Raw genomic sequence first — 72,089 nt, forward strand, 5'->3', positions numbered from 1 at the left:
ACCTGCAAGTTAAACTTCCGGGTGTTCTGCACAAGGACTCCCAAGTCCACCCGCATTTAAGATTCCTGGATTTTCTCCCCGTTATACAAAAATAGTACGCACTTTTATTTCTACTACTAAAGTGCATGAACATGCATTTTCGAATATTTGCCACTTTCTTGCCCATTCTCCTAATCTGTCTAAGTCCTTCTGCATCTGACCTGTTTCCTGAAATCTACCTTCCTCTCCACCAATCTTCGTATCATCTGCAAACCTGGCGACAAACCATCTATTCTACCATCTAAATCATTAATGCACAGCAGAGAAAGAAGTGCTCTCAACACCAACGCCTGCGGAACACCACTGGTTACTGGCAGCCAACCAGAAAAGTACCCTTTTATTCCCACTCTCTGCCTCCTATTAATCAGTCAATGCTCTAACTATGTCAGTAACTTTCCTGTCATATTTTTTCACTTCTACAGATTTTATTCGTTGCTCTCTGTAAGTTTTTAAAAACCTCCCAATCCCCTATCTTGCTGCGAATTTTTGCTTTGTTGTATGCCCTTTCTTTTGTTTTTACAATAGCTTTGACTTCCCTTCTCAGCCCTGGTTGTACTATTTTGCCATAGGTGCATTTCTTCATTTTTGGAATACACGTGTCCTGCAGCTTCCTCGTTTCTTCCAGAAACTCACACCATTGCTACTCTGCTGACATCCCTGCCAGCCGCTCCTTCAAATTTACATTGGCCAGCTCGTTTCTCATAACACTGAAATATCCCTTACTCCGCTGAAATACGCTACATCAGACTACATCAGATTATCATTCTGATCTTCCAGTGATCCAGCTTTATCCCTTGCAATCCTTTTGCTCGGATCATGTTGGTGGAATTCTCAATAACTCTCTTCACCTTGTCTATCAGAGGAACTTCATGCCTTCTTTTAGCCGCCCGGATTTCTTTCTCTTGCACTTACTATACTCCATAAGAATCTCATTTGATCCAACTTGCCATTCTCTGCCATGCACCTCCTTTCTTCTTTTAACCGGCGCCTCAATAATTCTTGCATATCAAGGTTCCTACGCTTGTTATCCTTACCTTTCATTCTGCCAGGCACTTGCAAGCTGGTAGTCTCAAAATTCCGTTTTTGAAGGCATCACACCCTCCAAGTACACTTTCGCCACAAGCAGCAGCCTGTCTCAATCCACACTTGCCAGATCCATTCTGACACCATCAAAATTGTGCATTCTCCAATTCAGAATCCCAACCCACGGGTCAGACCGAACCTTTTGTATATTTAGATGCATATTATTGGCATCGTGGTCACCGGATGCAAAGTGTTGCTTTGCACAAATTTCTGTCCCCTGTCCTGCCTCATTCCTTCATAGCAGATTCAGTATTGCACGCTTACTTTTGGGCTTCTGCGTACTGATGAAGGAAAAGTTCTTCGACACACTTGACAAACTCTATCCCACCTGGTCCATTTACAGTATGGGATTCCCAGTCATTATGTGGAAAGTTAAAATCACCAAGTGTAACAGCCTTAAGTTTCTTGCAGCAATATACGATCTTACAAATGTGTTCCTCTAAATCCCTAGGACTGTCGGGTTGTCTTTAATATCGCCCCATGACCGTGGCCATAACTTACTTATTTCTCATTTCCACACAGAATGCCTCATTAGTCGGGTTCTACAATTTGTCCTGACGGAGCACTGCCGTGACATTTTCTCTGACTGGTAACGCCACCCCTCCTTCATTAATCCTCCCCGCTCTGAAACGCCTTAAATAATTTGATCTCGAAATAGCTGTGCTGGGCGTGGAGTGTTTGAGCTGAAATTCGCCCTGCAGCGGACAGCCGCGTTGACAAAGAGGGTGGAGCCTGAACCTGGCTGGATCAATTCACAGCCTGGGATTGGCTGAATAAACCAGAGAAGCTCCGCACAGCCAGTTGGAAAAGGGAGATTTGCACGGAAATCCAGACAGAAACTTCTTGCGACCGTGAGGGAACGTTCACACAGCCTCTGTAATTCTGTCTGTTTTTGCTGTATTTGTCCTAGTCCCCTCTCCTCCCGCTGACCGACCTGTACTAGGCTGGTGAGGAGGTGTGGGATCAGAACTGCGGACGGCTTCATTTACCCCGGATCATCCGGACCTGCCTATCTGTAACGAGCGACTAACGCATTCTAACCGAATCGCCCCGGGAGCAGCAGCACCGACTGAATTCTCGGTGCATGATCGGGTATCCAGGACCGCGCTGAACTCCGTCCGGTATCAACATCAGAGGTAAATGTTGTCTCCGATTTTGCAGATCAGTGAGCGTTTACAGCGGGGCTCGGCTACTGTCGGGACTGTGATGGAAAACAAGGGGAGAAGGGAGTTCTGACAAGTTCAATGAACTAGTTATTGACCAAATGCATTAAAAGAAACGACGTCGTCACCTTCAGTCATACACATTTTCTAGGGCGGTTTGTACTGAGTCGGTGCGGATGAACCTTGCTCACGAATAATGACATCCAAAATGTCCCACAGGGCAGGGCCGGGTCCCTTCTTCGATTTCTCTCTCTCTCTCTCCTCACCACCCCCCCCCCCCCCGCCTCTCTCTCTCTCTCTCTCTCTCTCTCTCTCGCTCTCTCTCTCTCTCACACACAAACACACACACACACACACACACACACACACACACACACACACACACACACACACACACACACACACACACACACACACACACACACACTTTATTTTCTGTAACAGAATTAAATACAATATTAAGCCAGCTTGGTGCAGTTTAAGTGGAGTGTCGAACTGGTCTGTGTGGTTTCAGCAGAGAATCCGCCCTGCGGACAGGCAGCAGCTTGACACAGAAAACCGCGCTGTGAGTCTCACTGAACAGCAACACCAGCCCCTCCCCCGCAGCTACTAACTGAAGTCCGCCTGATTGTCTGATATGAAATTGGAAGAAAACGACTTGAAAATATATCCTCATGGAGACTGAACATTCTTGGTGAATTAGGTGGGAATAATTCAGCTTCCGATATTTATTTCGATCTTTATTTCAAATCATTCTGTGTTTTGGATTAGTGATCAATAGCTCATTCGCTCCATTTTAACCCCCTTCTTTCAGCGATTGTATTGTGATCCTGCAGTTTCCTGTCAGCGCCATTGAGATTTTCCACAGTTTATGTCAAGATTAAAAACAGATCTCTAACCAGGGTTTACGTTTTCAAAGTAAGCATGTGAAAAACCTATTCGGACAACACGATTTCCATTTCCAATACTTGTCATTTCAGATGTTTGAGACTGTTTGTTGTGGGTGTTTCGAAATGATCACGCTGACATCCTGTAGCAGCAAAGATTTTGATTCCTTTCAAGGCCACGGCAGACAGTAAACAGCGGGTGCGGGCCGGTGGTGGGAAAAGGTCGTGTGAACGGTTACAGAAAGAGGGAGGCGGCAGGCATGATTGCGGAGCGAAAACCATGATTTTATTGCACGGGGTAGAAGGCTGGATGGGATGAGTGGCCGATTTCTGCGTGGTATATTTACAGTAAATTTCTGACTCCAGAGTTATTGTAAAACAATTTAAAAAATACGGACTATCTCTCATGCAAATTACCTGTCTCTGAACCAAAAACAAACATTGCAGTAATTAAATCAACCAGAGTGCTAACAGAGCTTATAAGCAACAATGGACCCAGCACCGATCCCCGAGGAACCCCACTAATCACTGGTCTCCGGTCAGAGGACCAATCATTTTCTACCGCTTACTGGCTTCTCCCAGGAAGCCGAAGCCGAAGCTATGTTACCAACGCTTCCTTAACGTTAAGCCACTGAAGCTTCTTGACCAACCTCCGATGTGGGAATCTGCCGAATGCCCTGGTAAATTTTTCTAAGTTATTCAAATTATTTTTCATTCGGTGAATTACCTCTTCCTTTTCCCCCCGGAGTAGGAAGTGTCACGTTGTTCCAGTCTGATAATTCATGAATAACATTTTTGATTATTCGCTCACAGTTGCACTCAGACCCCACCCTCTGCCTTACAGTGTGTTTACAGAATTCATGTTTATATACCCTACTACTGCACCCCTTTCGCCACGAAAATGATCATGATCTGGCTCTGTTTTCCCCGCCCTCCCTCCATTCACACAGTTTTCTGAACTTCCCAGTCAGCGTCCTCTCCGTGTTTCTCAAAATCAAAACGCTACTTTTTATTTTGTTCTTCTTAGTGTCAGCTGTATGTTTTGCAAAACGGTATCCGAGATCTTCTGAGTATCGATATGGAGGTCTCGATGGAATTTTTTTTTACTATTTCTAAATCATCATATTTGAGTTGGGCCTGTTTGCGATTAGGGAGATACGGCTGTAAGATGCCCGGGTCTGGGTGCTCATTATTACAGATCACACGAATGCTGTGAAGGAACAGCAGCTAAAAAGCAAAGATGCGACGTCGACATTAAGAGAGGGTTCCGAGTGTTTTCAATTTTGATATAAATTTGATGCAAAATGAGTGTGATTGTAAACCAGTGTCAGCAGGGAATTGATGCTACGAAAGGAGTGAACACCAGAGAGTCTGCAAGAGATGTTTGAGGTTTGGAACAGTTCTCTAACCGGGTGTTACAACTGCAAAGCAAAGCTGTTCAGGCAACATGAGTTCCCTTTTATCAGAACTTGCCGTTTGCGATAAATGTTCGTTGTTCTCTCTTTGAGAGTGTGTTTATTGTGGGTGTTTCGAGCTGATCTCCTGAAAGTCCTGTAGAAGCAAAGACTCTGATTCTGTTCAAAGGCTCTATACACAGCAAACAGTTGGTGGGAGAAGGGGGGTAGTGTGACCAGTTACAGAAAGTAGCCGGCGGCATTGCGGAACAAAAGCCATGAGTTCACTGCTTGGGTCAAGAAGGCTCGGTGGGGTAGTGGCCAATTTACTCCTGCTATGTTTACAAGAAATGTTCTGACTACAGACTGGTTGTAAACCAATTTAATGAGGTCGACCAAGCCTCAATAGTTTTCTTCACTATTCAAAAAGGGAAAAATAACTGTTTCGAGGATGATTCTACTGGCGTGGATGTTATGTAGCCTCTTCCCTGATGGACTGATGTGAGTGGGACAAACAGTCCCTGACCAGGGTGTGTGGGACCTTTTCCACCATCTTTCTGTGAATATGTGCTTGATGGCAGGTCGGTCTTGTTCGGGAGTCTGGAATTGCAATCGTGTGAGCAGAGTGGACAGCAATGGTCTGAGCACAAGGCTGAGGGTCACAGAGTTGACGATGATGGGAAGGGAGGACCAGTTGTGCACTCTGACTGTCTGTCGTCTGTCGGTTAGGGAGTACACAACCCAGTTGCACAGTGGCGTCTTTAGACAGAGGCGTGGGAATTTGTTCACCAAGGTTTGTGGGACAAAAGCGTTGAATGCCGAAATGAAATCCAGAACCAACACTTTGACCTAATTGTCTTTTTTTAAGGCCTATCAGGCCAAGGAGAATGAGAGATGCAATGCCATCTGCCACTTCGCGATTCAGTCGGTAAGCATACTGGTGAGTGACCAGTGAACAAGGATTGGAGTTTTTGATTTGTGCCACTATCAGCCGATCAAAGCACTTAATGCTGATTGGAGACATCTTCACTGGGCAGTAGGTCACTTTGTTCCGAATATGTAGGGTTCCTTGTTACAGGGATAATGGTGGTTGATTTAAAGCACGTGGGAACAGCAGCCTGGATGAGTGAAGTGTTGATGATAGCTGTGAAGACATCAGTGTGCATATGTACACTCTTTCTGTGAGCTCAGCCTGGATGCTTTCTGGCCAGAGTCCTCATTACCTTTGCTGTTACCGTTATTGGATGCTCAGCTCTGAGGAAAGTAGCTTTCCTGGCTGGCTTGTGTTGCATGCTTCGAGGCATTGTTTGGAGTGCCAGGGAGGGGGGCATCATTGGTACAGTCAAGCCTTACGTAGTCTATAAACCCTTGATGCCCAGCCACATACACCACTGTTCGTTTCACAGGGTTAGCGAGTCCGAACCGAAGGGCACAGATACAATAGAGCAGACAGATTGAATAGACCTGCGAGTTAATCTCAATACACAGAGGCAGTGAGTACCTGGAGTGAGCTGTTCAGTGTTTGCATCGTTGGTTATCTACCTCGGGTTCAGTATCCTCACCGTGTTTGGAAATTAACACTCACTGTCGCCTGTCTGTGAGCAGCTGTTTATTAAAAATAACACTCAAGATGCTGGAGACCTGAAATCAAATCAAAAAATGTTCAAAGCCATTTCGATACAGGGTGTTGGACCTGAAAAATCATCTTTCCACATCTTTATCTGTTGAATGTTCATTTTGTTTTCAGCTTTTTAGTACATTGCTTTGGAATGGGTTAAGTCTCTTGGGAAGCGCAGTTGTATGGAACTGGGAAATTTGGTTGAAAACTATCAGGTTGAATCTGTGTTGATGCCACCCAATGTGGAAAATGGGAAAGATGTGCTAAACTCTCGGTGTGGGCAGTGACCCAGTGAGGTTGGGTCCCAGAATAGATGCCACTAATTTTTTAACCAAATAAAATTAATTCGGGGATCAAGTTTCCAGGGTTTATGAAATGATCAGTTAGTATTTCTGTTCTGTGCTCAGAAATTTGATTCTATTGTTCCTTTGGAAGAAAAGCAGGGAATTGAATTTCCAATTCTGTCCCTCATAGTGTGAGCCTGTGATTAAACATGTTGTTTTGTGATTGCACCAGTAGAAATAGACCGGGGTTTCAGAATTCAATTCACATTTGGAAATTCCCCCTCACTCTCACCTGTCTATCTGCCAGTGGGATTCAAAGAGAAACTCAGGATGCTGGAGATAGAACAGAACATGGAACAGTGCATCACAGAAACAGGCCCTTTGGCCACAATGGTGTGCCAAACCAGCTAAACAAGAAATCAAGCCTCCCCCCAAAAAATAACTAATCCGTCCGACTTACACAATATCCATATCCTCTTCACACCCATGTGCCTATCTAAACGTGTCTTCAAAGACTCCGATGTATTGTCTTCCACCACCACAACAGGCAGCTCATTCCATGTATTCACTACTCCCTGAGTAAAACACCCTCACATTTCCTTTGCATCTACGCCCTCACACCTTCATTACATGTCCTCTGCTATTAGGCATTTCTAACCAGCGAAGAGATACTCCCTGACTACTCTGTCAATGTATTTCATAATCTTATAAACCTCTAAGAGATTTCTCCTCAGTCTCCGCCACTCCAAGGAGAACAACACAAGATTTCCAGTAAAAACTGGGTAATATTTGAATCCATTCTGATGAAAGGTTAGGAAACCGAATTATTAACTTGGTCCTCTCCCCACGGCAGTTCCTTACTTGCTGAGCATTTCCAGTGATTCCAGTTTCTCTTTATTACATTCACTCTGGAACATGTTAAATTTCCTGCGAATGGAGCAGTGCAGCTGCACTCATTTTATGATTGTAGAACAGTAAAGAAATCAGAGCTTTTCCCTGTGAATTATCCTGGTACCAGTTGTCCTTTTAATCCTCGACATGTGTTCAGCACAATTGTTGATAACAAGGTTCACAAAATAAGCTGAGGAATGATGAGCTTTATGTATGTGGAGCATGTGATAGCCCTGGGCCTGAGTTCAGTGGAGTTCAGAGGGATGGTGGTTGTGGGGGGGGGGGGGGGGAGTGATTATTTACACCAACTAAATAACAACAAGCCTGGATACAGTGGGAATGGAGAGGGTGTATTGATTAGACAGAGTGTCTGGGATCTGAGAGTGCTGCCTCAGAATAAAGAAGCTTCAATTTAGATCTGAGATGAGAGCAATTACTTTAGCCAAACGTTGGTTGATATGTGGAATTCGATGCCACAGAGGGTGGTGGAGGCGATCGTTGGGTACATTCATGTTCTGAATTGCTAAATAGGTTGAGTATTATAGCAGGGAAGCAAGAATACGGGGTTGGAAAAATAATCCTCCATGACTGATTATGGAACAGACTAGAATGACCGAATCACCTAATTTAACTCCTATGTATTTTGACTTGTATCTTATACCTTGACTGGGCCCCGGTATGTGTATCCCATCACAAACAAGAGAAAAACTTCAGATGCTGCGAAGCAACACACACAGAATGCTGGAGGAACTCAGCAGGCCAGGCATGCTATGGAAGAGAGTCGAGTCGACGTACAGATGCTGCTTGGCCTGATGAATTCCTCCAGCATTTTGTGTGTGTTCCTTTGTATTCCATGTCAGGTTTTGTAAAGTGTGAGGGACAGTTACAGATTTCTTCACTTGGATCATTATTTATGCGTTCAAGATTTAAATTTCAGTTTAATGCTTGGTTCTCCTTTGTCTTGTTAACGTGCTTCATCGTCTCTCTGGTTAAAGTTAGATCTGCAGTGAGAGATTTACTGGAAGAAAAACCCACAACTGGAAGCAAACCACGACTGAAGATGAGGGAACAGCAACAAGTGAACCAGCCCGAGGATTGAGAGCATCAACTGGAGAGAACCCATCTGACTCGGAGATTCCATTGATTCAGTCAGGAGAAAGTTTGGTGAGTCTCATTTACTCAAACACCGGTCCTTCAGACATTACATTTCTGTACCAAGGAAGGTAGGAAATAGCTGGAGTGGGACTGAATAAATGTAGAAGTGCCAGTTATGTCAGTTGCAATCACTCCAGATTTGCTCATTGCTGTCAGCATCAGCTGTGTGAAGCCACACACATTCCCTCACATTGCTTGCTCATTTCAAACTCTTATCGGTTCTGCTGTTTCCTTGCTTGGCTGTGTTAGGTGGCAATCATCTCAAAATGCGTTGAGAATTTTCTCCCTTTATGAGACCCGCAGCGCTTCCTGCTGTAGTGATTGCAGAAATGTGGAATCACTATGAACTATAGCAACATATCATTAACCCCTCTGTCTATTGCAAGCTGCAATGATATTGTTGCCCTCGAGTATATCGTCGTGCAAGCCTCTGCTAAGAGCAAACCCTCTTGAAGCCAAATGTCCCGGCATCACATTTCATTCAGTCTTAACTAGCAAATGCCAACCAATAATTTACATTTACATACCTGGCGTCATCAAGTAGACTTCTTCCAATAAATTGTCCGAACCTGTGAACCTGTGATTAAACAGAACTAGGTTTTGAAATGTTCCCATTTGACCCGGTACCAAATCACGGGTCATACCTGTACTCGACATGAACGAATGCCCTTGCAGCCAGGACTGCTGGAGCTGCCGGAATTGGTTTAAATTCAGTCATTTTTGGATGGGAAGCAGCGTGTTGGGTCAGATGATGAAGGAGATGATATTAAGGTAGTTGCAATGTTCAGAAAGACTGTGGAAGGATTAGCTGTGGAAAGGGCACCGTGCAGTGAAAAGTAGCAACAGTTTCCCCTCTCCACTCCGTCTCTCACCCTCCCTTTTTTTTGGCTGGAGTTAATCGGGGGAGTTAGGAACTCGTTCTACTCATTGACCAGTGAAAGTAAAGCCTTTGTTTCCATTCGAAGCCCAGTTTCTTCATAAAGACTGGGTTTGAAGTGTTATCGAGATGAACATGGGGCAATGCGTAATGAAAGTTTAAATCAGGTCAGCAGCAGTTTCAGACAGCCGAGTGGTCCACTTATGCATTTTGTGTATTGATTAGAAAAGATCTGACAGTTTAATTAGTGTAACACAATATATCATCAGCAAATTAATTTTATTGTGGAACTGACAAGAAACATTACATTGATTAAGTATATACAATGTTCCTATTTGACCCTGTATCAAAGGCACGGCTAATACCTGTACCACAATCTTACTATATGAACAAATGTCCTTGCTGCCGGAATCGGTTTAAACTCAATCATTCGGGATGGGAAGCAACGTGTTGGGTGAAGATGATGAAGCAGCTGATATTAAAGTAGAGACTGTGGAAGGATTGGCTGTGCAGAGGGCATCCTGTAGGGAAAAGCAACAGCATCCTCCCCATCACTCCCCCTCCCTCACTTCCCCTCTCACCCTCCGATATTTTTGCCGGTGTTAATCGCAGCAGTTAGGAATTCTTTGTAGTCATTGACCAGTGTTTCGATTCAAAGCCCAATTTCTTTACAAAGAGTGGTGTTGAAGTGGTATCAAGATGAACATGGGAGAATGCGTAACAAAAGTTTAAATCAGATCAGCAGCAGTTTCTGAGGGCCGACTGTTCCACTTCTGCATTTGTTGTGTTGATTAGAAAAGTTCTGACAGTTCAATTAGTGAAAGACGATATAACTTCTGCATATTAATTATACTGTGGAACTGAAAAGAAAAACTACATCGATTGACAATATACATCGAGATTTGTGTGTTAATGTTGTACCCCAGCGGGTTGCGAATCGACCATGAACCATTCGGTGAGCTGGCCAGCGCGGTACGGGACTGAGGGACGTCCTCCCCGTTCCCTGTTACCGACTCTACAGTCTCCCCATCTACCGCACGCCCTCTCACGGAGCTTCGTCACCCTCACGCTCCCGGGCGGACGTTGAGACGATTTGGGCATACTGCATGTGCCCGGTATGTCTTGTGCAGTGACGTGAGATTTACTTGTTTCTCATTGGTGATAGCAAATGCCAATTTAGCATGCCAACCAGTGGGGATATGAGTTCCGTCATTAAGGAGTTCCCTCCGTAGACCACACCACGTGTTTCTTAACCTGACTCCCGGGAAAGATCCAACAAGCTCGTTTTTTTAATGCCACTCTTCCTCGCCGAGGAGCTGGCGAAGCTGGAAAGGTGACATATTTAAGTGGGAGAACAGGGGGTGTATCTTCTCTGAACTAGCGAGGATGAAGAATGCTTCAGTATACAGTATTTGTAGCCAACACCGGTAAAGTGTTGCCCTGCAAGTGCGGTGTGGGGAGGGGAGTGATTTTGAGAGCAAGTCACGATCTCACTCTCTGACACAATGGGCTGGAGGGACCCGGTGGCTGCCTTTTGTTTGAGGTGTCTGGGTTTAAACAACGGAGTAAACAGACCCACCTTGGGCCTGCAGTCTGTCCCAGTGGGTGTTGTGGGGACAGATGCTTGGAGCATGGTTGTTCCGTGCCTGATTAGCAATTTATCTGAGGGACAAAATGCAATATTTACAAGTATGATATTGACTGAAAACATCTAAATTCATGTATTTTGTTTATGATACAATGATTGTCCAATTTATGTTCAAGTTTAATAACCTCGCCACATGCCTGATGTCACGTGTGGGTTCCCCCACACCGGGATCTGAAGTCACGTGTGCAGTTCCTTAAGTCACACTGACGCTGAGACGGTCGAACTTGACCTGCTAAGGTGACAATTACCTCACCCACCCACCTCACGTCACAATCAACAGAGGAGTTACACTTTTCACATAGGTGTGAAGCCATGTTAATCACTGATTACACCCAATAGTGGAGGCAGAGCAGCTGAGAGGACGTTACCTCCGCTGCCTCCATCTCTCGCTGCCGCGTCAAACTCTCCGTCAAAGCGGAACCAATCCCAAAGTAAATGTCCTGCTTTTGATTTATTTCCACTTCCCTCCGAGGGAAGTCGGGGGCGTTTGTGAGGAGTCCCCTGCGGCTGGAGTCTGATGTACTGCTAACAGGTAGGAGGAGACCGCTGGGTTCATCGGCTTGATGCCGGCCCCATGGGGAGGGAACTCGGCAGAAGTGCAAGGGTGAGGGATTTTACTGAAAGGTTAAAGATGGTGTGAGAGGGGTTGGACAGGATGGAGTCTGAGAGGATGTTTGTTCCATTGCGGAATCAAGGAGCAGGATGGGGAAGGAGCCCTTTAATAGTGGAGGAAGGGACATAAGGGGTTCGTCTATCGAAACGTCCTAGACCATGATGGTGGCGAGCAGAGTTATTCACCACTTTGGGAGGCAAACACTGGCAGACTGTTGAGCTGCAAGTGGGGCCAATGGTCTGGGCAAAGTGGATTGGAGTGACGTTGTGGGGCAAGGATGGACTGATGTTGGGTCTCATAGAATGACTGGATGGGCTGAGTGGCCTGCTCCTGTTCCTGATGTCTGTGTGTTTAAGGAGAAGAATAACCAGACCCTAACTGGTCCTGCAGGATTTCCCATTGGGTGTTGGAGAGACCGGTGCTTGGAGCCCAATTGTTCCCTTGCTGAGGAAACAACTTCAACATTTCCAAGTCAGCTCTTGAAAAAAAATGTATTGTTAATGACACAAAATGTATATTTCTGATTACTGACACAACATATATTTGTATATTGGTAATGACATTAAACTTGTATTTCTATACTAATAATGATACAGAATTGTATAATTTATGTTCCGTGTGTTATCTTAATGTACTTGCCTGTGATGTTTCTACAAGTCAGTGTTTCTCTGTACCTGTATCTTCCCGTACATGCGCACCTGGCAATAAATTCACCAGTGCGTGAGAAAACTTAGTGAGATTTGATTCGTGATGATTATCTTGGCATCTCGGTAGGTCAATTATAAAGATTTAATATACGTAATTACAAGACCCTTAACAGTGTCGATGAGCAAAGGGATCTTGGAGTCCCAAGCTCATCGCTCCTTCAAAGTGGTTACACATATTGACAGGGTGGTTAAGAAGGCAAATGACTTGCTTGCCTTTATTAGTCAAGACATAGCATTCAAAATTCAGAAAGTTACATTGCAGCTTCATGAAACATGAGTTAGATCACATCTGAAATATTTCATAGAGTTCTGTTTGCCTCATTCCAGGACGATGTCAGTGGCCCTGGAGGAGATGCAGAGGAGGTTTACCAGGATACTGCCTGGATTAGAGGGCATGAGCTGTAACGAGAGGTTGGACTAACTTGTGTTGTTTTCTCCAGAGCAGCGCATGCTGGGGTGAGAGATGGAGGTTCATAAGGTTACGAGATGAATAGATAGAGTAGACAGAGAATAACTGTTTACCCGGGGTAGAAATGTCTTAAATCAAGGTGCATGCATTTAAAGTGAGAGGGGTAGTTTGAAAGGAGAGGTGAGGGTCAAGTGTTTTTTTGTTTTTTTTTACACAGTGGTGGGTTGCTAGAATGTGCTGGCTGGTGTGGTGGTAGCGGCAGATACATTGGGGACTTCTAAGAGATGTTTAGATACACATGAATGTGAGGGAAAGTTTTGTAGGCAGAAGGGATTAGTTTAGTTGGCAATTTGATTAACTGAATAGTTTCAGCTCAACATTATGGGCCACAGGACCTGTTCCTGTGCTTTACTGTTCTATGTTCTGTGTCTCTTGTCGAAAGGTTTCGGGGATACGGAGGCAAAATAACTGAGTGGGAACAACAGGTCAACTGGAGCCCAATGTGGGAAATGTGAGATCACCCACTGATGTAGGACAAACCGAAATCCTGAGTGTGATTAAGTGGAGATAGACTGATGTGCAGTTGGAAGGGAGGGAGGTCAACACTACTTTGTATTTATTGCAAAAGTTATTGGGTATAAGAATGAAAATGACTTTAACAATTATTTGGGTTTTGTTGAGATTGTACCTGGAATATGGTGTAAAATCCCGCTCCCCATACTAACACGGGTTATACAGACCAAAGAACAAACTGCCGGAGGAACTCAGTGGATCGGGCAGCATCTGTGGATCCAAACTTCACCTGGATCGATACCTGGGTTCGATAATGTTTTTCCTTGTATCTGGTTTCCTACAAGAATTTCAACACTTCACTTAACTCTCCCTGCAGAAGATCCAACTCAGCAACCCAGGCTGTCTAATAATTTCCACACCATTAAAGTGGGAAATCTGTTTATTATTGTCATGTATAGAGGTTCAGTGAAAATCTTGTCTTGCGTACCAACTACACACATCAATTCATTAAACAGCACAATGAGGTGATACAAGGTAAAACAATAACAGTGTTACAAAGCATTATGGGTAGCGAGAAAGTGCAGTGCCGAAAGTGTAAGGTCACTTCAAGTAACAGTGTGGTCAGCCGACCATCTTATCACACTGGGGACATTCAGTTTGCTCAGGACAGCAGAATGGAAACCGCACCTGAGCCTGGTGGTACATGGTTTCAGGTTTTTGTAGCATCTCCCCGATGGGGAATGGGAGAGAAGTGAGAATGTCCCAGGTTGTGGGGATCATTGAGTACACGGCCTGCTTTACTGAGGCAGTGGGAACTGTAGATAGGGGAGGGGAGGTTGGTTTCTATGATGTGCTCAGCTCTGTCCATAGCTCTCCACAGTAATATGTATTTTTAATTCGGTATCTGTGTATTGCTGGAAGACCATCAGTGACTGTCCTTGGTCCTTTTCCCATCTAGTTCAATCTCCTCATCCCCACTCACCTCATTCAACCTCTGTCCTGCCTGTATCCCACCACCTCAATGATATATATGAAACATCTTGTTCAACCTTTGTCCAGTCTGTATCCCACCACCTCAATGATGTATATCAACCATCTTGTTCAACCTCTGTCCAGTCTGTATCCCATCACCTCAATGATATATATCAACCATCTTGTTCAACCTTTGTCCAGACTGTATCCCACCACCTCAGTGATATATATCAACCACCTTGTTCAACCTCTGTCCAGTCTGTATCCCATCACCTCAATGATATATATCAACCATCTTGTTCAACCTCTGTCCAGACTGTATCCTACCACCTCAATGATATATATCAACCATCTTGTTCAACCTCTGTCCAGTCTGTATCCCATCACCTCAATGATATATATCAACCATCTTGTTCAATCTCTGTCCAGCCTGTATCCCACCACCTCAATGATATATATCAACCATCTTGTTCCACCTCTGTCCAGCCTGTATCCCACCACCTCAATGATGAATATCAAACATCTTGTTCAATCTCTATTCAGCCTGTTTCACACTTTTGATTATACCAACAATCTCTCTTCTGTCGTTGTCTTCATTGTGAAGTATTTTATCTCACTGAGTTATTTTGGAAATCGGTGTTTGTTACCTGGAACTACCAGAAGATTTATTGAATACAGCACGTGGTATGGTAATAACAGCCATTACAATTTTAGCTTCAATGTTACAAAATGTCCACTGTTAGTCTTTGTCAGGAGACTTGGAAGTAGATGTAACAGACTGATAGTGGGGTGGGGAGGATGCTGAGAGCATTGACTGTATCGACTGTATTAACCCTGTTTTGGAATGAAGGCAAAACTAATGAATATGGGCATTATATTTGTGCAACTTTGTTCAGGCCGTCACAAATATCTTGTAATCAGTCAATAGTTGTGCATTTAAAGTAAAAAGAGAAAACGCTGGGAACGTTCAGCAGAACGAGCAGCATCTTGGACAGTCCCAGTTCTGATACTGGGTATTCCATAGTTTCTCTTTCCACACTACCCAAACTACCCCATAACCCTCCATTTTTCTTTCATTCATGTGTCTGTCCAAGAGGCTCGTAAATATCCCTTTTGTTTTAGCCTCCAACACCATTCCAGCCACTCATAACCCTCTGTGTGAAAAAAAATTACCTCTGATGTCTCCTCTAAACTTCCCTCCCTTAATATTGTCCCTATATCCTCTGGTGTTTGCTATTGGTGCCCTGGGAAACAGGTACTCACTATCCACACTATCTATGCCTCTCATCTTGTAGACCTCTAACAAGACCTCTCTCATTCTTCGCTCCAAAGAGAAAAGTCCCAGCTCTGCTAACCTTGCTTTATATGACTTGTCTCCAACCCAAGCAACTTCCTGGCAAATCTCCTCTGCACCCTCTCCATAGCTTCCACATCCTTCCTATAATGAGGTGACCAGAATTGAACACAATATTCTAAGTGCGGTCTCACCAGAGATTTGTAGAGTTGCAACATGACCTCTCTACTTTTGAACTCAATCACAGACATACTTTATTGATCCCGAGGGAAATTGGGTTTCGTTACAGTCGCACCAACCAAGAATAGTGTAGAAATATAGCAATATAAAAACATAAATAATTAAATAATAAGAACTGAAATAAGTCCAGGAGCAGCCTATTGGCTCAGGGTGTCTGACACTCCGAGGGATGAGTTGTAAAGTTTGATGGTCACAGGCAGGAATGACCTGTTAATGAAGCCTAGCATCCTATTGGCCTTCTTAACTACCCTATCAACCTGTGCAGCGACCTTGAGGGATGTATGGATTTGAACCTCAAGGTCCCTTTGTTCATCCACACTCAAGTAACTGACCATTAATCCTGTACTCAGTCTTCTGGTTTGTCCTTCCAAAATGCATCACCTCACACTTGTCCGGATTGAACTCCATCTGCCATTTTTCTGCCCAACTCTGCAGCCTGTTTACATCCTCTTGTAACCTTCTACCACCTACAGCTCCATCCACAACTCCTCCAATTTTCATGTCATCCACAAATTTACTCACCCATCCTTCCGCCTCTACATCTAGGTAATTTATAAAAATCATAAACAGCAGTGGTCCCAGGACAGATCCCTGCGGCACTCCACTACTCACTGACCTCCAGGCAGAATACTTTCCTTCCACAACTACCCTCTGCTTTCTTCCTTTAAGCCAGTTTTTTTAAATCTAAACAGCCAAGGATCCACTTATCCCATGCCTCGTGACTTTCTGGATGAGACTTTGTAGGTTCTGGGACTCTGTAACAAACACAATGTTAACAGCAAGATTAGACAGTAATTAATTAATATGAAGAGAAAATTGTTGCTTCCTGACAGATCCTGTCATATCCACTGGACCAGATCCTCCCTAGTTTACCACTTAATTTGCCCCATGTCCGTCCTGCACGTTGAATAACTGCATCCAATAACGCTCAATATCCCACCCTCCCTCTAGTGTGCCAATCGCCCCAAATCCTTCCCAGCATTCTGCCCACATCCGCACACACAGACAGAACCTCTTCACGCAGGTCCACGCTCCGAGCAAGGGGACCCGCATCTAACTGATCCCACAATCCCGGCTCAGGCACAAAACGGGGACTGAAAGACTGGAGAGCCCTGAGCCTCTGGCTGTTGGGAAGAGCTCGAAACCGAACATTTCCCACTGCAACCCGCCCTCTCTTTACACAAACCCGAGATCAGCCCCTTCCTCACCGCCGCCTGTACAAGAATACCGCCGGCGACGGCTGGGGTCGGCACCGCGTCTGCGCTTTGCAGGACGTTCGCCGCGGCACCATCCGTGGCTGGAGGTCACAAGGTCAGAGCATTTGGCTGTCCGGTTCCTTCACTGTGACACCCCGAACTCCACATTAACTCCGTCCAAACCACCCAGGGCGAATTTTAATGACCAACAAACCATTATTGCACTCAGTGATCAGCGATCTGAATGATTCACTCTCACTTTTAGAGGAAGGGATACCTAAGGTCGACATTGTGAAAGCGTTTAGTTTCCCAGGAGACAAGACTGTGGACGAGAGGTGTTCTGTTACCTGATGCAATCTGTGTTTACCCTGCTGCCAATTCCAGTTAACATCAATAAAACTGTTGTTTATGAAAATCCTAAACAACAAGACACTGCACCGACTGCAGCCACTCCATCCCAAAGCAGATCACCCTGGACAGTCATCCCCTCTGATGACGCATTGATCACATTGCACATGCTTACATTCCCGGATGGACGGTGTTTTCCTTTCCATTCTTTGTTGAATAGGTTTCGGGCTGGGGAGCAGAGGGCTGGATCACTGAATGCGGGGTGAAGACATAAATTTCCCATCGGTGAGTATTGAGACCAGTCCCGAGTGAGGAGGTCTGATGCAGGGCAGTGTGTCTCGTTAACTCAATCGAACTGGCGGCCTTCGCCTACCTTCCTGGACCGAACCTGCCGGTGTCGGTCCGGGTTGTGGGACCTTCACCCCGAACGGCATGGGATGAGCTTATGCTCAGCCCCTGTTATTCTGCTCCTCAGGAGGGGTGAGGATGAGGGGATGTTGCTGGGAGCACACCCATCTTTCGCCCGTTTGGACAAGGCAGACAGACAGACGGACATACTTTATTGATCATGTGGGAAATTTGGTTTCGTTACTGCCACACCACCAAGAATAGTGAAGAAATATAGCAATATAAAACCATAAACAATTAAATAATAATAGGTTAATCATGCCAAGTGGAAAAAAATATCCAAGACCCGCCTATTGGCTCAGGGTGTCTGACAATCCGAGGGAGGAGTTGTTAAGTTTGAAGGCCACTGGCAGGAATTACTTCCTATGACGTTCAGTGTTACATCTCAGTGGAATGAGTCTCTGGCTGAATGTAGTCCTGTGCCTAACCAGTACATTATGGAGTGGATTGGAGACATTCCCCAAGATAGTATGCAACTCGGACAGCATCTTCTTTTCAGACACCACCGTCAGAGAGTCCAGTTCCACGTCCACAATATCACTGGGCTTTCGAATGAGTTTGTTGATTCTGTTGGTGTCTACTACCCTCACCCTGCTGCCCCAGCACACAACAGCAAACATGATAGCACTGGCCACCACAGACTCGTAGAACATCCTCAGCATTGTCCGGCAGATGTTAAAAGACTTCAGTTTCCTCAGGAAATAGAGACGGCTCTGACCCTTCTTGTAGGCAGCCTCATTGTTCTTTGACCAGTCCAGTTTATTGTCCATTCGTATCCCCATGTATTTGTAATCCTCCTCCATGTCCACACTGATCCCTTGGATGGAAACAGGGGTCCCCGTTGCCTTAGCCCTTCTCAGGTCCACCACCAGCTCCTTAGTCTTTTTCCCATTAAGCTGCAGATGATTCTGCTCGCACCATGTGACAAAGTTTTCCACCATAGCCCTGTACTCCGCCTCATCACCCTTGCTGATGCATCCAACTATGGCAGCGTCATCAGAAAACTTCTGAAGATGGTAAGGCTGTGGAGTAGTTGAAGTCCGAGGTGTAGATGGTGAAGTGAAAGGGAGACAGGACAGTCTCCTGTGAAGCCCCAGTACTGCTGACCACTCTGGCTGACACATAGTGTTGTAAGCGCACGTACTGTGGTCTGCCAGTCAGGTAATCAATAATCCATGACACCAGAGAAGCATCCACCTGCATCACTGCCAGTTTCTCACCCAGCAGAGCAGGGTGGATAGTGTTGAACGTACTGGAAAAGTCAAAAGTCACTGTTCCTAAACGGGCCGTGGCTTCCTTTCTATTCTGTGTTGGGATCGTCTGCGGGGTCGGGATTGGGAGAGGACCCTCGCCCCCTTTGGCAGGGAGCTGGGGGAAGCATCACCAGCAGATGTTGAATTAATTGCAGAATGAGGCAGTGTAAAAGGAGCTATTACAACTTTAATTTCATTGTTACAGAATGTTGCCGTGTTACTCTCGCTCATAATTAAACTCACAGTACATGATGTAGAGCTTTGTTACTTGCTTTTTCGGTTACCGTTGGTGAGCCACTGTTAAGTGGCTGTGAGCCCAAAAAGGAGTGCCGCATGTTTTTTTTTCATTCTCTGATCACTGCCCCTCAGTGAAAGAGACAAGTGACCTCAGGAGGAGATGTAACAGATTGACAGTGAGGTGGGGAGGTATTGGGGGTGGATGTTGTGAACATTGACTGTATGCACTGTATTGGAATGAAGAGAAAACTAATGAATATGGGCATTGCATTTCTGCAAAATCTGTTCAGGACGGCACAAGCATCGTGAAATCAGTCAATATTTGCATTGTTCAAAATAAAAAAAGAGAAATCACTGGAAATTCTGGGAGATCTACAGCCTCCCAGATGACTACATCTGCACCAGGTGCACAAAGCTGCAACTCCTCAGAGAATGTGTTAAGGAACTGGGGCTGCAGCTCGATGTCATTTGCCTCGTACGGGATGCTGAGGAAGTTCAAAGTAAGAATTATCAAAGTATCTTTAAAACCATAATTCCCTCAAAACTAATCAGTAAGCTCCAAGCCCTGACTTCAATACCTCCTTGTAAAATTGGATCCTGGATTTCCTCACTTGTAGACCCCACTCAGTTCAGATTGGCAAAAACATCTCCTCCACAATCTCCATCAGCACTGGAATACCACAGGGATGTGTACTTAGCCCCCTGCTCTACTTGCTTTACACCTGTGACTGTGCTGCTAAGTATGGCTCCACCACCATATATAAGTTTGATGATGATACCTCTGTTGTGATCTCTATCAAAAGGGGAGGTGAATCAACATACAGGAGGGAGACTGAAAACTTGGCTGACTGGTGTAATAACAACAACCTCTCACTCAATATCAATAAGACCAAGAATCTGATTGTAGAATCCAGGAGAGGGAAGCCAGAGGTGCCTGAGCCAGTACTCATTGGAGAGTCAGAGTTGGAGGGGGTCAGTAACTTTAAATTCTTGGGTCCCACTCTCAGAGGTCCTGTCCCAGACCCATCATATAAATATAATTGTGAAGACAGTACGACAGTGCCTCTACTTCCTCAGGAGTCTGTGGAGATTTGGTATGTCACAGAAACGTTGGCAAACCTCTGCAGATGTGTGGTGTAAAGTCTGCTGATTGGCTGCATTATGGACTGATCGGGGAACACCAATGCTTTTGAGCAGAAAATCCTTCAAAAGGTACTGGACTTGGTCCAGTATGTCACGGGTAAAGGTCTCCCAAATATTGAGTTTATCTACATGAAATGTTGCCGTAGAACAGCAGCATCCATCATCAAAGATCCTCACCGCCCAGGCAATGCACTTTTCTCGCTGCTGCCATCAGGTAGAAGGTACAGGTGTCTCAGGACATGCAACACCAGGTTCCAGAACAGTTACAGTCCTCCAAACATTTGGATGTGAATGTACAAGGCTTGACCAGTAAGTTCGCAGATGGCACAAAATTAGTGGATGGTGTTCACGGTGAAGATTATGGTAGCTTATTGGGGATCTAAATGGGCAGAGGAGTGGTAAATAGATTGAAAAACCAACGCGAGCAACAACGGTTTCATATAGAGGTTGGTGATTATGTGGAGGGAATTGCCAGAGGAATTGGATGAGGCAGACCCAATTGTATAATTCCAGAAGCAGTTGGGATGTGTAGGTGGAGTGAAGAGGCCAGTAGGGAAATGGGCCCATCACAGGAAATTGGGACCATCTCGGTGAGCACTGTGGTCAGCATTGTCTCATTGGGCTGAAAGGTCTCTATCTGTGCTCTGTTGCTCTGTAACTCTATCAGTAGATGCACTGGACAAACACAGACATGGTGTGGGAGTTCATGTTAACAGGGAATGTTTTGTCCCTAAGACAACAGATGCTCTGATACAGTGGATGGCGATACTGTTATTTGCAAAAACTGTAATCGTACTCTCCCTGACTCACTGTCTGCTTGTTTGTAATTCAGGGTATCACCAGCAGGTGTAGCTTTTCTGCTCCGGGACCAAAGTTTAAACAAGACGACGGCAATCAACAATCGTCAGTCAGATACAGAATGGACAAAGGTATGATCACTGGGATCATTCTAACTGAACTTCTGTCCTGTTGGCACACACTAGTACAGACGCTAACTGGGCACATAAAACTTTCATCAAGCAGTATCATTGATCCCACTGGTAAAGCGGCCTTGATCTAACAGTTCCAGCTCAGGGACCTGACACCGGTAATGGTCGAATCACTGCACTCACCTGAGTGAGCTTCAACGCTTCACCTGAGTGAAAGGAGCAGGTACTCCTGGATCAGGTGGCTGTGAGTGAAACACAGGAATGCAATAGCGGGCTTGTGGGCTATGTAAAAGTCCAGGGTCAGTTTCTGCTTCAGCTCGAGACAGGCCCTGATGTGTAAGATATCTCCAACTTTCATTTATAAAATTCAGAACCAGACGGTAGGAGCATTTCCAGGAATTCAGAGAATGTGTGATAAACGAGCATTTCAGGATTTGGAAAGGCACCTATCAACTCCCTCCTGGTTTTCTTGGCTGCTGTGGAAAGGAGATGAGGGGAGTTTCTGAAATCTGTTTTCTGTAGCCGAGCCAAGAACATTGGCAGCATTGGGAATGGTTGAAGATCAGATGACATCTCATTCTGGATAAATATGTGGTTTGCTTCAGTATTTTAATACCCGAATCCATGTCTGCGCTGTGTACAAATGGGGAATGTGAGTTCTTAATATTTCCCTATTAAGTTGGCCTGCTACCTGGATTTAAAATTCCCAGGATCTCTGATGGAAAACCCGGTATAGCCAATGAGCAAATGTCTCAGTCCCCAATAGGCACTGTGATTGTGCTCAACTCTGATTCTGGGGGGAATAAAACAGACATAACAGCCTGGACACAGGTCCTTCGGCCTAGCTAATTCATGCTGATCCAAATGTCTTTTGTGTTTGCTCCATTTCCAACAGCTTTTCCCAAATTTCCCTTATATACTTCTATCCTTTCCCCTGCCCACATCCTCTCAACATTGTAAACTTATTTGTGTTTACTGCCTCCTCTGGCTGCATGTAATTTATACCCATCACCCGCCACGTGAACGAATGCCCCTTCGGTCCATATTAAATTCTGCCCTCGAGTCTTAGACTCCTCTACCCCGGGAAAAAGACTATGACCATCTACCCTATCTACGTCCCTGATTATTTTTATGTACGTGTGTAAGGTCACCCTTCAAGCACCAATTATCCAGGGCAAACGGTCCCAGACCAACCCTATAACAGAAAACCCAACATCTTAGTCCAGTGACGTACTGGTCATTCTCCACTAAACTCTTTCCAGCTTAATCTAGTCCATTCTGTAGAACCAAAGCTCCAGAGCAGATAGTGGAACGGGGATGAAAATAAATAATGTTAAAAGTTCATGCAAAGTCAGAAAAACTCTTTTGTGGTGGTAATAATCTTCTGAGGTGTGTCTATTCTAATGCATGAGTATTGTGGCGAATGCTGATGAGCTGAGGGCATGGATTGACACATGGAATTACGACATTTTAGCCATTAGTGAAACTTGGCTACAGGAGGGGCAGGACTGGCAGCTTAATGTTCCAGAGTTCCAATATTTCAAATGTTGGTAGGGGCAGAGGAATGAAGGGTGGGGAGGTAGCACTGCTAGTCAGGGAAAATGTTACAGCAGTGCTCAGGCAGGACAGATTAGAGGGCTTGTCTACCGAGGCCATATGGTTGGAGCTGAGAAACAGGAAAGGTATGACCACATTAATGGGGTTGTATTATAGACCACCCAATATTCAGCGAGAATTGGAGGAGCAAATCTGCAGAGGGATAACAAACAACTGCAGGAGACAGAAAGTTGTGATTGCAGGGGATTTTACTTTTCCACACATTGATTGGGACTCCCATGCTGTTAAAGGTCTAGATGGGTTAAAGTTTCTAAAATGTGTTCAGGAAAGTTTTCTAAATCAATATATAGATGTACCAACTAGGGAGGATGTAATATTAGATCTCCTATTAGGAATTGAGTTAAGGCAGGTGACGGAAGTGTGTGTTGGTGAACACTTTGGTTCCAGTGATCATAACGCCATTAGTTTCAACTTGATCATGAATAAAGATAGATCAGGTCCTCGGGTTGAGTGTCTAAACTGGAAAAAGGCCAAATTTGAAGAAATGAGAAAGGATCTAAAAAGCGTGGATTGGGACAGGTTGTTCTCTGGCAAGTATGTGATTGATAAGTGGTGTGCCTTCAAAGGAGAAATTTTGAGAGTGCAGAGTTTGTATGTTCCTGTCAGGATTAAAGACAAAGTGAATAAGAATAAGGAACCTTGGTTCTCAGGGATATTGGAACTCTGATAAAGAAGAAGAGAGTGATGTATAACATGTATAGGTAACAGGGAGGAAATAAGGTGCTTGAGGAGTATAAAAATGCACAAAAATACTTAAGAAAGAAATCAAGAGGGCTAAAAGAAGACAAGAGGTTGTGTTGGCAGTCAAGGTGAAGGATAATCCAAAGAGCTTCTTCAGGTATATAAAGAACAAATGCATAGTAAGCGGTAAAACAGGTCCTCTTGAAGATCTGAGTGGTCGGCTATGTATGGAACCAAAAGAAATGGGGGAGATCTTAAACATGCTTTTTGCATCTCTATTTACTAAGGAAACTGGCATGGAGTGAACAGAAATAAGGCAAACAGGTAGTGAGGTCATCGAACCTATACAGATTGAAGAGGAGGAGGTGCTTCCTATCCTGAGGCAAATCAGAGTACATAAGTCTCCAAGACCTGACAGGGTGTTCCATCAGAGCTTCAATGAGACTAGTGTTGAAATTGCAGGGGCCCTGGCAGATATATTTAAATATCGTTATCTCCGGGTGAGGTGCCAGAGGATTGGAGGATAGCTCATGTTGTTCCATTGTTTAAAAAAGGATCTAAAAGTAATCTGAGAAATTACAGGCCGGTAAGTTTAGTTTCCCAGTATCAATGGACACCGTTGCATTAAGATCCCGTGGTCATCATTCAACTGCTGTGATTGGCATTACTGTGTCTATCCTGTTATTTTACTGGGAGTGAATGTGTCCAGTCACCGGCTTATTGGGATTGTCACCAAGCAGGATGTACGGTTCACAGTAACCAGCACAGTCCCACTCCAAATCTGGTCAGCCAGAGTCACGGCTCCATTGCAGTCTGAATCAGACTTGCTCAACTCTAAATCATACTCGTATAACCTGTAATTCATCATTTATTTCAGGTAGGAAATCGAAACGAGTACTGAAAGTAGTGAAGAGGTTTTTGCCAGGTGGATCATCGAGGAAAGATGATCGGAACAAGGGAAGCAATGTACCAAAGCAGGGTCCGGTTGGGAGCAATGTCCCAGAATGCAGTATGGCCGCAGCGGAAGTGGAGCAAATTCAACCCAGAGACACCGATCAGGACCCTGGAACTAGCACAAGAGAGGCGACTGCCTGTCAGCCCAGAGAAACCAATCAGGACCCCAGAACCGGCACAAGTGAGGTGACTGCCTGTCAGCCCGGAAGCTCATTGAACACGGAATTGTCAAGTCCCCAACAAACAGCGGGTGTGTGAAGTATGAGAGTGATGTGTTTGCAGAATGTGGCAGGGAGGAGGGTAAATGCGATTCCTTGTTGGAGGGTTGGTCAGAGAGAGGGGTGATGTGTGGGTGTGGTACATGTGGTGTAGTGGGGCACCCGTTACCCCACATGTACTACCTACTCTGAGGATTTCCAGGATGTGTATTGGAGGAAATGCAGTTGTCCAGATAAGAGAGTATTTCCCGGATGTGAATCAAGGGAAATGTATTCGTCAGGATGGAGAGGGTATCTCTGGGAAGTGAATATTACCGACAGTCCCAGCATTTATTGCCAATCCAAAACTGAAATAGGTGAGTGGGTCGGATGGGGGATGGAGTGATTTGCATTAAATATGGGCCTTCTATTAATGTAATGCCTAGAACATTGTTGGTTCAGTTTTAAGGCCAGTGTTGGAGATTCGGAATCAATCTGTTTTTGTGTCTGTAGGCAGGTTCAAGTCATGTTTTTTTCTGTTGAGTTTGGTGAGAGCGGTGGAAATGAAGAATATCTGAGTTCAAGCCTACATTTTCCTTTTTACATTCACAGAGCCAGAGTTTACAATCTCTGACCTCCTTGCAGAGGGGGATGAATATCGACTGTACCAACTGACAAAGTTCTACAAGGACAGACTCAAACAAGCGATTGAAGAAAAGGTTGAGAGACTCGGTTGGATGTTGACAAAGGAGGGACATTTCAGTAGAGAAGAAAATGAGGTGAGTGTAGTTTGTGTATTGTCACTGAACTGCTGGGAATAGTGACTAAAATTAATCTCCTTCACATTCTTGGTGTTCTACCTGGGAATGGAGACTTTGATCTCTGACTTGTCTCCAGTAGATCTGGTTTCAGCTGTTAAGGTGGGGAGCACTAGGAACTATAGAATCAGCCTCAGCTTTTTTCTCTCACCTGCTGTATTTATCATTGTGATTTCAGAGCAGTGGCGGCATATTTGGACTTCGAACAGGCATTCAGTCTGAAACTAATTTCAATTCTTGTTTGGACCATCGGGCAGATTTACCTCATCTCATTAATCCAGGATGAATATTAAAATGTCAGATTGTAAACTGAGACAACCGGCTTCACTGCCGTACTTGACAGAGGGAAAACTGCTAAACATATCTGGTCTTGGCTCCGTGAGTTCCCAAACAATGTATGGCTGATCTGCCATAGTCCTAAAAAAGTACAGCACAGAATCCGGCCTGTTGGCCCATCTATTTCCATGCTGGAATACTTAACTACCTATTCCCATCAACCTTCACCAGGCCATGGTGCTCTATACCCTTATCATTCATGCATCTATCCAGACTTCTCTGAACCGCTTGTACTGCTTGCGCTGCTAGCTAGTTTCACACTCTTAGTACCCTCTGAGTCAACAAATTTCACCTTTGTACCCCCTGAACTTTTCACCTTTCACCCTTTACTGATAACCTCTTGTTGTAGTACCTCTTTACCTCAGTACAAAATGTTGCTGCATTTATCCTGTCTATACCCCATGTAATTGTGTAAACTTCTCTCAAATCTCCCCTCAATCTTGTATGTTCCAATGAATAAATTCCTATCCGGGTCACTCTTTTCTTATAACTTAGGTCTTCTAGTCCTGACAACATCCTTGTTTTTTTTTTTGTGTACGCTTTCAAACTTATTTCCATCTGCCCTGTAGGTAAGTGAGCAGAACTGCACATAATATCCAAATTAGGTCTCAGCAAACTCTTATACAACATCATATCCCATGTACTGTACACAATATTTTCATTTATGAAGGTTAATATGCTAAGAGACTTTCTTTCAGATCAGCAACTTGAGCACATTTGCCGTCACCTTCAATGACTTATGGACCTGTATTCCCAGAACACTTTGTTCTACCACACTTTTCCGTGCTCTACCGTTCGCTGTGTAAGATCTACCCTGCTTGGTCCTTCCGAAGGGCAATTTGTCTGCATTATATTGCATCGGCCCCTTTTAAGCCCATTCTCCAGTTGGTCTAGATCTCACTGCAAGCTCTTGTAGTCTTCCTCTTTGTCCACTGCACCTTCTCAATGTTGGTGTCATCTGCAAATTTGCTGATTCTGTTAACCATAATTTCATCCAGATCATTGATATAGATGACAAACAACAACAGGCACAGCGCTGATCCCCGTGACACTACATGAGTTACAGGTGCCAATCGGAAATGCAACAGTCTATAGTCATGCCCTGAATTCCTCCAAAAAGCTAGTGTCTAATCCAGTTTACTACCTCATCTCGGATGCTGAGCAACTGAACCTTCTTGACTGACCTGCTATGAGGGAACTTGTCAAAAACCGTGTTGAAGTCCATGTAGACAATATCCACAACCTTGGCCACAGTAAATTTCCTTGCAACTTCCTCGAAAATCTCTAAGATAGGTTAGGTGTGAAAGATCACGCACAAAGCTGATATCTCATGACCACAAACGTCAATAGTTTGACCTAAATGGGAAGAAGAACTTACAAAATACAAAATAAATCTGCTGACTAGCTGATCCCTGAGATCAACAGGTTGTCCTAAAAAGGAAGAAGATCAATAGGTTGTCCTGAAAGGGAAGGGAAAAATACGAAAAAAAGAAATCTGATAACTTGCTGAGTATCTAACTAATGAGAGACAGGGACACACCATTTCAGGTCACTCTCCTTGGAGCTCACAAACAGTGATTGTCTTGTCCTATATCTGACCTACTCAGCCATGAGTGGTATTAGAAAATCAAGTGCGTTACACCTGTGAGTGACTCTGTTCTCGTTGGGATTCACCGGCGCTGTCTGTAATGAATCAAACAGGCATTATCCAAAGGCAAGAGGAGTAATGTGTAAATATGATGTTCATCTATAAATTCATCATCTGAAGACATCCGCTTCACTGGAAAACCATTAACTCCAGTCAAGTCAAGCCACGTTTTATTGTCATTTCAACCATAACTGCTGGCACAGTACACTGTAAAAACGAGACATCGTTTTTCAGGACCATGGTGCTACATAAAACAGTACAAAAACTACACTGAACTACGTAAGAAAACAACACAGGAAATAAAAACTACACTAGACTACAGACCTACCCAGGACAGCATAAAGTGCACAAAACAGTGCAGGCATTACAATAAATAATAAGCAGGCAATAGGCACAGTAGAGGGCAGTAAGTTGGTGTCAGTCCAGGCTCTGGGTATTGAGGAGTCTGATAGCTTGGGGGAAAGAAACAGTTACATAGTCTGGTTGTGAGAGCCCGAATGCTTTGGTGCCTTTTCCCAGACGGCAGGCGAGAAAAGAGTTTGTATGAGGGGTGCGTGTGGTCCTTCATAATGGTGTTTGCTTTGCGGATGCAGTGTAAATGTCCGTAACGGATGCAGGGTCTTGAGATTCGAGATGGTGCAATTTCCGAACCAGGAAGTGATGCAGCTGCTCAGGATGCTCTCAATACAACCCCTGCAGAATGTGATGAGGATGGGGGGGTGGGAGATGGACTTTCCGCAGCCTTCGCAGAAAGTAGATTCGCTGCTGGGCTTTCTTTGCTATGGAGCTGGAGGGACAGGTGAGATTCTCCGCCAGGTGAACCCCAAGAAATTTGGTGCTCTTAACGATCTCTACCGAGGAGCCGTCGATGTTCAGCGGGGAATGGTCACTCCGTGCCCACCTGAAGTCAACAACCATCTCTTTTGTTTTGTTCACGTTTAGAGACAGGTTGTTGGCTGTGCACCAGTCCGTTAGCCGCTGCACCTCCTATCTGTTAGCTGACTCATCATTCTCTTAAATCTCTTGTTAAATCTCTTTCGCAATGGTAATTCCTTCAGACCTGGTAGCAGTGAAACTGAGGGATTATTTTACAGTGCAGTGGACCATCAGGGAATTATGCTGATTTATTCCATAATTGCTGTCCGTTATTCGTGTTATGGAAAAACTTTCCAGTTCCCTACTGGTAACTGTTCCGGGAGATCCATCATTCAAACCCGGGACATCATTCCTATTATTTCTCAGAGCAATGTCCTAAGTCCATCCATGTTCAGTTGCATCCTCGATTACATTAGTTCCATCATCGGTGTATGTTCTGGTCAGACCGCTCGTCTGAGTGCTACCGGTACCATGTAACCCAGTACTACCTGTCGCATGGTCGGATGGTCGGTGACTAAACCAGCTCCCCCACCAGACTGGCCTGGTGAGGAGGGTGGCTAGACACCCTGCAGGATGAAAAACAAGACCTGTCAAAGGGCGGATGACCCCTCTGTTAGGGTCAACGGTCATCTGGCAAACAAGCACGGAAAGGGCATCCCTCGCATCGAAGCTTGGTCTGGCCATTCACTGCAACAGAACTTCCCACAGACGTCTTGGACCCAACCAGGCTGCTGGATCCGGGACGGGATGTCGAGAGGGTGGATCTGGACCGGTGAAACGCCCTACTCACCTAAAATCCACTCACGCACACGGTTCCTTTCTGAGGAGTGGGGTACCTCCCCACTAACTGACTGAAAGGAACCATCATCATCCTATGGGGGGGGGGGGAGAGAGAGAGAGAGAGAGAGAGAGAGAGAGAGAGAGAGAGAGAGAGAGAGAGAGAGAGAGAGAGAGAGAGAGAGAGAGAGAGAGAGAGAGAGAGAGAGAGAGAGAGAGAGAGAGAGAGAGAGAGAGAGAGAGAGAGAGAGAGATTGCTTGAAGACGGTTCAATGTTTAATTTATAATTTCTCAGTAAATGAGGAAGCCCATGCCTGCATTCAGAAAGTGATCACCATTTTACAGCATGAGTGCCGGGCAGTAACCATCTCCATTATAAGACGGCCGCACTGACATTCCTTAATGTTCTGTTGTCTTTACACATCATAAGACCATAAGGCAACGGAACACAAATAGGCCATTAGGCCCGTCGATTCTACTCCGCCATTACATCATGGGTGATTTACTATCCCTCTCAACTCAATTCTCCTGCCTTCTCCCAGTGAACTTTGCTGACCTCACTAGTCAAGAAGGTACCAACCTCTGTTTTAAATATACCCAGTGACCTGGTCTCCGCAGCTGTCAGTGCAATGACTACTCCTCGGCTAAAGAATCTCCTCAACTCTGTTCTAAATGGACGTCCCTCTATTCCGAGGCTGTTCCGTCTGGTTCTAGATTCCCTCACTTTGAAACATCATCTCCACATCTTCTCAATGCCTTTCGATATTCCACAGGTTACAATTAGATTCCCCTCATCCTTCCACACTTCAGCCAGTACAGGCGCATCCAGGAATCATTCTCATCAAAATCAGGTTTAATATCACTGGTTCTGTCAGTTTTGATTCCTCTCTGGACTTCCCACAATGCCATCAAGTATTTTCACTGATCAGGGGACTAAAACCATTCACAATATGCAAGTGCGGTCTGGCCAGTGCTTGTTCTTATATTCTAATCCTCTCGAAATGAACGCTAACCTTTGTTTTTGCCTTTCCTAACACCGACTCAACCTGGAAGGAATCCTGCACTAGGTCTCCTGAGACTTTTTACAACTCTCAAAAATAGTCTATGCCTTCATTATTTCTGCAAAAGTGTATGACCATGGACCTCCCTATACTACATTCCAATTTCCACTGATTTGTCCATTTTTTTCATCGGTCTATGTCCTCCCGTGAAATCCCTGCTTCCGCAACACTTCATGTCCTTCCCCATATCTTCGTAATGTGCGCAATCTTGTCCATAAAGCTGTCAAATCATTGACATAACGGAAAAAGAAACTATCCCAAAACCAACCACTGCATAACACCACTGGTCACCAACATCCAACAAGAAAAAGCCCCATTTGTTCCCATTCTGTGCTTCCTGACAGTTAGACAAAATCTGTCTGGAGATAATCATGGATACTCCATCCATGCTAGTATCTCTCTTGTCCTACTGCCGGCCCCTGTCTTGATAAACAGCATCATGTGCGGTACCTCGTCAAAGGTCCTCGGGAAGACCAAGTACACAACTTGCTCTGAATCTCCGTTGTCGACCCAGCATGCTGTTCTCAAAAACTTCCAACAGGTCTGTCAGAGAAGATTTCCTTCCACGGATTTTGGCCTTTTTCATCATGTGCATCCAAATACCCCGAAACCTTATCCTCAATAATCGACTGCTGACATCTTCTCAAACGGTGTTCACACTAACTGGCCTATAATCTGCAGAACCATTCCAAAATCTAGTGATTCCTGAGCGATCATTACTAATGCCTCCACGATCTCTTCAGCCTCCTCTTTCAGAAGCAATCGGGTCCAGTTGATCTGGACTCATCTATCTTCAGAACTTTCAGCTTCCCGAATGCCTTCTCCTCAATAATTGCAAATACACTCACTTCTGCCACCTGACATTCTCAAATATCTGGCACGTTCTAGTGATTTTTACAGTGAAGACTGACGGAAAATACTTACTAATACCTTCTGCCATTTCCTTGTCCCCTGAGAGTACCACTCTACTGTCATTTTCCAGCAGTCCAATATCCACTTTCCTCTCTTTCAGTCTTCATATATCGGACAGACCTTTGTTTTGTTAAGCTATTTTACATTATTCGCTAGCCTACCTTCATATTTCATATTTTTTCTACTTACGACTTTTTAATTGCCTTCTGTTGGTTTGTATAAACATCCCAGTTCTCCAGCTTTTTACTATATTTTGTAATATTCTGTGCCCTCCGCTTTGCTTTTGTGCTGCTTTGACTACCTCGTCAGCCACGGCTGATCATCCTCCCTTTAAAATAATTCTTCATGTTTGTGATCATTTGTCCTGCGCCTTCTGAATTGCTCCGAGAAGCTTTAGCCAATCCTGCTCTGCTATTGTCCCTGTTAGTCATTTTTGAATTTATTTTTGCCCAGTTCCTCTCTCGTGCCTCTGTAATGCCTTTATTCCACTGTAATACAGGTACATCTAACTTTACCTTCTCTCTCTCAAACTGCAGTGTGAGTTCTGCTATTTGATGATCACTGCCTCCTAAGGGTTTATTTTCCTTAAGATCCCTAATCAAATCTAGTGCAATACGCAGCACAGGATTCAGATCCACCTTTCTTGTAGTGGGATCAACCATAAGCATCTCTCAAAAAACCATCTAAAAGGCATTCTATAAATTCCCTCACATGGGATTCAGCACTGACCTGATTTTCCAAAGCTACCTGCATATTGAAATTCCCCATTGACTATTTTAACATTGACCTCTTTACATGCCTCTTCTCTCTCCCACTGGAATTTGTAGCCCACATCCTGGTTACTGTTAAGGGGCTTGTATATAATTTCCATCAGGGTCATTTTTCGCATGCAGTTACTTAATATCTACAGCGTTCAATCCGATATCATTTGTTTCTCAAGACCTTTCATTTTTAATGACAACAGAGTCAACCCAACCCTTTCACCCACCTGCTTATCCTTTCGATTAAATATTTATCCTTGGAAGTAAGCACCCAAATATGATCTTCTTTCAGCCACGATTCAGTGATGCCCACCATCCACTTTTTTTTGCTCTCTTGCTCTTCCCTCTCTTCCGTTCTTGTTGTCACATCTTTTCGATGTAATGTTGCACATTGACGGACAAGTAAATTCATCACGTTGCATCTACCGCAGGGTATCAGTAAATCCTTATTCTTTCACAATATTGATTTAGAATTTCCTTCAGTTACTGTTTCTCTGTTAATGACTGAACCCAGGGAGGATGAGGCAGCAGCCCAGTGACTGCATCTGTTCTGAAGCTACCGGGGCCATGAACAGATACTTTCCTGCACATTCTCCATGTCTGTCTGTCTGCTCCACAATAAATTCATTGTTTTCCTTTTATAGAAAGTCACTGAACTGACAGAGAAGGGAAAACGGGCAGAGAGTTCCAGACTCTTCCTCAGTTTGGTGATGGGAAAAGGCTCCCGGGCCCGGAGGGTGATGTGGGAATCCTTTGTGACGTGGAGGACAGAGTTACCGAAGTTGGACAAAATTCTGAGGGAAATACAGGAACTCGGTATGTTAAAAACACGCACTGAACACAAAGACATATTGAAATAAACATTTTAGTTATTTTAGCTCTGTTTTCATGGACATTATTTTGACTTAAACAGGTCCTGATCCACTGGAATACATAGACATTGCCCAAGGGTTATCTGAGTTGCCCTCTCATCTGATAGGTGAGTGATGGAATGCACAGTTCAAAGGACATCTCAAATGTTATACTGTGACTTGGCAGAATCTGGGAATGAATATTCACCATCAATCATTCGCTTGTGTATGGTTTCAGGTTAAAATTCAGATAATCTCTTGTTGCAGCCTGAATATTCTAAAATGTACTTTTCCAGCTATTCCAGTTGTTAATGTGTTAATCCAGCTGCTGGGTCTGCTGAACCCTTGACTCCAGTTTCTAATATTCTGGGAATCCCCACACACCCCAGACAGGCTCCTGATACACTGCATGACCCAGTCCAGGTGACTTTTCTATCTTCAGACCTTTCAGATACTGAAGCAACCTTCCCCTTCGTAATTGCAGCTGCACTCAATTCTGTCCGTGGATGCCGTTTACATTTTGGAATTCTGCTAGTGACTTCCACAGAGTTTGTCCGGAATTTCCTTCTCACCCGTTACTAAATCTACAATATCATTTTCCAGCGGTCCGATATCAACCCTCTCGCTTTTTTTCACTCTTTATATATCTGGGAAAGAAAAACAAATCTTTGATATCCTCTCTCGTGTTATTGACAATAACCTCGCATTTCCTGCACATTCAGGTATATCAACACGACCCAAGCTGTAAATTCCAGGCATCCACGACCCTGTGAAAAAATGACCCAAACATGCTGTAAATTTACCCCATCTCACCTTAGCCAAATGCCCTCTGGTATGAGTATGATCTAAGTTGAAAGCAAAATGCAGGCTCTCTACCCAGACTCTTATCTTATAAACTTCAGTCAGATCTCTATTCTAACTCCAGAATAAACAAACCAAATTTATCAAACTTCTACTTGTAGCACATGCCACTGAACACAGGCAAAACCCTGATGAACCTGTTCTGCACCCTCTCCAATCCTTCCCAGAGCTGGACAATCAGAAGTGAACACAATACTCCAGATGCTGCCTAAAACCATCAGAATTAGGAAGAGAATTAAGCTATTCGGCTCTGCGAATTTGCTCCGCAATTCCTTTCAACCCTATTATCCTGCCTTCTGTAAATGTTGACGCTCTTCCGAATCAGGAACATAGACCTGCATTTTAGTATACCCATTGACTTGTCTTCCTCAGCTGCCTATGAGAATAATTTCAGATTCACCACACACCAGCGAAAGCAATTTCTCGCAATGTGGGTCCCCGCCAGACAAGACAATTCCCCACAGTTCCCAAGCATGTTAATTTTCTTTATGAACCTCCCATATGGGACCTTGTCAAAGACTCTACCAATATCCAAGTAGACAATATCCATCTGTAAATTCATCCATCACCTTTGTCACCTCCTGGAGGAACACAATCAAGTTAGCCAGACGCAAACCCCACCCAAAGCCTTGCTGATGAACCCTCAAACATTCTCCCTTTCATACTCCCATGCAGCAGAAAATATAAAAAAACTGAAGGTCTGTACCGCCAGCTTTAATGCTGCATTTATAAGACTATTGATTGGTCACTTATTATGTTATTACTGGCTGTTAATAATAAGGCAATTTTATATATAAATTTGTAACATCGTGTATCTCATTGAGAAAACCACAATACTTACAGAAGAGCAGAAAGAATACCATTAGTGTATGAACGGATTTAAGAAACAACTGATAATAGATTATGTAATTCTATATCAAACCCTCAGGAAAGCTGAAATCTTTCAATGTTATATTGTATCAAAAACATTTGATTCCCTCCCTCGCAGGGTTAAGAGAAGTTCCAAATATATATAAGATTAATCCAATACTTGTGAAATTTCTACAACATCTAATAAAACATTGGTGTACAAGAATCACCCTATTAACAACCACAAAGGAACAACCACCGTTATAAAAATAAATGTCGGGATTTTTCAGTGTGACTCACAAAGCCCACTATGGTTTTGCGTGGCTTTAAACCTGCTCATAATTTACAGAATTGGACAAACCTCAGGTATAAAATCAGATTTTTTAAAAAATGAATTATACCTTGACACAGCTGTACATTGATGATTTGAAATTATTTACTCTTGCATCAGTAAATCTAAAACAAATAATTTAAACAATGGAACTAATTTCCAAAGATATAAGCATGAACTTGAGACTAGAAAAGTACAGAACATGAAACATAAAAAAAGGTGCAATAGAGCCGGTAGAATATCAAACAGAGCATCAGGATTCAAGGCAACTAATGGATGAATATGAAACATATATTTAGAATATCAATAAGCAAAGAAAATAGGTCATCGTGTGATAAAGCAAAATCTTTCAACAAAATTTACTTCAAGGCCGAGGAAACGTTGAATTTACTGCGAGCCTGAAGAAAAGGTGAATTTATATCAAGGCTGAAGGAAATCTGCCAAACAGAGCTGAACAGTAAAAATATAACAAAGGTACTAAACTCTCCCTGTGCCCATATTGACGAATTCTTCTGGTATGAAATGGATCTGGAAAATTTGCAAAAAAAAAACTAAGAACTTAAATAACAATTTCTAGAAAACACCATGTGCACTGGTGCGCACTTAGATTGATATGAACGAGGACAGTATGAATACAATGAATAACAGATCTAAAACAAATGGCACAACAGCAAGAAAAACATTCTCAGGATCAGGGTTAATATCACGGTGATATGTTGTGAAAAGTGTTTTTCTGCGCCAGCGGCACAAATGTAGTATATGTATACAATTGTACAAGTAGAATTGTATCAGCTTGAATTAATGAGTCTGATGACCTGGTGGAATAAGCTGTCCCGGAGCCTGCTGGTCCTGGCTTTTATGCTGCGGTACCGTTTCCCAAATGGTAGCAGATGGAACATTTTGTGTTTTGTGAGTCTTGGGTCCAGAATGATCCTTTGGGCCCTTTTTACCCCGTGTCTGAAACGTCCTGAATAGTAGGAAATTCACATCTAGAGACGCATTGGGCTGTCCGCACCACTCTCTGCAGAGTCCTGCAATTAAGGGAGGTACAGTTTCCATATCAGGGCATGATGCAGCTAGTCAGGATGCTCCCAATTGTGTCCCTGTAGTAAATCTTTAGCATTTGGGAGCCTATACCAAACGTCCTCAACCATCTGAGGTGAAAGAGGAGCTATTGTGCCTTTTCTCACCACACAGCTGGTGTGTACAGACCACGTGAGGTCCTCAGTGACGTGGATGCCGAGGAACTTAAAGCTGTTCACCCTCTCAGCCCCGGATCCATTGCTGTCAATGGGGGTTATCCTCTCTCCATTCCTCTTGTCTTTGCGACATTGCAACCAGCTCCTTTGTTTTTGCGACATTGAGGGAGAAGTTGTTTTCTTGACACCACTGTGTCAGGGTGATGACTTCTTCTATGCAGGCTACCTCGTTTTTAATTGAGATTTGGCCAATCAATGTGGTATCATCAACAAACTTAATTAGCAGATTGGAGCTGTGGGTGGTAACACAGTCATGGGTATATAGAGAGTAAAGGAAGGAACAGGACATAGCCCTGATGGGCACCTGTGTTGAGTGTCAGAGGGGCAGAGGTGAGGGAGACCCCTCTTACAACCTGCCGGTGATATGACAGGAACTCCACGATCCAGCTGCACAAAGCAGGGTCAAGGCCGAGGTCTCTTGAGTTTCATGTCGAGCCTGGAGGGAAATGATGGTGTCGAATGCTCAACTCTAGTCCAAGAACAGCATTCTGACATAAGCATCCCTCTTCTCCAGATGCTTAAAGACAGTGTGCAGAGCAGTGGCTATTGTGTCATCTGTCGATCGGTTGTGTCGGTAGTTGAATTGTAGGGGGCCCAGTGTGTGTGACAGCGTGCTACAGATGTCGTCCATGAACAGCCTCTCAGAGCATTTGCTTATTATTGAGATGAGTGCGACAGAACACCAGACGTTCAGGCATGTTGCCTTAGTCGTTTTAGGTACAGGGACAATGGTGGATGATTTGAAGCAGGAGGGCACTCTAAACCTGGAGAGGGAGAGATTAAAAGTATCCGTAAGCACACCTGCCAGTTGTGCCGTGCAAATCCCAAGCACACGGCCTGGGATGCCGTCCGGTCCCGAGCCTTGCGACTGTCCACTCGTTGGAAACACCTGCGTACTCCAGACTCAGAGATGACCAATGTGCATGTCGCATCGGCAGCTCTCCTCGGGGGTTCAGTGTTGTCGATATCGAACCAAGTGTAAAACAGATTCAGCTCATCGGGGAGAGAGATGGTAATGTTGGCAGCACCATTGTGCTTAGCTTTGAAGTCCGCGATGGTGTGCAGACCTTGCCATAAGCTGTGTGTGTTGTTGGTGGAGAGTTGTGCCTGAATCCTGTCTCGGTATTGTCGTTTCACTGTCTGGGATGACTTTGCACAGATCGGAGCTGAATTTCTTGAGCTCCTGCTGATCACCAGCATTGTAAGGTGGCGGTCACGTGGCAAGTGCTATTCACACGGAACTGTTGATCCAAATTTTGTGGTTTGGGCAGTCCTGACCGATTTCTGGTGGAGAACATCCCTCCTCTGTGATAATAACACACAGCTGAGGAAGTTGTGATTACAGAGCTGTGATAATAAGAGCCGTGACTCCCTCAGCAGAGAGAAAGGTTTACACAGCAGCACCAGGTACTCCAGATCTGGGGAACAAAAGGATTTGAGGCAATGGACATTCCAGGGTTCCATCAAGCATTAATGACCAGGAAGCATTGTGTGTGTGTGTGTGTGTGTGTGTGTGTGTGTGTGTGTGTGTGTGTGTGTGTGTGTGTGTGTGTGTGTGTGTGTGTGTGTGTGTGTGTGTGTGTGTGTGTGTGTGTGTGTGTGTGTGTGTGTGTGTGTGTACTGGATGACGGCACGGTCGTTGGTGACTGTCAGGGCCAATGCTGGATCTGCGGACCTGGGAGCAGTTTGAACACGGGACAGCTGGGATGCAGGCGCTTGGGTAGTTGGATCCTTCTTGCATCTCATTTTCTTTTCAGCAGTCGCTTTTCTGGGTTCCTCAGAATTCTTCTCTTCTCCGTGGATCAGCGGCTGCCACTCGTTGACCTCCATATTTGCCTGAGAGAGCTGCTATTTAATTTGGTCCTTGTACCTCTTGTGCGGAACACCATGATCTCTCTTACCTTGGGAGAGTTCTCCGTAGGGTACTGATTTTTGTAACGAGTTCTCCATGCGAGGCCATGTCCTGTCCAGTGGAGCTGTCTCAGCAGCAAAATGGCTTCAGGCATGGAAGTTGAGCATATAGAGTTATGCATGTCTGCGTGATTATATGAAATGTTAAATTAAATTATTTGTGCTAAAATAGAAATAAAAAAAGAGATTAGTGAGGCACTATCTATGGGTACAATGTCCATTCAGAAACTGGATGGCCCAGGAGAAGTTGTTCCTAAATCGTTGAGTGCGCTCCTTAATCCGATCTTGTGCAGTAGTCCCCGTGAACCAGACGGTGATGCAGCCAGTTACAATGCTCTCCAAGTTACACCTGTAGAAATATTCGAGTGACGTTGGAAACTCCTGAAGAAATATAGCCACTGTTGTGCCTTCTTTGCAGCTGCATGGGTATATTTGGTCCAGGTTAGATACTCGGAGATATTGACAGCCAGGAATGTGAAACTGCTCACTCTTTCCACATCAGATCCCTCGATGAGGACTGGTGTGTTGTGTTCCCTCATCTTGCCTTTTCTGAAATCCACAATTAGCTCTAAGGATATATTTTCATCAACGCAAGCAGGATTCAGCACTCCGTACAGGCATATGCAATTCTGATAAGGGGTACACATCACTGAACGGAAATGAAAACATAACCCATAAAAATGAATAAACTAACATAATAGTAGAAAATGTTAACCAGTGGAAGAGTCTGACTCCCCATGGAAGACGTCCCCACGATCTTTTTTTTTATATTTTATTTTTTTTAATTTATTAAATTTTAGAAATTACAAGTAATCAATGTGATAATAAAATAGTAAGAAAAATAATGTTGACCCTCCCCCTCCCCTTAACCCCCCCCCCTTAACCCTTATCTAAAGAAAGGAAAAAAAAAGAAAGAAAGAAGAAAAAGATTGCCTGGATATCGGAGGACCCCCACATGCTCCATGAAGTTCAAAATAATTTTAATATTTATTTTTACTTTCCCCAATTACTATGATTTTATCTTTAAAGGACCTGTGTATTTAATCCTATCTTTTGTAAGTATGGGAGCCAAATTTTCAAAAATATATCATATTCATTTCTTAGATTATACGTAATTTTTTCAAATGGAATACAACTATGTATTTCATTATTCCAATGATCCATAGTTAAATATAAATCAGATTTCCAACTAACTGCGATAACTTTTTTGGCTACTGCCAATGCAATTTTTACAAATTTTTTCTGATACTTGTTCAATTTAAGTTTCGGTATTGTCCCCTCAATGTCTCCTAATAAAAATAATAATGGACTATGTGGCAGTTGTACTCCAATAATTTGTTCCAATAAAAGTCTTAAATTTATCCAAAATGGTTGAATTTTATAACAGGACCAGGTAGAATATAAAAAAGTACCAATTTCTTGACCACATCGAAAACATTGGTCAGACATATTTAAATTAAATCTATTTATTTTCTGTGGTGTTATATATAATTGATGTAAAAAATTATATTGTATTAAACTAATTCGAACATTTATTGTATTTCTCATACTATCAAAACATAGTCTTAACCAGTTTTTGCCATCAATTTTAACATTCAGATCAGATCCCCATTTTTGTCTTGATTTATGAATTCCTAACTTAATTGTTTGCTTTTGAATCACATTATACATACAAGATATAATTTTTTTAATTTTTCCTTTCTGAATTAATATTTCTACTTCACTAGGTTTTGGCATCAACATTTTTTGTCCCAGCTTTTCTCGTAAATAGGCTTTACAAGAGTTGATAACGATGTTAAAAATTTGTATAAACAAAACTATTTGCCATTATTAAAAAAAATAAAAGAGGATCTTGATAAATGGATAATGTTACCAATAACATTAATAGGTAGAGTTAATGCTGTAAAAATGAATATATTTCCTAGATTGCAATATTTATTTCAAAATTTACCAATACAATTACCTCAGAAATTTTTTCAAGAACTGAATAAATATGTAAGGAAATTTCTTTGGAAAGGTAAGATGTCAAGAATATCATTGGAAAAATTGATATGTAAATTTGATTTGGGGGGTTACTACTTCCAAATTTTAAGAATTATTATAAAGCAAATCAACTTAGATTTATTGCGTCTTTTTTTGATGAAGAAAAATCGGCATGGATTAAAATAGAATTTGATAAAATAGGAGAAAATATACCAGAGGATTTTATATATAAATGGGAATCCAAATGCATACGGGGAAAAAAATAATCTCCTATATTAAGACACTTGATTGATTTATGGAATAAGGTAAATATGGACGATGAGATAAAGAAATCTTTATTAGCAAAAAGAACTTTAATTCAAAATAGGCTTATTCCTTTTACAATGGATAATAAACTTTTACATAATTGGTTCCAAAAGGGGATTAAATATATAGGTGATTGTTTTGAAGGAGGTATATTGATGTCGTTTGATCAATTAAAAAATAAATTTAAAATATCAAATAATACTCTTTGTTGTTATTTTCAATTAAACGTCCCCATGATCTGAGCCGACTAGATGTCAACAAGGAAGTGTCGAGCGCCTGGCTCAGAGTTGGAGACCTTTTCCCAGAAACAGAAGAGATCATTGAAACAATACAGGTCAAGGTTGTTAACACATGTAGTTATTAATAATACAGAATAAAAGACCAATAGGTTCAAGACGATAAATGCTGAGAATTACAAGAGAAACCAGACACAATCCAACACTTTACAGGATCTTGCTGTAGTTTAACTGAATCTCATTACTTGCACAAGCACTATCAAGTGGTGGACAACATTCCCAAAAATCTCGCTTAAACGACAACTGATGAAAAACACCATAACTTACTATAAGTACAAACCAGCTCCACTTTTACAGTTAGAGTCCTTCATATCATATTGCGACTGATCATTATTTCAGATAGGATAATCCATGATAACCGTTCGGATATAATTTTACAGAACAAACAAGTAAAAACAACTTTTTGAATATATATATAGCCATTCCAAACACAACTTACAGAAATGAATTAGTGAAAAACACCAGAAATATGCTGAATTAAAAGGGGAGATCGAAAGACTATGGAACACGAACAGGGTATTCATTATCCCAATCGTAATATTGATAACTGGCATCATCCCAAAGGCTTTACACAATCGTATTAATAAATTAGGCCCACACGGGAATACTTGTGTAAATCTTCAAAAACCCACAATACTATACACCACGAGAATAGTCTGAAATTTCCTATCAATTCAATCATGAATGTGCTTGGCTATGCCCGTACCTCCAGTTTTACCAGGTTAGGCTAAGAAAATATTAATAACAACAACAACAACAACAACAAATCCTCAAACCGCATCACAACGGGATAAAGTGCCAACTAGAAAATAAAAGACAAAATGTTGTCAGTCATAATATACACCTCAGGATTCTGCACAGTACTGTAGTTTTAGGTGTTGAATTCTACAGTTTACGAGCATAGTTTCAAAAACAAAACCCTGACCTCCCAATGATCCTTTGGCCTTCTACCTTATTGTCTGCCTGCACTGCATTTTCTCAGCAACTGAAACACTGTTTCCCTGAACTATTCTGTTCCGTTTTTCCTTGTACGACCTCATTGCATCGATGTGATGTAACGATCTATTTGGGTCGCATCCAGAAAAGTTTTCCATTTTACTGTGGTGCATGTGTCAATAATACAGCGCCCCTTGGTTGCTTAAGATTGTTTTACTGGGGGTTGGTAGTGGGGTTGAGCTGCCACGAACTTATGTAATGCTCCCAGTGGCATGCGACTAAAATAGCCTCTGGCAACAAAGTCCAGCTAGGGCCGTCACGTGTGGTTTAGCCACTAAGCCCAGTGGAAGCAATTCTTCTGAATGGTGCCTTACAGCCAGTCACTTTGGGCAGATGAAGCTCATCGGCCGTGATTGGCAGCTCACCCAGGAACAGGAAAACTCTGATCTCAAAACTCTGCTGCCTTGCAACTATAACCCCTCATGGGGAAGAGTTTGGTAGTAAACCCAGTGGGAAAATTCTGGACCTGGAGCCCCTAAGTCAGTGTTAAACAGTGTTCAACGCAGACTGGCATATCCTGCGACACCTCTGGTCCCAAGCTGTGTCAGTCTCTGCCGTTCTGTCGTGTTCATCAGATGCATGGAGAGAGGGAGCTTGCTACATCGGCAGAAGCTTCCTCTCCATATCGGAGTGTCCCGGCTTGCAGGGGTAGGACATCCATGGCTGACTCTGACAGACGGAGGCCTTATAAGAGAGCACCCCACACCCCCACAGCAAGACTGATGAGTAGCATTTGCCAAGACTTCACCACCCTCTCCCACAAACACGATGTACATCACTGAGACAGACGCTTGTGGTTTCTTCCATTAACGGAGATTTCATCTTTCCACCAATCCTCCATCACTGCGATTGAAAACCAGTCATTTTCTTTCTTGCCATTCCGATGGGTTATAGATCCGCAATTTCACTGTGATTCTCACCCAGACTCTGCCCGACTTGAGTATTTCCCGCATATTCTGCTCCTGTTTTGATGCAAGAGCAGTGGACACCTGTGACTCCCCAGTGTGCAGCTTTGCCAAAATGCACAGTGTCCTGCTCTCCATATTTCCACACAAGATCAGCATTAACATTATCTGTTAATGATGCAAGCAATGCTTTAAATATAGTGAAATGTTGCTTTAACGGAAGTGCAGTCAGGATTGGAATAGGATATCAGGGGTATCTTCACCATCACAAGTAATGAGTACCAGAATATGAGAATTGGACATTTTCTGGGACATTCATCGCTGTTAATTCCAGTGTCTGTGAACAGAAATGTACTTCCTGTCCTAATATCCATGGAAGCATTGAATTAATTCATGTAATCTCAAACACAGAATATTGGAATGCATTTAGAAATTTCTTTGTCCGTTGAACTATTTAATATTTTGACTACGTTCTCTGTTCCCATGGAAGATGTTCAACAGAAACACAAGGAGAATCTGCGGGCACAAACTGAAACACTGAGAGTGAACACGATCCTGATGAGGGAGAAGGTGAAGGTTTTCCATCTGGTTGATCGATACGCTGAGCTCACGGTCATTTCTACTGTTCGAGATCGGACACTGGTGGAACATGAGCTGCTGGTAAGAGGCAGAGACAACGAGGAGTGGAGAGAGAAACATCTCCGTGGAAAGCTGGAAAAAATCCGGACTGATCAGTTGTTCCAGAGCAGCTTTTCCCGGAGTAAATCCAAATCTGGGAGTTCGGCAGCAGTGGCCGGAGTCCCGGGGATCGGGAAAACAACAATGGTACAAAAGATTGTTTATGATTGGGCCACGGGGAAAATATACCAACAATTCCAGTTTGTCTTCAGTTTCAAATTCCGGGATTTAAACACCATTAACTGCAGAATAAACCTGAAGGAACTGATTCTGGATCAGTATCCTTACTTTGGGAATATCCTGAGAGAGGTCTGGAAGAACCCAAAGAGATTGCTGTTTATATTCGATGGTCTGGATGAATTCAATGACACAATTGATTTTGCTGACAGTTGGAGAGATACAGAACATCGGTCCACATGCTCAGATCCTGAATTCAAATGCAAGGTGTCTGATATTGTGTACAGCTTAATCCAGGGCAAGATGCTCCCAGGGTGTTCAGTGCTAGTGACCACCCGTCCTACTGTGTTACATTTATTGGAAAAGGCTAAGATCAGTGTCTGGGCTGAACTCCTGGGATTTGTCGGTGAAGAACGGAAGGAATATTTCTTCAGGCACTTTGAAGATCAGACGGTGGCAGCAGCTGTTTTCAAACACGTGAAGGAGAACGAGATACTGTACACCATGAGCTACAACCCCTCCTACTGCTGGATCCTCGCTCTGGCACTGGGCCCCTTCTTCACACAAAGAGTCAGGGACCCGCAGCGAGTTCCCAAGACCATCACCCAACTGTACTCCTACTATATTTACAACATCCTGAAAACCCACACCCGTGAGATTGAGAACCCCCGTGATGTGTTACTCAGGGTTGGTCAGATGGCCTTCAGAGGAGTGTCCGAGAAGAAGATTGTGTTTACAGATGGAGATTTGATCAAGTACAATCTGCAGCCTTCCCAGTTCCTGTCCGGGTTCCTGATGGAGCTTTTGGAGAGAGAGGATTCTGCCCGGAGCGTGGTGTACACATTCCCACACCTCACTATCCAAGAGTTTGTAGCTGCAGTCACACAATTCCTGATCCCAGATGGCAGAGATATTATGAAACTCCTCACTGAAACCCACAACATGACAGATGGGCGATTTGAGGTATTTCTCCGTTTTGTTGCTGGTCTTTCCTCCCCAATGACAGCTCGGTGCCTGGAGGAGTTTCTGGGTCCATTTCCTCATGAAACAACCTGCCGGGTGATTGACTGGGTGAAGGAGGAGGTTAAACGCCAGATTGGAAACACAATGAGTAAAGCTGGTAAAAGGAGATTCCTGAACACATTGCACTACCTGTTTGAGTCTCAGAATCGTGGACTGGCTCAGGCTGCACTGGGATCTGTGGAAACACTTTCATTCAGTGGAATGACACTGACCCCGATTGACTGCGCGGTCCTGTCTCATGTCATCGGACTCTGTGATACAATAAAACACCTCAAACTGGAGGACTGCCACATTCAGTGTGAAGGAATCCAGCGTCTGGGACCCGAGCTGCACAAGTGCCAGGAGTTGAGGTAACTTGATTTATCTCTCACTCTGAACTGTGGAACTGTTCCATTGCGTTATTTCAATGTAATGGAATTTGGGTTAAACTTTAGTAAATCAGATTGTGAAGAATTGTGACAAATGCCCAGGGGATCGGTCAGTAATATCTCAAGGACGGGAGGGTTCTGTGGTTCCTTGTGAAGGGATGTTGGAGACTTCATCAGATCAGTGACACCCAGACCGACACTGACTGCAGCAGGTGGGTCAGAAATTCACACTCCCTTCCCGGTTAGGGACAAGAGACCGTCAGCAGACTGATCCAGTCAGAGGGAGAGAAATACAATTGTCAGATTGTCCTCACCTGCCCCTCCCCGTGTATGACTTTGCTCACTACCAGATACGCAGAGAGAGAGAGGGCGCATTTCCTCTGGGCCTCTGTTCAGACCCAACACACAAGTACAAAAATTATCTGCATCCTATCGTCTCGTAGGATTACCGTTTAACCTTGGAATCCTGTGGGATCTCTCTTCTCAATCCCGCTTCCTCCTGTGGGATCTCCCTTCTCCATGCCCTTTCGTCCTGTGGGATCTCTCTTCCCCATCTCCCTTCCTCCTGTGGGATCTCAATTGCCCATCCCCTTTCCCCCTGTGAGTTTTCTCTTCCCTATGCCCCTTCCTCTGCGGGAGCTCTCTTCAATTCCACTTTCCACCTGAGTGAACTCTCCTCCCCATCCCCCTTCATAGAATCATAAAATCATAAAACACAAGCGCACAGAAAACAAGCCATTCGGCCCTTCTGCTCTGTGCCAAAACTTTATTCCACTAATCCCATTGACCTGCACGCAGTCCATAACCCTCCAGACCTCTCCTATCCATGCATCTATCCAATTTATTCTTAAAGCTTAAGAGTGAGTCCGCATTTTTTACATCAAATGACAGCTCGTCCACACTCTCACCACTCTCTTAGTGATGAATTTCCTCCTAAACCTTTCCCCTTTCACCCTGAAGCCAAGTCCTCCTGGAATCTATCTCTCCTAATCTATGTGGAAAGAGCCCATTCGCACCTACCCTGTCGATACCCCTCAGAGTTTTGTAACCTTCTATCAAATCTCCCCTCATTCTTCTGGGCTTCAAGGAATAAAGTCCTAACCTGTTCAATCTTTCCTTGTAACTCAACTCCTGAAGACCCGGCAACATCCTAGTAAATCTTCTCTGCACTCTTTCAATCCCAGTGATATCCTTCCTATAGTTCAGTGACCAGAACTGCACGCAATACTCCATATTTGGCCTTACCAATGTCCTATACAACCTCACCATAACATCCCAACTCCTACACTCAGTACTTTGATTTATGAATTCCAGGATGCCAAAAGCCTTCATTACAACCCTGTCTACCTGTGACGTCACTTTCAGGGAATTATGCATCTGAACTCCCAGATCCTTTTGTTCCTCCGCACTCCTCAGTGCCCTACCATTTACTGTGTATGTCCTACCTTGATTTGTCCTTCCAAAATACAACACCTCACACTTGTCTGCATTAAAGTGGTGACTAGTGGTGTGCCTCAGGGATCTGTACTGGGTCCAATGTAGTTTGTCGTTTGCATTAATGATCTGGGTGATGGATGGTAAATTCGATTAGTAAGTATGCAGATAATACTAAGATAGGTGGCGTTGTGAATAATGAAGGTTTCAAAGCTTGTTGTTCAAAGATTTAGGCCAGTTAGAAGAGTGGGCTGAACGATGGCAGATGGAGTTTAATGCTGATAAGTGTAAGCTGCTATATTTTGGTAGGAATAATTCAAATAGGACATACATGGTAAATGGTAGGGCATTGAGGAATGCAGTAGAACTGAGTGACCCAGGAATAATGGTGCGTAGTTCCCTGAAGGTGGAATCTCATGTGGATAGGGTGGTGAAGAAAGCTTTTGGTATGCTGGCTTTATAAATCAGAACATTGAGTATAGGAGTTGGAATGTAATGTTAAAATTGCACAAGGCATTGGTAAGGCCACATTTGGAGTATTGTGTACAGTTCTGGTCACCGAATTATAGGAAAGATGTCAACAAAATAGAAAGAGTACAGAGGAGATTTACTAGAATGTTACCTGGGTTTCAGCACTTAAGTTACGGAGAAAGGTTGAACAAGTTAGGTCTTTATTCTTTGGAGCGTAGAAGGTTGAGGAGAGACTTGATAGAGGTATTTAAAATTATGAGGGGGATACTCAGTTGACGTGGATAGTTTTTTTCAATTGAGAGTAAGGGAGGTTAGAACAAGAGGGAATGAATTGAGAGTGAAGGACCAAAAGTTTAGGGGTAACACGAGGGGGAACTTCTTTATTCAGAGAATGGTAGCTGTGTGGAACGAGCTTCCAGTAGAAGTGGTAGAGGCAGTTTCGATTTTGTCATTTACAAAAAAAATTGGATAGGTATATGGACAGGAAAGGAATGGAATGGAGGGTTAAGGGCTGAGTGCAGGTAGATGGGACTAGGTGAGAGTAAGCATTCGACATGGACTAGGGCCGAGATGGCCTGTTTCCGTGCTGTATATGGTTATATGTCATATGTTATAAATTCCATCTGCCATTTTCTGGCCCATTTTTCCAATTGGTCCAGATCCCTCTGCAAGCTTTGAAAGCCTTCCTCGCTGTCCAAAACGCCTCCATCTTAGTGTCATCAGCAAATTGCTGATCCAATTTATCACATTATCATCTAGATCTTTGATATAGACAACAAACAATGGTCCCAGCACCGATCCCTGAGACACGCCACTAGTCACAGGCCTTTGTCTGAGAAGCAATCATCCACTACCACTCTCTGTCTTCTCCCACCCAGCCAATTCAAATCCAGTTTACAACATCTCCATGGATACCTAGTGTCTGGACCTTTAGAACTAACCTCTTATGTGGGACCTTGTCAAAGCCCTTACAAAGGTCCATGTAGACAACATCCACAGCCTTTCCTTCATATGCATTCTTGGAAACTTCCTTGAAAAACACTACAGGATTCATTAAACATGATCTACCATGAACAAAGCCATGATGACTATCTTTAATCAGCCCTTGGCTGTCCAAATCTGTGTATATCCGATCTCTCAGAACACCTTCCGCTAATTTACCTACTATTGATGTCAGGCTCACTGGCCTGTAATTAGCTGGTGTACTTTTGGAGCCTTTTTCCAACAATGGAACAACATGAGCTACCCTCCAATCCTCCAGCACCGCACCCGTGGCTAAGGACATTTTAAATATTTCTGCCAAGGCCCCTGCAATTTCTACACTAGTCTCTCTCAAGGTCCAAGAAAATATCATGTCAGGCCCCGGGGGACTTATCTACCTTTATTCACTGTAAGGCAGCAAGCAGCTCCTCCTCTTTAATCTCTATACGTTCAATGACACTCCTGCTTGTTTCCCTTAATTCCATATCCGCTATGCCAGTTTCCTGAGTAAATACTGACACAAAAAAACTTTAAGATCTCCCCCATCTCGCGAGGCTCCACACATAGACGACCACTCTGATCTTCAAGTGGAACAATTATGTCCTTTACTATCCTTGTACTCTTAATATACTGGTAGAAACCCTTCGGGTTTACCTTCACATTATCTGCCAAAACAACCTCATGTCTTCTTTTTGCCTTCCTAATTTCCTTCTTTCGTAATCCCTTACATTCTCTATGCTCTTCAAGTACCTAATTTGTCCCTTGTTACCTATACCTACTAAACACCTACTTAACCAGATCGCCAATATCCCTTGAAAACCAAGGTTCCCTATCCCTGTTAACTTTGCCTTTAATCCTGGCAGGAACATGCAAACTCTGCACTCTCAAAATTTTACCCTTGAAAGCGTTCCACTTACTGAACACATCCCTGCCAGAAAACAACTTAACCCAATCCACTTTTCCCAGATCCTCTCTCATTTCCACAAAATTGGCCCTTCTCCAATTCAGGACCTTAACTGGTGGACCAGTCCTATCCTTATCCATAATTATCTTGAAACTAATGACATTATGGTCACTGGACCCAAAATGTTCTCCTACACATACTTCTGTCACCTGACCTGTCTGGTTCCATAATAGGAGATCAGGTACTGCACCCTCTCTCGTTGATACCTCAAGATATTGATTTAGAAAACTTTTCTGAGCACGTTTGACAAACTCCACGCCATCTAACCCTTTCTCAGAATGGGCGTCCCCGTCAATATGTGTAAAGTTAAAATCCCCTACGATTACAACTTTCTGTTTCTTACATTGGTCTACAAACTCTCTACAGATTTGCTCCTCCAATTCTCTCTGACTATAATACAACCCTATTAGTGTGCTCACACCTTTCCCGTTCCTCAGCTCCACCCATATGGCCTCTGTAGACGAACCCTCCGCGCAGACCCGTCTACGCACATCTGTGATATTCTCGGTGACTGGTAATGCCACTCCTCCCCCTTTCATCCGTACCCCCTATCACGTCTGAAACAATGGATACCCGGAACATGAAGCTGCCAGTCTTGCCCCTCCTGCAACAAAGTCTTACTAATAGCAAAAATATCAAAATCATCGTGTGCCAATCCACGACGTAAACTGATCGGCCTTACGTACAAAACTCCTTGCATTGAAATAGATGCACCTGAGAACATTTCTGTCACGTACAAACCATTGATATCTGTCTATACAAGCAGTCCTTGCATGACGCTTATCCTCCTCCACCTCACTATCTGCTCTAACACTCCGGTTCCCCTCCCCCTGCAATCTAGTTTAAAACCCCCGGAGCAGAACTTGCTAACCTACCGGCAAGGATGTTAGTCCCCCTCCAGTTCAGGTGCAAACTGTCCAATTCGAACTGGTCCCACCTCCCCTTGAAGAAAGCCCAATTGTCCAGAAACATGAACCCCTCCCTCATGCACCATCCCCTCAGCCACGTATTTAGTTGCATTATCTTCCTTTTTCCAGCCTCACTAGCACGTGGCATGGGTAGCAATCCACCTGTGGGATCCCCATTCCCCATCCCCCTTCTTCCTGTGCGATGTACCTTCCCCAACTGACATTCTCCTGTGGGATCCTGCTTCCCCAAACCCCTTCCTCCTGTATGATCTCTCTTCCACGTCCCTCCTCTTCCTGTCGGATCCCTATTCCCCATCGCCCTTCCTCCTGTGAGATCTGCCTTCGACATCCCACTTCCTGCTTTAAGATCGCACGTCCATCCAACCTCCTCCTGTTAACCGTCCCCCTTCCTGCTGATGGGCCTCTGTACCCATTCCCCTCCTCCTGTGGCATCTGTCTTTCTCATCTCCCTTCCTCCAGTGGGATCTCTCTTCCCCATCCCCCTTCCTGCTGATGGGTCTCTGCTCCCATTCCCCTCTTCCTGTGGCATCTGACTTTCTCAGCTCCCCTCCTCCCGTAGGATCACTCTACCCCATCACACTTCCTCCTGCTGTATCTCTCTTCCTCATGCTCCTTCCTCCTGTAGAATGGCTTTTCCTCATCCCCCTTCTTTCTGTGGGATGACTCTCCCACATCCCCTTCCTCACTCCCTTGATCTTTTTTCATCTCCACCTCTGTTCATCCTGTGGGAATCTCTCTTCCCCATCCCACTTCCTCCAGTGGGATCACTCTCCCCCATCCGCCTTCTTCGTCTGGGATCTCTTTCCCCATCCACCTTCGCCAGTGGAGCATTTGTTCCCATCCCCCCACTCTTCTTGTGGGATCTCCCTTCCACATCCCCCTTCCTCCCGTGGGATCTCTCTTCCACATCCCCTTTCTCCTGTGGGATCCCTCTTTCCCATCTCCCTTCCTCCTGTGGCATCTCATCCCCATCCCCCTTCTTCCAATGGGATTTATCTTCCCCACTCCCTTTCTTCCTGTGGGATCTCTCCTCCCATTCCCCCTTCATGCACTCTCCTTCCCAAACTCCCTTCCTCGTGTGGGATATCCCTTCCCCATCACCCTTCCTCCTTTGGGATCACTCGTCCATCTGACTTCCTCCTGTGGAATCTCTCTTCCACATCCGCCTTCCTCCTGCGGGATCTCTATTCACCATCACCCTTTCTCGTATGGGGCCTATGTTCCCATCCACCACTCTTCTTTTGGGATTTCTCTTCACATCTGCCTTCCTCTTGAGGGATCTATCTCTTCCCCATCCCCCTTCCTCCTGTGGGATCTCTCTTCCCCATCCCCATTCCAGCTGTTGGATCTCGATACCCCATCCCCCTTCCTCACGTTGGGTCTCTCTTATCCACCCCCTTCCTTCTGTGGGATATCTCTTCCCCATCACCCTTCCTCCTTTGGGATCACTCGTTCATCTGACTTCCTCCTGTGGAATCTCTCTTCCACATCCGCCTTCCTCCTGCGGGATCTCTATTCACCATTACCCTTTCTCGTGTGGGGCCTCTGTTCCCATCCCCTACTCTTCTTTTGGCATCTCTCTTCCACATCTTCCTTCCTCTTGAGAAATCTATCTCTTCCCCACCCCTTTCCACCTGTGGGATCTCTCTTTCCCCCCTTCCTCCTGCTGGATCTTTCTTACCCATCCCCCTTCCTCCTGTGGGATCTGTTCCCCATCCCCCTACCTCCGCTGATTTATCTCTTCCCCTTCGCCATTCCTCCTTTGGGATCTCTCATCCCCATCCCCCTTCCTCCGGTGGGATTTATCTTCCCTACCCCCTTTCTACCTGTGGGATCTCTCTTCCCCATCCCACTTCCTCCTGTGGGATCTCTATTCACCATCACCCTTTCTCGTGTGGGTTCTCTGTTCTCATCCTCCACTCTTCTTGTGGGATCTCTCTTCCCCATCCCTTTAGCTCGGGTGGGTCTATTTCACTGTGTCCCATTGACATTTCTGCTTTTCTGTTAGGAACATTTTGTTTAGCCATCTGGAAATGAGAGAGTTTACAGGGTCACACCGACAAACTAAATTACCGACATTTGGTGAATACGCTGGAGCTGGGCAGTGAGGGGCAATGACTGAGATGGGAACTCCGATCAGTGATTTACTGAAGGTTTTAATGTTTCCTGAAATATCCGAGCGAGAGAAATTCCGCTAAACCCACGGTTTGAATCACTTTGTTCATCAATCTGTCTGTTTGTGTTTAGACTTGGGCAGAATAAAATGGGAGATTCAGGAGTGAAACTGGTGTCTGCGGCTCTGAGGAACCCAGAGTGTAAAATACAGAAACTGCGGTAAGTACCAGGCTGTGGGAGATTGTGTTTACAGTCACTGGGTGTCTGACACTGAACATTAATGTGATCAGCAAAAACAAAGAAACATAGAAAACATACAGTACAATAGAGGCCCTTCGGCCCACAAAGCTGTGCCGAACATGTCACTACCTTATAATTACCTCGGTTTTACCCATAGCCCACTATATTTCTAAGCTCCATGTAGCCATTCTGGAATTAAAAGACCCTATCGTTTCCGCCTCCAGCAGCCCTTTCCACGCACTCACCAATCTCTGCGTAAAAAAATCTTACCCCTGACATCTCCTCTGTACCTAATTCGAAGCACTTTAAAACTATGCCCTCTTGTGCTAACCATTTCAGCCCTGGGGAAAAGCCTCTGATGAACCACATGATCAATGCCTCTCATTATCTTGTACGCCTCTATCAAATCACCTCTCATCCTCTGTCTCTCCAAGAGAAAAGGCTGAGTTCACTCAACTTATTCTCATAAGGCTTGGTCCCCAATCCAGGCAAAATCCTTGTAAATCTCCTCTGCACCCTTTCTAATGGTTTCCACGTCCTTCCTATAGTGAGGACACCAGGATTGAGCACAGTACTCCAAGTAGGGTCTGACCAGGGTCCTATAGTGCTGCAACATATAACCATATAACAATTACAGCATGGAAACAGGACATCTCGGCCCTTGTAGTCCATGCCAAACGCTTACTCTCACCTACTCGCACTGGCTCCCACTCAGCCCGTAACCCTCCATTCCTTTCCTGTCTACTTACCTATCCAATTTTACTTTAAATTACAATACTGAACCTGCCTCTACCACTTCTACTGGAAGCTCATTCACAGCCACCACTCTCTGAGTAAAGAAATTCCCCCTCGTGTTACCCTTAAACCTTTGCCGCCTAACTCTCAGATCATGTCCTCTTGTTTGAATCTCCCCTACTCTCAACGGAAAAAGCCTATCCACGTCAACTCGATCTATCCCCTTCATAACCTCTCAACTCTTAAACATTACCTCTCAACTCTTAAACTCAATCCCACTACTGCTGAAGGCCATTACACTGTACGCCGTCTTAATTACAGAGTCAACCTGCATAGCAGCTTTGAGTGTCCTATGTACTCAGACCCCAAGATCCCTCTGATCATCCACACTGCCAAGACTTACCAATAATACTATATTCTGCCATCATATTTGACCTACCAAAGTGAACCACTTCACACTTATTTGGGTTGAACTCCATTTGCCAATTCTCAGCCCAGTTTTGCATCCTGTCAATGTCCCGTTGTAACCTTGGACAACCCTCCACACTATCCACAACACCCCCAACCTTTGTGTCATCATCAAATTTACTTATCCATCCCTCCACTTCCTCATCCAGGTCATTTATAAAAATCACAAAGACTTGGGGTCCCAGAACAGATCTCTGAGGCACTCCACTGGTCACCGGCCTCCATGCAGAATATGACCCGTCTACAACCATTCTTTGCCTTCTGTGGGCAAGTCAGTTCCGGATCCACAAAGCGATGTCCCCTTGGATCCCAGGCCTCCTTACTTTCTCAATAAGCCTTGCATGGGGTACCTTATCAAATGCCTTGCTGAAATCCATATACACTACATCTACTGCTCTACCTCCATCAATGTGTTTAGTCACATCCTCAAAAAAATCAGTCAGGCTCGTAAGGCACGACCTGCCTTTCACAAAGCCTTGCTGTCTATTCCTAATCATATTTTGCCTCTCCCTACCTCTCAGGATCTTCTCCATCAACTTACCAACCACTGAAGTAAGACTCACTAGCCTATAATTTCCTGGGCTATCCCTACTCACTTTCTTGAATAAGTGAACAACATTCCCAACCCTCCAATCCTCCAGAACCTCTCACATCCTCATTGATGATGCAAAGATCATTGCCAGAGGCTCAGCAATCCCCTCCCTCGCTTCCCACAGTAGCCTGGTGTACATCTCTTCCAGTCACGGTGACTTATCCAAATTGATGCTTTCCAAAAGCTCCACCACATCCTCTTTCTTAATAACTACATTTTCAATTTTTTCAGTCCACTGCAATTCATCCCTACAATCGCCAAGATCCTTTTCCGTCATGAATGCTGAAGCAAATGATTCATTAAATACCTCCGCTATTTCCTCTGGTTCCATACGCACTTTTCCATTGTCACACTTGTTTGGTCTTATTCTTTCACATCTTGTCCTCTTGCTCTTCACATACTTGCAGAATGCTTTGGGGTTTTCCTTAATCCTGTCTGCCAAGCCCTTCTCATAGTCCCTTCAGCTCTCCTGATTTCACTCTTAAGCTCCTTCCTGCGAGCCTTATAATCTTCCAGATTCATGTCATTACCTCGTTTTTTGAACCTTTCATAAGCTCTTCTTTTCTTCTTGACTAGATTTACAACGGCCTTTGTGCACCATGGATCTTGTACCCTACCATCCTTTCCATGTCTCATTGGAACGTACAAACTCAGAACCCCACGCAAATATCCCCTGAACATTTTCTACATTTCTTCAGTATGTTTCCCTGAGCGCATCTGTTTCCAATTTATGCTTACAAGTTCCAGCCTTATAGGCTCATAGTTTCCCTTACTCTAATTAAAGGTTTCCCAAGCTTGCCTGATCCTATCCCTCTCTAATGCTATGGTAAAAGAGATAGAACTGTGATCACTATCTCCAAAATGCTCTCCCACTGAGATACCTGACACCAGGCCAGGTTCATTTCCCAATAGCAGATCAAGCACAGCCTCTCCTCTTGTAGGCTTATCTACATATTGTGTTAAGAAACCTTCCTGAACACACCTAACAAATTCCACCCCATCTAAACCCCTCACTCTAGGGAGATGCCAATCAATATTTGGGAATTTAAAACCTCACACCTCAACAACCCTGTTATTAAAACTCCTTTCCAGAATCTGTCTCCCTATCTGCTCCTCGATGTCCCTGTTACCATTGGGTGGTCTACACAAAACACCCAGTAGAGTTACTGACCCCTTCCTGTTCCTAACTTCCACCCACAGAGACACCTTAGACAAACCCTCCATGACTTCCTCCTTTTCTGTAGCCGTGACACTATCTCTGATCAACAGTGACAGGTCCCCACCTCTTTTGCCTCCCTCCCTGTCCTTTCTGAAACAATTAAATCCTGACACTTGAAGCAGCCGTTCCTACCCCTGCACCATCCAAGTCTCTGTAATGACCACCACATCATAGCTCCGAGAGCTGATCCACGCTCTAAGCTCATCCGTTCTATTCATCATACTCCTTGCATTAAAATAGACACATCTCAAACCATCGGACTGAGTGCCTCCCTTCTCTATCACCTGCGCATCCTCCCTTTCACACTGTCTCCAAATTCTCTCTATTTGTGAGCCAACCTTCCTCTCCTCCATCACATCAATTTGGTTCCCTCCCCCCAGCAATTCTAGTTTAAACTCTCCCCAGTAGCCTTAGCAAACTTTGCTGCCAGGATATTGGTGCCCCGGGATTCAAGTGCAACCCGTCATTTTTGTGCAGGTCACACCTGCTCCAAAAGAGGTCCCAATGATCCAGAAATCTGAATCCCTGCCTCCTGCTCCAATCCCTCAGTCAATGCGTTTATCCTCCACCTCATCCTAATCTTATTCTCACTGTCATGTTGCACAGGCAGTAATTCCAAGATCACTACCTTTGAGGTCCTGTTTCTCAACTTCCTTCCTAACTCCCTGTAGTCTGTTTTCAGGACCTCTTCCCTTTTCCTGCCAGTCACTGGTACCAATATGTCCCACGACCTCTGGCTGTTCTCGCTCCCACTGCAGGATATCTTGGACGTGATCAGAAACATCCCGGACCCTGGCACCTGCGAGACAAACTACCATCCGAGTTTCTTTCCTGCGTCCACAGAATCGTTTGTCTGACCCCCTGACTATAGTCCCCTATCTCTGCTGCCTTCCTCTTCCTTTCCCTGCCCTCCTGAGCCACAGGGCCAGACTCTGTGCCAGAGGCACTGACACTGATGCTCCCCAACCCATAGGCCATCCCCCTCCGGCAGTACTCGAACAGGGGTACTTATCGTCAAGGGGTACAGCTACTGGGGTACTCTCTAGTACATGCTTCTTGGCCTTCCCTGTCCTGACTCTGACCCACTTCTTCAGTCTCCCGTGGCCCCGGTGTGAGCACCTGCCTGTAGCTCCTCTCTATCACCTCCGCACTCTCCCTGACCAGACGAAAGTCACCGAGCTGCATCTCCAGTTCCCTAACTCGGTCCCTAAGGATCTGCAGCTCGACACACCGGGTGCAGATGTTGCCGTCCAGGAGGCTGGGAGTCTCCAGGATCTCCCACTTCTGACACCGAGCACAGAAAACCAGCCTCACACACATACTCTCTGTCTGTATTGTCAACAGATAACCTACCTCGCCTCGACCCTTTATCGCCGAAGCCCCGTTGAGCCAAAGCCTTCCTACTCTGTCTCCCGCTCCTCTGACGCTCACTCTGTAAATCTGTCTTCCTTTTAAACTCTTCTCGCTGTTTTCACTGGCTGACTTGCACAGTCGTGCTGAAGAAAAAAATCAGCAATTCTGTTACTGATAAACACTGGGGATTTGTACCGTCTCCTGTGTCTCTGTGTCCTTCACCCTCACTCTCTCTCATCTCCAGGCTGAGGGAGGTCGGTCTCACAGATTCTGGTGCCGAGGATCTCGTCTCCGCTCTCAGTACAAACCCATCACTGACGGAGCTGAACCTGAGTGATAATAAACTGGGAGATTCAGGAGTGAAACTGGTGTCTGCGGCTCTGAGGAACCCGGAGTGTAAAATACAGGAACTGCGGTAAGTACCAGACTGTGGGAGATTGTGTTTACAGTCACTGGGTGTCTGACACTGAACATTAATGTGATCAGTAATTGTGTTACTGATAAACACTGGGGATTTCTACCGTCTCCTGTCTCTCTGTTTCCTTCACCCTCACTCTCTGTCATCTCTAGGCTGTGGGATGTCGGTCTCACAGATTCTGGAGCCGCGGATCTCGCCTCTGCTCTCAGTACAATCCGATCACTGACGGAGCTGAACCTGGGTTCTAATAAACTTGGTGATTCAGGAGTGAAACTGGTGTCTGCGGCTCTGAGGGACCCGGAGTGTAAAATACAGAAACTGTGGTAAGAACCAGACTGTGGGAGATTGTGTTTACAGTCACTGGGTGTCTGACACTGAACATTAATGTGATCAGTAATTGTGTTACTGATAAACACTGGGGATTTGTTCCGTCTCCTGTCTCTCTGTGTCCTTCACCCTCACTCTCTCTCATCTCCAGGCTGAGGGAGGTCGGTCTCACAGATTCTGGTGCCGAGGATCTCGTCTCCGCTCTCAGTACAAACCCATCACTGACGGAGTTGAACCTGGAATTTAACTCTCTGACAGACGGATCTGTCCCCGCTCTCCACCGCCTCATACTGACCCTCCCGAGACTGAAGCAGATCGAGTGAGTGTTTGTGTTAATGTTCAATGTGATAAAATATCAGCGGATCCGCGGGTTTTCTGGTGATATTTGTCTGTGAGTGTTGTTGAAACATTAACCCCAGTCCCTGTTACTGACACTGTTGTGTAATCTGTTTATTTTATCTTTATTCTCCCATCTGTTTCAGGCTGGGGGGGAATCGGTTCAGTGTGACCGGGAGGAAGGAACTGGGATCTCTGCGGGAATCCAGACCCGGACTGAGAGTGGCCGTGTGAACATCTGAATGTGTGAACATCCCCGCCCGCGGGATGGGGACATTTGGTCGATTCCCTGCCCTCCCCTTTAATTCCCGCCCTTACCTTTAATGGCCGCGCGCCTGGTTCAACTCTCAACAGTTTTAACTGAACCGGCTCAGGTCTCGCGCTGTGTGTCGCTTGGAACGGTCCCGCCGTGACGTCATTCCGCCTGTTGTCCGGCGGGTCAGCTTCCGCCGGATGTGCGGGTTCGAGGCTCTCCCACGTGACACCCCGGAGAATTACCCAGACAGGAAGAGCTCGGGGGTCCGGGGCTCAGTCTGGGACACCGGTTTCCCGGGGTGGGATTATCCCGGGAGAGAATCCTTTTGCTCCCTTTGCTGAGGACGGTGCATTCGGCAACCTGGCCGATATAATGATGTTAAATTGACAAATCCCTCGGCAGTGACCCTGGATCTGCAGCGATCCCGGACACGGCCCTGAAGTGTGATTTTATAATCGTCGGTTCCCCGATGCAGAGTGACGGTGAGAAACGGGACTGATTATTCAACCGGTCACTCGTTGTCGCCGGTCAGTTAATTGTGTGTGACTGTGAGTGAGTCGGGAGCAGCTTATTTATTCCCGCACGTCAGCAGCTCACACATTGTTTGATTTACATTTGTCATGATGAAATCAATAAACCACTGTAACTTCCTGTCCTGGTGCCGGACTCGAGTTTTATTTGAGGTTTCTGCTGCCCCCCGCACCCTGTGCACTGCAACAGTGGGTCGGAGCTCCTCACACTGACACAGTAGCGTCTCAGCTCCAGGCTGAGGGAGGTCGGACTGGCAGAGTCTGGGTGCCCAGGATCTCATCTCCACCGAACTCCCATTCTGGCTATCTGTCCCCCTCCAGCCCCCCGATTGAAAATGGTGACCAGGGAGGGAACGACAGAAGGATTTAGAATGGTCACCAGGGAGGGAGTGAAAGGTTGACTGAAAATGGTCTCCGGGGAGAAAGCGATGGGCTGAGTGACAATGGACGCCAGGGAGGGGGCGATGGGCGGAATTAAGATGGCTGTGGTCACCTTGTTTCTCATGGCCGGCAGGGAGGGAGTGATACACTGACAAGAGAGTGGGAGTGACAGGCAGAGTTAAAATGACCGACAGGGTGGGGATGACACACTGACTGAAAATTTTAACGCGGGGAGGGGGGAGTTATCTGCTGATTAAAATAGGATTCTGGATTAAAGCCTGAATATAATATTATTACCGGGGCAGAGTGTTGCGCCGAGATAACAGTGTCACCAGGGAGGGGGTGACGCACGCAGTGAAAATGATCACCAGGGAGGGAGGGATGCACTGACAAATCCGAGGGAGTGGCGGTCCGACCTGAAATAGTAGTCCCTGATTCCTTTGTTACAATGGCCGACAGGGAGAGAGTGATGGACAGACTTCAAATGGTCAACAGGGAGGGAGAGATGCACCGGGAAAAATGGCCGAAATTGAGACAGTGGCACATTGAGAAGAGAGAGGGGGTAATAGGTCGATGTACAATGATCTAATGGGAGAGAGTGACGCTCTGACATAAAATAGCCGTTGTTTCGCTTAAAATGCCTGACAGGGCAGTTTAGGGTTCGCGATACCTTGTTTAAAGTGGGCTCCGGGAAGGAAGGGGGTGAGACTGCGATTGAAAACGGCTGTCACTATCGTTAATTTTGTTGAGGAAAAGGGAGAGATGTGGTGACTGAAGGAGACCCCGTTCGGCCGAGTTGAAACGGGACCAAGGAGGGAGCGGCGCCTTGGTTTCAGTGATCGGCAGAGAAGGAGTGAAGGATACGTTGACTTCAAATGGCCGACGCTTCACTGGAAATGGCCGCTGGCGAGGGAGTGGCGGCTTTGGTAGAAGTGAGCACAAGAGAGGGAGGGACGCGCTGATTTAAAATGGGCGAACCCTTGGTTAATGTGGCCGCCAGGGATGGAGTGAGACACTGACTTACAATGGCCACTGTCGCACACAGAATCTATGGTGAAGGAACATGCGGTGCCCATGGATACAATCCCGGGATCGAGTGTGTTACTGATTGTAATAACAGTATTTTAATTTGTGTTTTATATCGTCTTGGGTACCGTATATATGTTTTAATTCTGATAATTTTGTCATCGAATAAACTAATGTATATATCTCAGATCACGCACACACATATACATGTGGGTTTTGGGGAGGAAGGGTGAGGGGTTTGGGAGGAAGAGGTGTGATGGGACAAGGAGTGGACTGATGAGACGGTGAGCGTGGCGAAGTCACTGATCAATAGGGGACGGAAAGGTGAGGGGCGAAAGTTCCTGTCACAAACTGGTGGCCGACGTGGAGAAGATATAGACGGGGTGAGAAGGAGTGAAACGACAGGAAGGAAAGGGGAGTGATGGGACGGGGAGAGAGGGAAAGTGATGGGACGGGAGGGAGTGGTTTGATTGGACAGGATGTGGGGTGTGGGGGAGTGACGTTTTCAATAGTGGAGGATGAATGGGTGGTGACATTTCCTTCGCAAATAAGACGAGCTGCAAAAAAGTGGGGCGTGGGAAGGAGAAAGGGGGAGCGGGGGTCGGGGACGCGGTCAGGGCTGATGGATCGGGGAGATCATTGTCTCAACGAGGGAGAGGGGAGCGACTCACTCAACGGACGTGGGAGAAGGGATTGGGTGGGGGAGCGAAATTTCCCATCAGAAATTGTTCACCAAAATGTGGTGGATGGCGGGAGAAAGGGCAAGGGCCAGAGAGGGGAAAGGGTGTCAGGAGTGACGGAGTGAGTAGGAGAGTGACTCACCGGGTAACAGAGAGAGAGAAAGAGGGCGATGAGGAGAGGCGAAGATTGACATCGCAAAATGGCAGCCCCAACCAGCATACGATGCAGAGCGTCGAGATGGCTGGGAGAGGAGAGCGAGGGGAGGGAGGGAAGGGGTTTGCGAGTGATGGGATGGGAAGGAGGGTGACAAGATGGCGAGTGTGAGGAAGTGACACTTCGTGGTGGAGGAAGTGGGAGGGAGGATCAGACCCTGTCACAATATGGCTGTCGGCAGAAGGTTAAATGGAGAGATGTGAGAGTGGGCACCGAGGGGAAGGAGAGGAGGGATGAGGAGTTGAGATTGGATAAACAGGAAGGGAAGTGAGTGGAAGGTGAGGAAAGGGTTTGCCCCATTCTACAATGGTGGGAGAGCGGTTGTCAATGTAACCATCACAAAATGGCCACCAGTCAGGGTGTGATGGGAGGTGATAGAGGGGAGAGCGAGGGGACAGAGAGCGGAGTGTTTCAGGATTGACGGGAGCCGAGGGTGGGAGAGTGTAGCTCGTAACAAGGGAGCAAGAACTGGGGGGTTCCCACGGGGGAGGAATGTGACTACGGGAAGAGGCTAGCACCGTTACCCTCCCCTCCCCTCCTCAATCTCGAAAGTCCTGCTTTGACTTTTCTTTCGGGCTGAGCCTCAGATCGCTCGGCCCGAATCCTTCAGGCGGTCCGGTGGAGTAGGGGGACGTGTCGTCACTGGGGCCCGTCAAAGGCAGGAGTGGGCGCCGGCTTGCCGGAGAAGACGGAGGCGAGGTCTGATGGTGCGGGCTGGTTGGCGTGGATCACCACCATTTTCTGCAGGGTGGGGGAGAGGGAGGAAACAGATTGAGGAGGGGAGGGGAGAAAGAGAAGGTGAGGAGAGGTGATGAGACCCACTACCCACTCCCTCAGCCTCTCTCTCCCTCAGTCCCCTCTATCCATCTCTTCCCCAACATTTCTCTCACCACACTATCCTCTCTCCACTCCTCTCGCCACCCTGTCGTCCACTCTCCACCTTCCCCACCCTATACTCCTCTCTCCACCCCACTCCCCACCCTATCATCCTCCCTCCACCCCTCTCCCAACCCTATCCTCCTCTAACCACTCCTCTGTCCAACCTCTCCTCTGATCTCCACCTCTCACCCCACCCTATCCTCCTCTCTCCACCCCTCTCCCCACCCTATCCTCTTCTCTCCACCCCTCAATCCACCCTATCCTCCTCTCTCCACCTCTCTCCCCACCCTATCCTCCTCTCTCCACCCCTCCCCTCCCTAACCTCTCCTTACCCCTCTCCCCACCCTATCCTCCTCTCTCTACCCCTCTCCCCACCCTATCCTCCTATCCCCACCTCTCGTCCCACCCTATCCTCCTCTCTCCACCACACTTCCCACCCTATCCTCCTCTCCCATCACTCTCCCCACATCCTGCTCTCTCCAGCTCTCTCCCCACCCTATCCTCCTCTCTCCACTCCTCTCCCCACCCTATCCGCCCTCTCCACACCTCCCCACCCTATCCTCCTCTCTCCACCCCTCCCCACCCTATCCTCCTCTCTCCACCCCTCCCCATCCTATCCTACTCTCTCTACCCCTCTCCCCACCCTATCCTATCCCCACATCTCTCCCCACCCTATCCTCCTCTATCCACCCCTCTCCGCAGCCTTTCACTTCTCTCCATACCTCCCCACCCTATCCTCCACTCTCCACCCTATCCTCCTCTCTCCACCTCTCTCCCCTCCCTATCCTCCTCTCTCCACCCCTCCCCTCCCTATCCTCCTCTCCTTACCCCTCTCCCCACCCTATCCTCCTATCCCCACCTCTCGCCCCACCCTATCCTCCTCTCTCCACCACACTTCCCACCCTATCCTCCTCTCCCCATCACTCTCCCCACATCCTGCTCTCTCCAGCTCTCTCCCCACCCTATCCTCCTCTCTCCACTCCTCTCCCCACCCTATCCCCCCTCTCCACACCTCCCCACCCTATCCTCCTCTATCCACCCCTCTCCGCAGCCTATCACTTCTCTCCATACCTCCCCACCCTATCCTCCACTCTCCACCCTATCCTCCTCGCTCCACCATCCCCACCCTGTCCTCCTCTATCCACCCCTCTCCCAACCCTATCCTCCTCTAACCACTCCTCTGTCCAACCTCTCCTCTGATCTCCACCTCTCACCCCACCCTATCCTGCTCTCTCCACCCCTCTCCCCACCCTATCCTCTTCTCTCCACCCCTCAATCCACCCTATCCTCCTCTCTCCACCCCTCCCCTCCCTATCCTCCTCTCCTTAACCTCTCCCCACCCTATCCTCTCTCTACCACTCTCCCCACCCTATCCTCCTATCCCCACCTCTCGCCCCACCCTATCCTCCTCTCTCCACCACACTTCCCACCCTATCCTCCTCTCCCCATCACTCTCCCCACATCCTGCTCTCTCCAGCTCTCTCCCCACCCTATCCTCCTCTCTCCACTCCTCTCCCCACCCTATCCCCCCTCTCCACACCTCCCCACCCTATCCTCTTCTCTCCACCCCTCCCCACCCTATCCTCCTCTCTCCACCCCTCCCCATCCTATCCTCCTCTCTCTACCCCTCTCCCCACCCTATCCTATCCCCACCTCTCTCCCCACCCTATCCTCTATCCACCCCTCTCCGCAGCCTATCACTTCTCTCCATACCTCCCCACCCTATCCTCCACTCTCCACCCTATCCTCCTCTCTCCACCTCTCTCCCCACCCTATCCTCCTCTCTCCACCCCTCCCCTCCCTATCCTCCTCTCCTTACCCCTCTCCCCACCCTATCCTCCGCTCTCAACCCCTCCCCACCATATCCTCCTATCCCCACCTCTCGCCCCACCCTATCCTCCTCTCTCCACCACACTTCCCACCCTATCCTCCTCTCCCCATCACTCTCCCCACATCCTGCTCTCTCCAGCTCTCTCCCCACCGTATCCTCCTCTCTCCACTCCTCTCCCCACCCTATCCCCCCTCTCCACACCTCCCCACCCTATCCTCCTCTCTCCACCCCTCCCCACCCTATCCTCCTCTCTCCACTCCTCCCCATCCTATCCTCCTCTCTCTACCCCTCTCCCCACCCTATCCTATCCCCACCTCTCTCCCCACCCTATCCTCCTCTATCCACCCCTCTCCGCAGCCTATCACTTCTCTCCATACCTCCCCACCCTATCCTCCACTCTCCACCCTATCCTCCTCGCTCCACCATGCCCACCCTATCCTCCTCTATCCAACCCTCTCCGCACCCTATCCTCCTCTCCTTACCACTCTCCCCACCCTATCCTCCTATCCCCACCTCTCGCCCCACCCTATCCTCCTCTCTCCACCACACTTCCCACCCTATCCTCCTCTCCCCATCACTCTCCCCACATCCTGCTCTCTCCAGCTCTCTCCCCACCCTATCCTCCTCTCTCCACTCCTCTCCCCACCCTATCCCCCCTCTCCACACCTCCCCACCCTATCCTCCTCTATCCACCCCTCTCCGCAGCCTATCACTTCTCTCCATACCTCCCCACCCTATCCTCCACTCTCCACCCTATCCTCCTCGCTCCACCATCCCCACCCTATCCTCCTCTATCCACCCCTCTCCCAACCCTATCCTCCTCTAACCACTCCTCTGTCCAACCTCTCCTCTGATCTCCACCTCTCACCCCACCCTATCCTGCTCTCTCCACCCCTCTCCCCACCCTATCCTCTTCTCTCCACCCCTCAATCCACCCTATCCTCCTCTCTCCACCCCTCCCCTCCCTATCCTCCTCTCCTTACCCCTCTCCCCACCCTATCCTCTCTCTACCCCTCTCCCCACCCTATCCTCCTATCCCCACCTCTCGCCCCACCCTATCCTCCTCTCTCCACCACACTTCCCACCCTATCCTCCTCTCCCCATCACTCTCCCCACATCCTGCTCTCTCCAGCTCTCTCCCCACCCTATCCTCCTCTCTCCACTCCTCTCCCCACCCTATCCCCCCTCTCCACACCTCCCCACCCTATCCTCTTCTCTCCACCCCTCCCCACCCTATCCTCCTCTCTCCACCCCTCCCCATCCTATCCTCCTCTCTCTACCCCTCTCCCCACCCTATCCTATCCCCACCTCTCTCCCCACCCTATCCTCTATCCACCCCTCTCCGCAGCCTATCACTTCTCTCCATACCTCCCCACCCTATCCTCCACTCTCCACCCTATCCTCCTCTCTCCACCTCTCTCCCCACCCTATCCTCCTCTCTCCACCCCTCCCCTCCCTATCCTCCTCTCCTTACCCCTCTCCCCACCCTATCCTCCGCTCTCAACCCCTCCCCACCCTATCCTCCTATCCCCACCTCTCGCCCCACCCTATCCTCCTCTCTCCACCACACTTCCCACCCTATCCTCCTCTCCCCATCACTCTCCCCACATCCTGCTCTCTCCAGCTCTCTCCCCACCGTATCCTCCTCTCTCCACTCCTCTCCCCACCCTATCCCCCCTCTCCACACCTCCCCACCCTATCCTCCTCTCTCCACCCCTCCCCACCCTATCCTCCTCTCTCCACCCCTCCCCATCCTATCCTCCTCTCTCTACCCCTCTCCCCACCCTATCCTATCCCCACCTCTCTCCCCACCCTATCCTCCTCTATCCACCCCTCTCCGCAGCCTATCACTTCTCTCCATACCTCCCCACCCTATCCTCCACTCTCCACCCTATCCTCCTCGCTCCACCATGCCCACCCTATCCTCCTCTATCCAACCCTCTCCGCACCCTATCCTCCTCTCCTTACCACTCTCCCCACCCTATCCTCCTCTCTCCACCCCTCTACCCACCCTATCCTCCTCTCTCCACCCCTCTACCCACCCTATCCTTCTTCTCTCCACCTTCCCCACCCTATCCTCCTCTCCTTACCCCTCTCGCCACCCTATCCTCCTCTCTCCACCCCTCTCGCCACCCTATCCTCCTCTCTCCACCTCTCTCCCTACCCTATCGTCCTCTCTCCACCCCTCTCGCCACCCTATCCTCCTCTCTCCACCTCTCTCCCTACCCTGTCGTCTTCTCTCCACCCCTCTCGCCACCCTATCCTCCTCTCCTTACCCCTCTCGCCACCCTATCCTCCTTTCTCCACCCCTCTCGTCACCCTATCCTCCTCTCTCCACCTCTCTCCCTACCCTATCGTCCTCTCTCCACCCCTCTCCCCACGCTATCCTCCTCTCCCCACCACTCTCCCTACCCTATCGTCCTCTCCCTACCCCTCTCGGCACCCTATCCACCTCTCCTCAGCCCTCTCCCCACCTTTTTATTCCTTTTCTACCCCATCTCTCTGAACTGTCTAGTCCATCAGCAATAACAGGAACGATTCTCTAATTCCCTATAAAGTATGAAATTACAAGTATTATCGCGGATAAATTCCCCCGTGGAAAAGACAGTGATGTGCGAGTTTGAATAATCGTTATCAGACGAAAAATAGATATTGGCAATAAATTATTCTGTTTTCGGGTAGCAGGCAATCGCATGTGCGGTACCGCACAGAATGAAACCCGTCTGTCATGATATAGACTGTATCGATTATATTGATTAGGTCGGGACCGGGCGTTTTATTCTTTTCTGGCGTCCCCGGCGATGTGCGGAATTATGAGGACAGAATATATTTTTTTCTCCTGGCATTCCCGGTGATGTGAAATTGGGCGATGTGGAGAATTACATGAACGTTTTTTTTCCCCCCTGACGTTCCGGGCGGGATGAAATTGGGTTATTTGCAGAATTATGAGGATGCCAGGATGATTTAGTGCCATTTAGTGAATCTCGATGTGTGCGGAAATCCATGGCAATTACAGAAATATAACGTGGATAAATGTACTCTATGGGGAAAATTAAAAGCGAAGTGCTACCAAAATAGCGACTTGCATAATATATTGGAAATTTTTCGTGAGCTGATTCTCGGGTCACCTGGAACACTCTTCACTTGTAAATAGGGCAACCAGTCAGATTCAGAGATGGTCAGTTGATATTCTCAGCAAGTAACTTTTATCCCACTGTCAGAGTCATGTTTTCCTACTCTAACTTTGTCTCGACATTATGATACAAGCATTGTTGTATCACGTGCAACTTGTGTTCCTTCCTTAAGAAATACCGACTCGCAATAGGGGAATGTTCACCATCTTGGCGTCTGACGTGGCTGTACTGTGACGGGGATCGGATCACGTGGACTGGACGCTCCGTCGCGAAGCTGCTTCATTCAAACAATGACCTGTGCATTCATTCACACTGAGCAAGATGAATGATTTGCAAATATTGCAGATAATCTCTATCTGAGTTTACATGGACGGCACAACATTGTGGTCCGAAGGGCCTGTAATGCGCTGATTTCTATGATTCTATGACTGACAGTCTGGGTGCAGGGAATATGCATCCTGCACCGTGCGGTCGAGGCCGAGGAGGCAACATTTCAGAAGAATGAATACGCTGTTCACGACGGATAACAGATGAAATTCTTTACCGCTCGTGAGTGGAAAATCATTGGGATCCGATAGCAGTGAATCTGAGGTTAACAGTAACTCAACCTTCGCCTTGATGGATAGTGGAGGGCGATTAAGTTGGGGGTACCTGATTGCGAATCGTAATGTTTATGTCATTCGTTTCTCTTTCTCCAGTGAATTTAGTGGCGATTATCATCCTGTCCCGGGGAAAGTGCGGCCTCTCCTTCTGCACCACGTGGTTCCTGGTGGCCATGGCAGCGGTGGATCTACAGGTCATTATCACTGAGGTTGTTTTGTATCAACTCAATTATCATCATTTTCCTGTTTGTTTCCTGAACGTCCCCTCTGTGTGCACTGTTCCCCGTGTCCTGTCCCGCGTTGCCGTGAACTGTTCCGTCTGGTTCACCGTCACTTTCACCTTCGATCGGTTTGTTGCCATTTGCTGTCAGAAACTGAAAACGAAGTACTGCACGGGGAGAACGGCGGCCGTGGTTCTAGCGCCATCTAGCGGTCTGTTCTGTCTGAACACCGACCCACTCTACTTCACTTACAGAGAGATCATTAACAATGTACCATGGTTCTGTTATCCGAAGCCAAGTTATTTCACTGAACCGGCGTGGTTGGCGTATGACTGGTTTGACATCGTTTTAACTCCGTTCCTCCCATTCGGTCTAATTCTGCTGCTCAACGCTCTGACACTCAGGCACATTTTAGTGGCCAGTCGGGTCCGTAGGGGGCTGAGGTGTCAGAGCAAGGGGGGAAACAGCAGTGACCCGGAGATGGAGAGCCGGAAGAGTGTATGTGGATTTGCTCATCACCCTCTCCGGCAGCTTCATCCTCCTGTGGCTGACGAATGTTACAGAATGTATCTACTATCACATCACCGGGATAGGGACACAGGGGAATGACTCGGAAATTATTTTCGCCGGTGCCGGATATTTGTTAAGCGTCCATCCAAAGTACCCAGTGGGGATGACCCAACGTCATTGGTCCCTGTGGAGGGGGTGGGGTGACCGGACATCTATTGCTGCCGATGGAATTTACCCCTCCATCCATTGAAACCGGGCGGGGGGGGGGTGTGGTTACTAACCATCCTTGTCTCCCGGTTGTGTGTCCCTACATCCATTGAACCCAGGCGGGGGGGGGGGGAGATGTAGTTACTAACCATCCTTGTCTCCCGGTTGTGTGTCCCTACATCCATTGAACCCAGGCGGGGGGGGGGGGGGGGAGATGTAGTTACTAACCATCCTTGTCTCCCAGTTGTGTGTCCCTCCATCCATTGCTGCTGGAGGATTTGAGCTTTCATCAGTTGTTCCCGGTGGCCGTGACGCTCCATCCACTCCTCCCTGTGGATGTGACGCTTCATATACTGTCCCTGACAGAGGCTTGTCCTTGTTCATTTCATCTGATGTCAAACTCGTTATGTCTGTCGCCATGGAGACGATCCGCAGTATCGGCCGTCACCACCACTGAGCCCAATATCCATCACTGTTCATGCCGTCTGACTCTGTTACTTTGGTCGAAAGAGCAGCTTACAGCCTTAGAATAAATTCTTAAACACACAAATATTATTATTAACCCCACTCGGCCGCCCGCTGGATTGCTAAATTTGCTTTCCAACCATTTGTTTCGTTCTTCAAGCTGTTGACTTCCTTCGGATCGCATCATTGGATTCAGTCGGATCGAAGTACTTTGCTGCTCGCCTCACCTGCGTTTTCTGGCCGCTGAGTCTCACGGCCGCCCATTGCGTGCGCCACCGGCCTCAGGCTTCCGTCTATTTTCTACTTCGCTTTTTTCTGACTTCCGTCCCATTGATTCGGTAAAACGGCGTCCCGACTGCTCAGGCGCCTCCCATATCGGCAGCTTCCCGCTCGGGGCTTCCACAGCTCAGCCAACTCCTCCAGTATCTGCAGACTCCAGCACCGACTGCTCAGACAAAGCCTCCAGTATCTGCAGACTCCAGCACCGACTGCTCAGACAAAGCCTCCCATATCCGCAGCCTCCAGATCTTGGCTCCCATAGCTCAGCCAATGCCTCAAGTATCTGCAGACTTCAGCGCTAAACCCCGACTGGTCAGACAACGCCTCCCATATCCGCAGCCTCCAGCGCTCTGAAGTTTCATGAGAACTCCTCCATCTACTGGGCTCCCCCCAATCTCACAGAACAGAGTACGTTCGCATTATTTTGTCATCACTACTTTAGAATCAGAGAGTTATCGGCTGGACAGCGATGGAGCCTTCCCCTTTCAGTAGGGCTGGCCTGCTTCGTAAATCTAGCAGAACGGCTCAGGCTTAGTTAAGGTGAATATACACGGGCCTCAGCAATGACACCCAAGTCAGGGAAATGGATATCTTAAACAGAAAGTACTCTATGATCCATTCATTCTTTTTCTCTCTCTCATAGGAATTCTGTCATTGCTGGTCCCACTGTCCTGTTTGGTCCATGCCGGCTCTCGTCTGCATTGTGCGCAGACTCTCCTGGCTGAACTGTTTCCTTTCACATCCACGAATTGTTACCGCAGAGATGTGGGCATTTCCCCCACCGGCTTTCTGCTAGCCCCCATAGGTCTATCCCATCCTTCTCATTGTCCGACCAATAACCCGTTCCCCTGCGAGTGGTGCGCTGAATCGCACAGACTGACGGGAAAGATAAAGGAATAAATCGCTGGGAATGATGACGTCGAGCCGTCCGGCATTCGCTTGTTTAGATTGATTCGGTTTTCCATCAACACGAAGATTCAAGGGGGAGCCTGGAGAGACGGAGGATGGATTGTGCTCGTCATTTTGACGATCTGGAGTTCACGGGTAGGGTATCTGTATGCGGGAGGGTGTCCGCTTGATCTGCCGAGTGAGGGGAAGACTAAAGGGAAATCATGTTCAGACTTCAAAGTTCAGAATCAATTCCCCATCAAAGTACGTATATATCACCGCAACATGAGTCTCCGGTTCATTATCCCCCGGCCACTCACAGTAGATACGAAGAATTATAACAGAATCAATAAGAACAAAAAGAACTACACACACAGACAAATAAACAGCCGAAGTGACAAAGAATGGGAACGGCATCCGGAGGCAGTCTTCGGACGGTGAGCCTCTCAGCCGCATCGACTCTGAGGACAGGTGAGGAGCCCGGGCTCGGTTTCCAGCTCTGCAGTGAGGTCCGGGTTCAGGGGCACAGGGTCCGAGGAGAAGATACCCACTGGGGTAAATCCAGCCCGGCACCCCAACGCCTCCCCCACCCTCCCCCGGTCCTGAAGCAAATCCAGTCACGTCTGTACCCAGATTAGGCGGTGCTCTGGTCAGCGTCTGTTCTCCATGTTCGGTGTGGCTGAAACTAAATCCCGTCTGTCGGTATAAAAGGCAATACCGTTTGGCTTTAGAAATGGAGGGATGTCAATGGAGCAGACTGACACGGCCGCTGCCTGGGGATCGCCGCCAGGGGGTGTCTGGAGCTCGGGCTGGGCATGACAGTCAGCGAACCGCTAGTGCTGCGATGCTGAATAGGCGGCAGGCGCTGGGAAACCTGAAACAAAAAGATCCTGTCAGAATACAAAGTGGCCCATTGAGACCAAATGCTGCGACTGTCCCGCCATTCAATAAGATCATGGACGATCTGTCCGTAAACTCAGCTCCATCTACCTGCCTTTCCCCCATAACTCTTAATTCCCTTGCTATGTAAAAAACTATCTAACCTTAACTAAACATATTTACTGAGGAAGCCTCAACTGCTTCCCTGGGCAGAGAATTCGACAGAGTCCATACGCACTCTCTGGCAAACAACAGTTTCTCCTCACCTGCGCCCTAAATCTTTTCCCCTGAACCTTGAGACGATGTCTCCTATTTCTAGGCTCACCTACCAATGGATGCAACTTTCCTACTTCTATCTTATCTATCCCTTTCTAAATTCTGTCTGTTTCTATAAGATCGCCTCTCATTCTTCTGAACTCCAGAGAGTATAGTCTCAGGCGACTCAATCGCTCCTCATAGGTTAACCCCTTCATCCCTGGAATCAACCTGGTGATCCTTCTCTGCACTGCCTCCAAAGCCAGTATATGCTTCGTCAAGTATGGACACTAGAACTGCACACAGTACTCCAGGCGCGGCCTCACCAGTACCCTGTATAGTTGCAGCATGACCTTCCTGCTCCTGAATTCAATCCCTCGAGTAATGAAGATCAACATTCCGTTTGTCTTCTTAATAACCTGTAGTAACTTCAAGCCAACTTTTTGCTTTTCATGAACAACCACTCCAAAGTTCCGCTGCACAAAAGTATGGTGAAATATTTCACCATTTAAATAATAATCTGCTTTTTATTATTCCTTCTATAGATGGTGACTGAGGACAGAGGCTTGTTGAGGAGGAGAGTGAGCGGGAGAACATCCGGAGATGAGCAAGTCAGACAAGGTAACGGGAAAGTGACAATGATATGGTTAAGAGTATAAGCAATCTTTGCAAGTGAGGAGTTTGTGTGGAGATGCAGCTTCCCTGGAGGTGGAGGAAAGAGGACACACCAACAGGTGGAACCAGCTGTGGGAAGACATGGTTTGTCAGGTCTGACGACGAGCTGAATGTACCATAACCTTCAGACTGAATCAGAAAACCATTCTGAGGGTACTTGAAATGTCAGACGCAGGGGAGATGTGATCCCATGTGCAGAGGACAGGGGTTGTGTCTCCATCAGACCCTCAGTGAGATGCTTCAAGTTACAATGTGCAGGGATAAAAGAACAGCGTTTGGCGCCGGATTTAATCAGCGATTCTGAAACAGTGAGAGGGTTAGCTTTGGCGTAAGGTAGCAAGATTAATTAAAGAAGGCACTGGAACTTCATCAATTGCCATTGGTTTAGCAGAACTGACCAATTTATACTATTAATAATTAATTCATCATATTCTGATTTGTAATTTCCACAGTCAGTGCTTTTCTGCTAATGACTGAGTCCAGAAATTTACGGAATGGGAGAAGTGGCTGCCCAGTGACTGTTCCTGTGCTCAAAGTCGCTGGGACGACCCACCACTGAGCCGGCATTGTCTTCCCATTCTTTTTCACTCAGTCGGCCACTCAACAAATTCATTGTCTACAAGACATCACAGAACTCACAGAGAAGAGAACCCCGTCAGAGGATTCCCCGCTCTTCCTCAGCCTGGTGATGGGCAAAGGCTCGCAGTCCCAGTGAGCAATCTGGGAATCCTTTGTGAAAATGAGGAATGGGTAGGAAAAGTTGGTCAAAATGCTGAAAGAAGTTTTGGTGCTCGGTATGGTAAAGCAAGACTCTAAATTGGAAATCACTTTGAAATATTGTGGCCTTAACAATGTTGTAAAG

At 46.3% G+C, this 72,089-nt stretch overlaps 1 protein-coding gene across 1 annotated transcript; it reads left to right on the forward strand.

Annotated features, from left to right (window-relative positions):
* Window positions 1–13,844: 13,844 nt before the first annotated feature.
* Window positions 13,845–58,223, forward strand: LOC140720576 (NACHT, LRR and PYD domains-containing protein 3-like). The gene is made up of 12 exons (XM_073035410.1): window positions 13,845–13,980; window positions 16,868–17,098; window positions 24,477–24,803; window positions 25,363–25,529; window positions 32,584–32,755; window positions 32,853–32,918; window positions 42,978–44,715; window positions 51,760–51,846; window positions 56,479–56,649; window positions 56,805–56,975; window positions 57,131–57,298; window positions 57,462–58,223. Exons 1-12 carry the CDS (start codon window positions 13,845–13,847, stop codon window positions 57,547–57,549), a joined length of 3,522 nt encoding a protein of 1,173 aa, XP_072891511.1. The 3' UTR covers window positions 57,550–58,223.
* The last annotated feature ends 13,866 nt before the right edge of the window (window positions 58,224–72,089 follow it).

The sequence above is a fragment of the Hemitrygon akajei genome, unplaced genomic scaffold, assembly GCF_048418815.1.
Source record: "Hemitrygon akajei unplaced genomic scaffold, sHemAka1.3 Scf000045, whole genome shotgun sequence".
In the NCBI taxonomy this organism is placed as follows: Eukaryota; Metazoa; Chordata; class Chondrichthyes; order Myliobatiformes; family Dasyatidae; genus Hemitrygon; species Hemitrygon akajei.

Excerpts from the sequence above, each read along its gene's own strand:
- LOC140720576 (XM_073035410.1), top strand. The coding sequence starts at position 13,845 with ATGGGTAGCGAGAAAGTGCAGTGCCGAAAGTGTAAGGTCACTTCAAGT. Across the intron at positions 13,981-16,867 it reads AACCGCACCTGAGCCTGGTG|GCACAAAACGGGGACTGAAA; the intron begins GTACATGGTTTC and ends ATCCCGGCTCAG. Across the intron at positions 56,650-56,804 it reads TGTAAAATACAGGAACTGCG|GCTGTGGGATGTCGGTCTCA; the intron begins GTAAGTACCAGA and ends TGTCATCTCTAG.